Source organism: Phoenix dactylifera, chromosome 11 (genome assembly GCF_009389715.1).
Source record: "Phoenix dactylifera cultivar Barhee BC4 chromosome 11, palm_55x_up_171113_PBpolish2nd_filt_p, whole genome shotgun sequence".
NCBI classification, from domain to species: Eukaryota; Viridiplantae; Streptophyta; class Magnoliopsida; order Arecales; family Arecaceae; genus Phoenix; species Phoenix dactylifera.
Genome location: NC_052402.1, coordinates 7,212,602 through 7,276,089, shown reverse-complemented (window position 1 = coordinate 7,276,089; position 63,488 = coordinate 7,212,602). Strand labels below are relative to the sequence as shown.

Genomic DNA, 63,488 nt, shown 5'->3' with positions numbered 1-63,488 from the left:
TTAAATATAGGAAGCGTAATATTATGGGAAAAAACATAGATCTAGTCAGCGTAAGGCTAAAAACGGATAGGATTATATTTTTTAATTAATTTTTTTAAGTTACATCTTTATTGTTAGTTTTTATCATTGAAATTTGCTCAAATTTGATTAATATTTAAAAAAATATTCAAAATTTAGAATATAAAAAATAAATATGTTTAATATCTGAATCGTATCCGTATCCATTTATAACAAATCTGGATATGCAGGCAAACAGAATACAAGAAGATAATGATTTAGGTGGCTTGACCATAGCTTGCAACATTTGGCCCACAATCTCATCATATCAGTCACACTATAATCAGAGATATGTTCTCTGTTCAAAATTCACTATGATTCTTGTCCACAGCCTCCAAGATACCATGGCTATCTACATGATATTTGTAAATCTCATATTTAACCATGAGCCACAAATGTGCAATCCTAAGAAATAATTCGTTCTTCACGTTTGTACCTCAAAGGCAGTTGATAGAGACACAGTCCCATATCAACCGGGAAACTACAAGTTTGCTTGTTCCCAAACCGTCCTTTATAGTTGCTAGGCTGTCCTCTCACCTGTTAATTTTTTATTTATTACATCGGCAACTTACATACAACGAATGTGAATGTAGTCCATAAAGTCAAATAAACCGACAATATGGTTTGGCTCTTTCTGCCACATAGGTGCAGTTCTTCATTTGAAACTCTAAACTCCAATCAAACTCAATGACATGTTTGGGTTAGAAAGTACAGAGTCCAATCCGAGTTTAAGTTGGATTGGTTTGGATGTATCAAATTCCAGTTAATATATGTTCATTCTTAAACCAATTGCCAACCCTATATAAGTTACCTCCACTTTGCAACTCCTTGTGGCCTTTTAGATGTTCTAGACTCCTAATGGTATGTATAAACTCATGATCTAGCCTACAACTCCATATGATAGAATACAAGTACTTTCCTTGAAGGGAATTCAAACTCATGATGAAATGCTTATGGTATTCAAGGATTCGGGCTGTATCTTTCATAAAAAAACGATTATTGATTTATCTTCTCCGGTGACGGTGACGTCTCACATGTATTGCTTTGAGATTAGTGTTAAGGAGATAATGAAGTGGAGATGGACGGAGAGGATCCCATGCTATTAGTTTTATCTACTTTAATCTCTTTTTTTTCTGGCATCCTATATCACATGCCTGTAGAGATAGGAGAGGTATTGCATCTTCAAGTAAAAGAGCATAGATGTAAAAATGGATCGCTTAGGTCTCGTTTGGCAGAGCTTTTGCTAGGCCAAAAAGTACTTTTTGTCTCTTCAAAAATATTTTTAAATAGAGTTAGGGGCGACCCAATGCATTTGGAGGCCTAAGGCGAATTTACTAAGAAAGGCCTTTTTTTAAAAAAATAATAAAAAATTTTAATAAGTGTAAAGTACTTTAAAAATAATTCATCTAGCTTTTTGAGATGCAAAATTACTAATCAAACTTTTATACTCAAGATTCATTAAAATACTATTTTCAATCGATAATATAGCTAATCTATTTAATCTTTCTTGTGACATAGTTGGCCGCAAATAAGATTTTATCAACTTTAATTTTGAAAAACTTCTTTCAGCAAAAAGTAACTGTTACATGTATTGTTAATAATATCCTGTAAGCAATGCATGCATTTGGAAAAGAATCTGTTTTTTTTATAAAACTTAAAGTATCAATAAGGGTACTGGTTTTTGTTTGTAAAACTTCTTTTAAAACTTTTAACTCTGAAAACAGATCAAGATCATCAATATCAGAATATTTACCATGCTTTAAAAAGTTTTCAAGATTAAGACAATACTTTTTCAAATCCTCTTCATTCAAATATTTTAACTTTCTAAAATTAAACAAAAAACAAAAACATCTTTATATATGGTGAATTGTTCAAATCTATTTTAAATTGAAGAAATAGCTTGATCTACTATATATAAAAATTAATCAATTCTAAAAAATTCTTCGACTGATCTTTCTATCTCATCATCACTATTTTCATCAAATTATTTTTTTTTATGGATCACACATTTTTCACGAAATATAGGTTCTATTTTTATTTCAATTGCAGTTTCTTTAGATGAAACTAAAGCAATCATGAATCCATTTTTCCTATAACTTTTCAAATAAGAAAGAAAATCTTTTAATTATTTTATAGCAACATCAATATGCATGTCTTCAATATGCATCTCTAATTGGACCTCTTTCCACTAATAATCTCTTAACTTTGTATCAATATTAAACTCTACACTATCCTTATTTATCCTATCTTCATCTAATTTTTTATTGTGTTCTTCACTAAAGATTGTTTCAGTAGATGTTTGAATACTACTATGAATCTGGCTGTCAATCTTATTTTGTTTCGTTCTTTTTGTGTCATCTTCAAACTCTATTTCGTTCTGAGTTGAACTTGATGCAGTGTTTTGTTTATTTGTAACAATAAATCTATCTAAAGTGCCTTTTTGAAATTGAATGAGTTTGTCGATTTTTCTTTTTTTTTTGACCTTTTCATACCCACATTCAAATTTTCTATTAGACATTTGAATCTAAAAATAATATTATCAAATAGAACAATTAATACAATCGCTGCAAATAAATTAAAATATAAGAAAGTTGAAATGATAAAATCCGAAATGTCAACAGAAGTGGTGCCGGACAGTCTGGACTTAACGACGAACTCAAGTCCCGACAAGCGATGCCGAACTCAACAGCGAAAAGTGGTGCTGGAGTTACTGTCAATTTTAATGGGGGCCTAGACATAAAAAGCTATTGTTAATTTTTCAGAATAAGCATAAAGTTATACCTAAAGCAATAGACAATAAAATATACAAGAAAGAGAAAAAGATGAATAATCGAAAAGTAATTTTCTCTTCTTCTTTTGACAGATATTTTTCTTTTGTCCTCGTCCTTTTGTCCTTGTAGAGAAAACTGGAGGACACTGAACATGCATTGTCTAATACAGAACAAAACCATAGAGATGCCTTTTCGATAATTTTTCAATAGCATCTGGGATTTGAATCAAGTCATTATCCCTTTCTATTGTATTATCAGTTATCTAGACTTGCTTTGCATAAAGACGGGCTTGTTTGAGTTCTTATGTGCAAGATGTGTGCATCAGATGTTTTCCCCTCTTGAAAGGATCTTTCTTTTAATAGTGAGAGTTCTCAGATGACAATACATTCCTATCATGGTCTCTTAATTTAGAAGTGTCTTTTTCTGATGGAAGTGCTCAGATAATCATACATTTAATTTCCCTTTCACTTTCAGAGAAAGCCCTTGTTGATCCTGCTTGTGATCTTCCATTAGAGCTAGAGCCTAGAGAATGTAGCAGCAGATGTATCTGGCATGTTTTCAAAATTTGGTCAGTGTTGAAATCACCGTTTTTTCTAAATCACCACTTGTCCCAAAAGCTTAAATTGATAGAATGAGATAGATTTATTTATATATTTTATATTTTCTTACGGTTAGTATCTTTTATTGAAGAATTTAGCATTGTCTGTGCAATAAGGTGTTATTGTCACTGCTGACACAGTGACACTACTATCTGTGGTTGGTTTTCGGAACGCAAAGACAAGATAGAAGATGCAATAGGAGAACCTATTGAAAGAGATGGAAGAAGGCAATGGCATGCAATTATTTGTCTCTAAAAAGGCCAAGGTACATCAATGGAAATGTCTTGAAACAACTAATTAAGCTTTTGCATATGAATTGACCTTAAATGCTTTATTTTATAGGCTACTAAAGAGCTCCAAGGGTGTGTAGGAAAACTGAGAGAGATATATGGTTTTGGGATCAGATCATTGGATGATTTAGCAGGTGAACTAGATGAAAATTCTCAATCAACTTTTGGAAAACTGGATTCACAAGTCATTGCATCACTTTCCAATTTTCCATCAACACTACCAGTAAAAAATAAAAGTATAAATTAAAAAAAATTAAATAAACCCCAAGACGGCAAGACCTCTATAATTTTTCTTCCTGCTACAAAATCTAATCACCAATATACTGAATCAGAATAAATTAAAAATCAAAATCTTTTGGATGATTGGATTCCTGCAATATGATTATGAGTATATAATAACAAAAATAAATAAGTAATAACCCATTACCTAAGTAACCCAACAAAGAGAAGTTCTCAGAAGGCGGAAGGCGGAAGCTTACCTCCGGGCTCCGGCGACGACGGTAAGGATGGAGGGCTGGGCCGAGAAGGAAAAGAGACGCTGTCACACTGGCAACGTTGCCTCCCTGATTCCCTCATCACTCTCTTCGGCTGAGTGCCGACAGGGAGGACCGAGGACGGCGAGAGCGAGTGGCGAACGACCGGAATGGGCGAAGGATGGAAGTCACGAAACTCGAAAGAACCGAAGAACTAAGGAGTAATGACTAAGGACTAAGGAGAAACTAGGGATTAGGGAAAGAAGAATCGAAGATTGAAGAATAGTTTAGAAGGAGAACTGGAGAAGGACTCACTCTGGTTATCTAGGATTCTACCATTCTGGTGACTACGGCCGACGGATGGAGAAGATGGGCTATGGAGGATCGTAGGGGCGTAGGGCCCTCCGTAGCCCCGTTGCCCGTTGCCCGTTGGGCATTGGCCATGCTTGGATCGTACTTCATAAGCAGCTAAGACAGGGCAGCAGCTAGCTATGAATCCTATGAATCCATCCTTCCGACTTCGGCGGCGAATGGTGATCCCAAAATGGCGATGCCCTAGAGAGTGGAGGGTTGGAGGCCTTCCTTTGGGCCGAGGCCTTAGGCGACCGTCTCAGTCGCCTAAAGCTTGGGCCGCCCCTGAATGGAGTAGAAGTATTCGAAAAGCTGTTTTAGCTTTGCTAGAAAGTGAAAACAGTCTGTTGGAATAAGCTCCAAAATGGAGGCCATGTAAATTGCATTCATATGCTTGAAATGTTTTCATGCTCTTAGGCATCATCTGCTAAGCTATGAAGCATGAGATAACATGGCATCCAGCACATGCCTATCCTTCGAGCAGAGACCTCATGGGCCATGTTATGAGCCTCATCCGTGCACATAAGCATCCAGTTTTGCTTTATGAGTGTCTAAAGCTTGAACAACCATCATGCGGATTTGAGTACATAAGGTAAAGCATGCTAGTTGCCAACTAAGCTCATCAGTTTCATGTCTCACCTTTCTTACAAAAAAAGTTCTTTTGCTCTGATATTCGTCATCGAGAAAACTAATCATAAATCAATTGCAGCGAGCGGCGAACCATACCTACGACGAAAAAGCCACCAATTCATGTTTGTATGATTAAGTTCAAGGAAATCCTCCATCTACCCTAAATCATATTACTAGGTAGAGAAGAAGCATTGCTAAGTGGCTCACCTTATGTCTTGATTCGACACTATTGCCTCTTAATCTGATCTTGCATTGCTCCATGGATGCCCTATTTCGAGCAATGGAGCATCGTCGTCTTCTCGATCTTGTCTCGAGTACATGATTTGTCCAATATCTTCCATGTAGCAGCTTTGTGTTCTGTTCTTTAGGTACAGCTGATTAATGGTGCTCCTAGCAACCTGGTTTAGCACAGGGCCAATCTTATGTTGGGACCAGTACTAATAGCCGTTGGTAAGTATAGACTCTCTCTCTTGTTTGTCTTAATGTAGTGTGAGTCTTTCAGTTAAGGACTATGGATAAACTAGAAAGATACAAGTATCCCTGGGCCCTAAAGCTAGTCGCTAGTAAAGCTGTAAACCCAACGCCTAGCAAAAGCAAGATTAAATAGGCAAAGCTCCATTAATAAATGTGGAATTATAACACTAATATTACTTCTAATTTGTGCTAAAGAGAAAAGAATAGTAGACGGTATCATGCCAAGATTAGTGTAATAAGCAATACAACCGTCGTACTGGTTAGCTTTTATGTTGATTTTGTATACATAAAATTCTTCTTGTTTAGTAGTGAAATATTAAATTTTGATTGATATTTTAAGATAATTAGATTAATAGACGGTGACCTTGACGATTACAAAGTCCATGATTTGAAATCGGGGTCGTTATTTTTACATTGACAAACCTATCGAACCACGAAGAATGAGTAACCCTTCGGATTATTTTCTCAAAGCACCCAAATAAGGTTCCACTGCCCTCCAACTTTGTAGAGGACTACTCATACAAACTCAACAAAGTTTCTATGTGGCATGCTTAATGTAACAGTGTCAAATGGCTCCCTCCCATTTGAGAGAGAAGAGAAAAGAAAAGAAAGAAGAGCCAAATGGTTAGCACCCAAAGGCAATGGTGACATGGAAGAAGTTTCTGAAAAATAATAAGACTTGCATGAAGAGACCATTAGACTTAGGTCATTTTGTTCATATGGAACCTTCCAACATTGTCAATAATTCTCAAGAAATGCAACTTGTAGGCAGCTCATAAATACGACAGATGCTACAGCTCACATAAGTTGTCTTCCCCATTTTAGTCAATAGCCTTTCCCTTCACGCTAGCTAAAAGCCATGGAAGTATCCCCACACTTCTTGCGGCCGGTCCTGGTCATCAATAGATCTATTTATGATATATTTGGTTGGAAGGAGTTAGATTTTGGAATGAGAATGACTGGCTTTTATTCTAGCCCTTTGATTGGAGGAATCCCATTCCAATTCCGATTTTACAGAGAAATGGGCCCAATCTCCTCACGTATTCAGACCATATCCCGATATCGATTCCGATCACGAACCAAGCACGTTGGATGATATGACCATCTCAATCCACTCCCATTCCGATTCTGGTCGCGAAGCAAAGTTGCACGATATTCTCTTCCATGCTCTCTCTCGTTAGGGCTGCCATTAGAGCAAGTCCTTTAGGGGTGAGGTGTATTTGGCTCAAAAGTATGGGTTGATAGGAGCCCGCTCCATCAAGCAGTAATAATAACAAAAAAGAAAGGAAAACAAAAGAAAACAAAACTTCAGCTAGAAATCTGCATTCAAAATATAAGCAAGCCAAGCTTGAGATTTGCAGCTCATCTTTAGTTTAATTTAGCTCAAAATATAAATATAACAGTCCGTTATTATATTATGCTCATTATAATTTACATATTTAGATCTAGTTTACATCTAATCATACTAACATGTTCTGATTCATTCTAAGAAGATAAACTGTTTGATTAAGTTTTGAAGATGGAGAATTGCTTGAATTATGCTTTTGGAACCTTGGAAGACATAATACTCTCACCAGTTGCTTAAAGTAGATTTCTCCTTTTCTTTTGACGAAATTAAAGTAGATTTTGTTGAGCATCTCAAGTTTGGCTCGAAACTAAATAAGCTAAGCTCAAAATTTATTCAGCTAGGGTTCAAGCCCAGCTCAATTACAATTCAAGCCAGGCTAGAGCATGGCCTGGCTTACTCAGGCTCTGATTATAATAATATGGGACAGGCTCCATTAAGAACCATGGAGACAACTTCATCTTTTATAGTTTGTTTAATCCTCTTGATTTGGCTTGTTTCGGCCCCATACCCTAAAAGCAAGGCAAGGTTATGGTGTCAAAATGCTACTTTGGAAGGCGGTATAAGTAAGTAATTTCATAAGATTTTGAGGAAGAAATAGACCCAACAAACACATGCCAAAAGTTATAAACTAATCAATGACAAGCATTAAAATCCACCATTGTAGGTATCTTAAGACCCTTCAACAACATAGAAATGATAAAAAACAAATTAATATATATAAGAAAGGTAGAAACAATAGAACAATAAACTAACTATTGAAGTTCAGACATTGGAAAAGTCCTAGTTGTGCTTAATTCTGCAGTTTATCCCCAACAGAGCCTTCTTAGCTGTGGGTCAATCAAGAGCTTTTTAGACTTGCTTTATATGAGATTCAACCACGAATACTGTTAGATTCTTTAAAGACAGGAACTGAGCACAAATAAAATGATGGTGCGGTTTGATGCCGACTGCATAGCACCAACTAAGTATTCTCTTGGTTCTGACAACTAAAAACTAAAGTAAAGATGAAAAGAGAAAGGAAAAAAAATGGTGGCTGATAAGGTTAGTTTTCCGGAATGGAATATTTCCTACAGGGAAACAATGCTCTTTAACTTTCACCTAAGAAAGACAGGATGGTTCTTTTTTTCTTTCTTTTTTCTTAAATAATTCTAAAGCTCCAGATGCTTCAAAGAGCACATGAAGGAAGGTATAACATCATTATCTGAAAGATTATCGACAGTTAGACTGCACAAAAGAAGACCAGGCTCTTTGAATGGAAAGGTCCTTTGAGACCAGGTTAGTAAACGAAAAAGAAGAATAGGATAACATCTTTGATCTTGATCAAAGTAGCTAATATTTGATGTCCATAAGCTAGCCACAGATTAATTTAAACCTTAAAAACAGAGAAAAGATATGACCATAACAGGAGAAAAGAAAGAACAAAAACCCTAGTCCTCCATCAGTCTCCAATCCCTTCCAAACTCACATGTTACAAGGGACTGTATCATGTCTCTATCTACAAAAGAATGAATTGCCTCTCATCTATAGTTACAGAAGTTGTAAAATAAGAGAAACATCGATGACTCTAAAAAGAAAACCAAAAAGAATTACGAGTAATCAATCTTCAACAATTTACCTAAGTCCTCTGCTCTCTTGTGTTTTTCTTTGGTTCTACATTCTCTGCTCCAATGTGATGAATCAAATACATCTCCTCTCCCAGCTACCATGGAAGAAGGCCGGCATTGGGGTCGCCAAAAGCCCTCAACACCCAATCCCTAAGCCCAGTGTCATTAACCTCGCAAAACCGGCTCGGCCAATCTGGAGGCTCCACAGCCTTTGTCCCCAGTCCAGGTGCCCGGTCCTTCGAACCAACATTCTCCTCATCCTGCCAATCGGCGACATAGGTCGCCACCCTCCTGTGGAACTTCTCCTTGAACACCTCCCACACCTGATACTTGTAGTGGTTGATCACCATGACTCCCCTGTCCATGTTGACATACCTCATCCCATCTTTCAAATGGAAATGGTGCACAACATTGATCAAAGAAGGATTCAGTGCCTCCGGACGAACAATCGACTTGTGCCGCTCCGGGATGTTCATCCTGCAAGTGTACCCCACAATTACACCCTCCGGCGGCATCGTCTTCCTCCCTGAAGGTCCAAAGCTATGGCAAGCAGTCCGTAGCTCCCCGACCCGTGGCTTGCTGGAGTAATGCCGGAGAACATTGTGCAGTGTGGCATCGGTCGGAAGGTGCAAGAATTCATCGACGTCGATGAATCCAACCCATTCACAATGATCACGGGCACGGAGTGCGCAATGTGCAAATCCTGCCTCCTGTGTCTTGATCCAGGGCCATGGGTGGCGCGTCACATTGTAATTCGAAGAGGATGCCATGGATTCAATCACCTGCTCGACGCCGTCATCGCTGTTGTTGTCATAGATGAACCACCTCTGGACCCCAATTCGTGAGTGGTAAACAATCCACTCTCGGAGGAATCGAGCTTGGTTCCGGACCATTGTGCACACACACATCAAATGCTCCTTCTTTCTCCGGCTTCCGGCGGATAAGATGGTGTCAGGGCGGGCAATGGAGGGGAGGATGAAGCTGCCACGGCCCTTGGACTTGACAGAGACCAATGGGGGGTCACGGTTGGATTGGCGGCGGTGGCGGAGGAGGATACTGCGGGGGGTCTTGCAGCGAATTATCTCCTGGGCGGCGGAGAGGGTGGCGGAGGTGAGGAGGTACTTGGGCTTGAGGAAGTTCCAGCCAAAGATGCACTCATAGCGGGAGGGGTCGGAGAGGCGGGTGGGGCGGAGGTTGAGGCCTTTGGCGAAGACAATGGTGGAATTGTCACGGGGATCGAAGACAGCAGCGTAGGCGAGGTGGTCCCAGGGGCGGGGGCGGATTGGGGGGAGGTCGAGGGAGGGGGAGGGGGAGGCGGAGGCGGAGAGGGAGATGGAGAAGCCGCCGGGGGCGAGGGGGCAGCGGACGAGGAGGGGATCGGGAGAGGAGGAAGAGAGTGGGGGGAGGCGAAGGTCGGGGCGGCCGCCTGCGGCGGTGGGGGAGGAAGGGTAGTAGAGGCAGAGGAGGTCGGAAGGGAGCGAGGAGGGGGATTTGAGGAAGAGGAGGACTTGGTCGGGGAAGGAGATGGCTTCTTGGATCTGGAGGGAAGTGAGGGTGGCAGCGGGGCCTCGCCGGGAGAGAGGGACTTCGCCGGAGACGGCGTTCATGGCGGGGGACTGCCACGTAGAGATCAGCACCGGGCGGAATGAGACTGTCGGAATCCAGAGTAAGATTCGCCATTAAGAACTTCAGAAATAGCTCAACTTGTTCCAAAATTCACAGAAAAGGTAAGAAGGGCAAAACTCGAGAATTTTCAAGGAAAAATTGTGTTTTGAAATCAAATTGTGGGGGAAGAAATGCCAAAATTTAAAATCTAATTTCTGCATTGGCACTATTTCGAAAATTTTAAATTTTAGATTATCCAAAAAAAAGAAAAGGAAATGGATCTAGATCCATCTCAAACTTTATAGAGAAATAAATGATGTAGAGCTCCACGAGTTTCAACCAGTCCTCCATAAAGAACCATTAATTCTTGAAGACAACAAGAATTTACGGATTCCAAGCCCCGAGCTTTTAATATAATTCAAATTCGAACGAAATCCAGAATAACAACCCAAAAAAGTCCCATACTTTATTTGGTTTCTATTTCCTAAATTTCTCGAATCTAGATTGGATGGAACTGGGAGTACCTCCAAAAAGGCGGAAGGTGGAGAAAGCGAAGGCGGCGAACAGGGCGAAGCAGAGGAAAGCGAAGACGGCAAACGAGGAGCAGGAGCTGGACGGGGGCGGCGCCCGGGATGGACCCCTCCACGCCGCCCCTTCCCTTCTCCTCCGGTCCTTCATGGCCTCCTCCCTCTCCCTACTTCCGTCGGCGGCGGCGGCGGAGCACCAGATCCGTCCCTTCCCCCTCCTTCCCCCAGCTCATATCCCAACCCCTCAAAATCCTCAACACCCCAATCCCCTTCGCATTTCCAAAAGATAACGAGAGAAGTAGAAAAAATATCGAGCAGCGTCGAGTCTATATTGGATTTAGATTAGGGGAACGGAGAGAGAGCAACAGAGAAGAAGGCGACGAAGATGGAGTGCTGTCTGTCGGTTTATAGGCGGTGGTTATAAGAATAAGATGCAAGGCCGGAGAGAGTGGGTGAGGGCCGCGAGGCGGAGGTCGGGATCTGCATTGGTTGCTATAAAATCTATTGAAAATTCTAACCCGAATCCGTCTACAAATCTAGGTGGCTCGACACAATTCACCTTCGAATCTTTTCTATCGGTTTCTTTTTTTTGTCGGAAAATTTACATTCTGTTTCCCATTATAACACGTAATCGGAGCAGGGTTTTGCTTTTGGGTCCAGTTCGGAAAAGCCTTTTTTGCTCCCTGGAAATCTTGTCTCGGAGCACGCGTTTCCCACTGGGGCTCCGTTCCCGGGGAAAAACTAAAATCAATCTAGGTTGGGATTTTAGTTAATATATATAATGCAGTTAATCAATCTAGGTTGGGATTTTTTTCTCAACACCATGATCATATGACACAATATTTGAATTCCCATCTCAATAAATTTTAAACTTATTTAATTCCAATATTTATAATATTTATAATCATTTAATTTGATTGCTTGTTGTTGATTGATATGTTTATTATGATGCTGTTTTATGTCTTGAATTATATCCTCAATTCTTCACATTAAGTTAAACCATAGTAAACTCAAATTCGTAATATATATTTTTATTTTATAAATAAATAAGTCGAACATAACCTTATCATAATAAGTATTAGTGTGACTCAATGAACCATTATCTATTTAATACTTTTTATTTAATTCAAATCTACATATTATTGGTCACAGCATTTCATGACAAAATTAAATAATATTTTTAAAAAAATTGGTGTCCATTATTTTCTCTTGAAAATAACTAATAACTGTAATTGGGCAAAATAAATTTTTCTTAATTGGGGAAAAATAAGGTTCTCATACGGTTAAATTGGAGGCAGATTTCGTTTCCCTCGCCGGTTCACGTTCGGGGCCTTGTTTTTGTTTAATTTTTTTTTCTCGTTCCGGACGGTGCCTTGAGTTCCGCCGCATTCATGGCTAAATCCTACTGAATTTCAGCAGTCCATGGCCCACCATTCATCCACATCGTCCAATGGGCATCTTCCTCTGTAATCCAACGGCCACGCCAAAACCACAGAATAATAAAAGCTTCCACCGATCAGACGGTGCTTAGGGTGGCGTGGTGGCCCATCATCGGAAGAAGCGCGCACAATTCTTGCGGTTATTCTGTGGGTCCCACGGGAACGGGCCAGAATCGCGTGGCTGCAGCCCTTGTGGGGCCCAGTGGACGCAAGCATCGGTGGTACAGTTCTTGCGTCCGCTAAGTTTCGACTTAAAATTTTCCCTTCTTTGGTTATTTCTACCTACCAACGCTGTTTCATCGACAGGTGGGACCCGGCTGTGGTCCCGACGTCGGAGAGTGGGTGTCCATTGGGGTGCAGCAACTATGGTGGTAATTATTACTAGGCTTGGCATGGGCTTGGGCCTGATAGATTACTACTGGGCTGGCTCGGGCTTGTCCAATCCTCTATCCGAACCCCAAACGCTCCTCAATTCGGCACTACGCCCTTCTTCTCATGAACCCTAACCCCATTTCCCGTACTCTGAAGTAATTTTTGATTTTCTTCTGATTAATTTTTGCTACATTATCTATCGTTTACGAGTATTTTTTTTTTTTATCTTCTTGAATCTTTTCTCCGAAGTAATCTTGATTTTCTTCTGATTAATTTTTTTTTTTTGCTGTTTAGTTTCCCCCTTTTCGAGTACTAGATTTCGATTGCATCCATCTTTCTTGCCAGTTTATGGATTTTGCTTTGATGATTAAAGCGGATTATCTGACATTGGGGAGATGACAGGTGTAGAGATCGGTGGAACATCCAAATCGAAGCCGCTCACCATGTCTGCTTTGCAAGCAGTTATTCGGCGCCTCCACACCTCCGCCCAGTCTCCCCGTCTCACTAGATTCTCCCTCCACCCTCCTAAGTCCGTAAGCTCTCTCTCTCTCTCTCGCCTTTAATTTTCATAACAATACTTGAGGTTGTCGAAAAGGCTATTCATTTCATCAAAGAGAGCCAAAGCCCCATTTTTAAAAGAAAAACAAAATGGAATTTTTGTTATTTTTCTCTGTGCCCACCAATTGTACTCAACCAGCAGGGTTTATCCAGTTTAAATTCATTCTGTATTCTTGTAACGGGAATTATGTATGATGATGTAGAGTATCATTATGTATAGGTTGAGAGGAAGTAAGCGATTTGTCTTTGGTTTCCATGGTAGATTCTGTTGTTGATTATATTATAAGTTAGATTACTCACACACATATTTTGGACTTTTCTTTCAGGTAGAGGTGGAATTCTCTGATGGCAGTGTATTTAATCTTTCAGCCGAATTTCTTAGAGTATATAGCCCTGCTGTTGACAGCAAAATTAGGTCAATCAATGGTGAAAAGGTAATTGAAGGGCTTAATGATACCAGTGTATGGCTGTCATCATGTAGAGTTGTTGTTAAGCTCTACTTATAACGGCAATATAGTGTTTTTTAAACTATTTCTGTTACCATCTGTAGTAAGAGCTGATGGGTTAAGCATCTTATAAATTTGTGTTTCTGTTGAAATAGAATTTTTATTTTGTATCTGTTTAATTGCAGTCTAGATTGTAAGAAGTCCTTATATAACCACGTCTGAAAGGCTCTTAACACTCCTTTAAATTTCATTGAAAATGGAGGAAAACTGCTGTCTTATTACAACTTTTTGACTTTCTTTAGGAGGAAAGACCTTACATTGCCTAAATTACTTTTTCTTCAGTTTGCATTTTTTTTTTGGTTCCTTCATGTATAAGATAGTTCAATCCCTGCTTCTGTAAGGAAAAACAGAAAAATCTTTCAATCTATTTTCCTTGTCCTGCTTTCTAGATCAGTCACACCCAGAAAAAAAAACTATCATAGACACAACCATCTATAGTCTTCTCATCACCAAACTTCAAGATATTGATTCTTTTGCTTAAAATTTGTTTCTTCTAGTCTGACTGATCTTGTCTCAATCTCTGTTGCTGCTTCCGGAGTGTATATATAAAATTATTAAGCAAACCTGAGTGGAACACTTAAGGAGCATGTGGAGTAAATGGAATACTCATTAGCTGTATGACACACCTTAGTTGGACATGTAGTTCGTGTAAAGTTTTTTTTAATGTACAGCGACTATCAATAATTTACCCACCCAAAGTACAGAAGAACAACAAAGTGAATGTGTTTTATGCATTACACTACTGTAATCCACTATATTAGTCTTTCGCACCTCTCCTGAATTTGCGGTTGATCGCAAACAAATTGTTTACCACAAGAAAGACAAGCTGACATATAGTAGATTGATAGAGAAAGATAGAGTGCTAATGGGGTATCATGACAGTGTAAGAGCAAGGATAACTTGTTATGGTTTTAACTTGATAGAGTAGCAGTTGACATTGTAAAAGATTTTTGGTGCTAGATTTTTTCCGACTGTACAGAGTTACTCCTATATTGTTTACTCTAGAGAATGAATGCTAGTTATATACAGTTTGACTGGCTGAATATCCATAGTACGGTCTTTTCATCCTAGCCAGAGGGAAGGGCAACTGGTGGCTTTGGCAAAGCAGTGATAGCCAACCTGTGAGGCTGACATTTGGTTTTCTGTATCTTGGGCCATCAGGAATATCCGAAATATGAAGGGCCTGATATATGGAAAGATGATTTTGAGTTATAGGAAACAAGGACCTTTCAGTTTTTATGGAAGAAAAAGGAGTTCATTGGTTAGCAATTAGAAAAAGAGTAATTGTAGAGGTGCAGAACCTACTCCATACCTTCCTAAGTTTCTATGCGAAGACCTTCTTGACAAAATTTTTGCTAGGGCCCAAAATGGACCCAGCAATACCTAATCTTTACCTTCCCTTTTCTCTTCCAATTTACCCCCTCACCAACATGGACCCAGCAAATGGACCAGAAGCCTGGAAGACTACTCTTATGGGACCGAGAATACCAGGTAAAGGGAGACCATAGTTTGCAGGGAAAAATTCTTAGACTACGTACTTAAGCTATTGGTATGGTGGGTACATTGAGGAACTATCTATACTATTTTGACACCAAAGATGAGGTTATATTTGGAGACCATCTTCACTCTTCTTACCCTTCTTTGGTGACTGATGTTTGCATTTCCATTTTTATGAGATATCTTATTCTATCACTTGAAAGAACTAACATGGGAATGCATTCAATAGATGGAGAGTATTTTAACCTTCTTATTACTATTAAATAACAGCACCATGAATGTAATCCTAATAGCTGTGCAACAGCACATGCATTTGTGTGTCCTTAATGCTAGTCTACTATAATAACATCAATGTTGGGGTTGTCCCGGTTGACAGTTTCCAGAACTCCTGGCTCTTCTTTTGGGTCTGTTGAATGCACTTCCACTGTTATAAGCTGAACTTTATTTTCACTTTATTTTCTGTCACTTATGAGATCCACAAAGGTATTGCCTTTTATGAAAGGTGAATATTCACAACCCCCCTATTCACCATCAAGAAAAGCATTGTGAAGCTAATCCTAACCGTCCATGCAGTAATACCTGCATCAGCATGTGCTTGATGCCAGTAGTTACATATTCCACCATCTTATATATTTCTAAAATAGAATGGGAAGCATTGAAGGGTAAAGGTTCTCGATGTCTTTGCCTTTGGGTAAGGATCGGGTGGTCTCTTCCATAAATGTTGTGGAATGTTGCAGTCATCTCTTTTTCATCTGTAACACTCTTTTGATAAAAAAACATGTAAATTAGTCAGATGAAGTTAGATTATGGACAAGGCTTCCAATCCTTTATTTGAACATAAATATTTCTTTATCTGGATAAATATTTGGTTCAAAACTCTTTTGCTACACCAGTAAAACAGAAACTTCTAAATGATTGTTAAATTCAAATTAACAGAAAGTGTGAAGGGCTAGTACTGATATTTTCCACAAATCTGGGAGAACAGCAGTCACTTGTTGATGTAGCACGGTTTTCTGTCTTTATCAAGTTTCTTTTTGAAAGAAGTATAGGCTTTTGCATGCATGGTAATAAATATTTCTCATAGGAGACTAGTAACATTTATTGCTCATAAGATGTACTTTCACCATAATTTGATATGCATGATGCTAGTACCTGTGAAAGACAATAGATCTCCTTCTTAATTTCTATTTTTTGATGCATAGAAGTCTATAAAGTCAATGTAATCTTTAGGTTAATTCTATTTATCATGACGCACTAATTAGTAAAATTCATTCTATGCACTTTCTATTTTACTGGAAAATGACTATAATTATGTGCCACCTTGCAAGTGGTTCTTCTGAACCTATTTTGTTTAGAATATTTGCATCCTTTTCTGTTTTCGTTATGTTTTGTCCTGCTAAAACTATTTTAGCCTTTTGAACTTATCTCCTTTCTCGTATCCTACTCTTTTTCTCATTTCTCCATTGCTTCTTAGGTCCTATCTCTTGCGGATCAACTCAGCCTAGGCTTAAATTATGTAGAAAATTTTGAGATCTAGTACTGATAAGTGAATGACTTTTGTGATATAAACTAGCCGTTCAATGTTTTGTTCACTTTATAAACTGAATCACTTGATGAGAACTGCAATGTTGTTCCAATGTTCCATTTTTTTTAACCAAGTGAATTCAAAGCTGATAATATTGTCTATCCAATTGGAAGACTATACATGCAGCAAGTCACCTTGATTATGCCTAATATTATTCAAGCACTCATTTTATATTGGAGTTGATTGCTTTTTCTTGAACCAGGTGATATCTGGACGACAACATGTTGGTATTATGTCAGCAGAACCTGTAGGAAACTATGGGGTCAAGTAATGCCTATGCTCATTTTAACAAACACATTCTTCCATTTGATTGTCCTTGTGACTCTGGTCATTTTTCCAGGATAGCTTTTGATGACTTGCATAAGACTGGAATCTACACATGGGATTACTTTTATCATTTGGGTTCCAACAAGTTTACCCTCATGCGAGACTACATTAAAACCCTGAAAAAGCATGGCCTTAGACGGGATCCCCAGAGAAGGAAATGATGTGGAATTTGTCAGTAATGCGTCAGTGACAGAAGAGAATGTGAACAAGGCAGAGAACATGAATGAGGCTTCTGGCTGTATTGAAATTTCATAGTCAAAGTCTAATAATGTTACCAAGGTACAGGAATTCAGCCTTCTGATCTTGTAATAAGCAATGCTTGATCTAGTTTTGCAAGCAGTTCATGTAATTCATTTTCTGTATTGGCTAGGCCGAGACTGGAAATGTGTGCAGCTGAATTGAGCGAGAGGGCTGTTGATCTAGTACTTCTGGAAGCTTTACATTCAAAGTCAAGGTAATGTTTCTAATTATGGACAAGCTTTGGATGTTGACTTATGAAATTCTTGTACTTATCAATGAGATGCACTCAATTATGAGACCTCAGAAAGTTTTCAATCTGAGGTTATTATGTTGGCAATGCCATTATGAACTCAGTATTGCGGCAGAGGCAAGTTGGTTGGAGCCCATTAGGGCATATTATATTTCTGAGATCTTTCGAGTGAGAAGAAAGTTGCAACTGCAGTTTGATCTATTATGTTAAATAAATCAACAAAGCTGTTCTAGGAAATTACACCACATAAAGATTCATTTAGATCTATGAATTTCCTCTGGAGGCATTTAGACAAGTATGGTTGATGGACATTCAGATTCATAAGAAACTATGAGAAATTATGTTTTCAGTCTTTACCCTACAGTTGTGTTCTTATAATTGTTTTACAAAAATTATATTGTAATAATGCATGCGCTCATGTTTGCATGCGCATGCGCATGCATAGTTCGAAATTCTTGAAGAATGTTTTTATTGCCATGGAATTAATTGTTGTCGCCTTATCATACAGTATTTCAGAAATTCAAGTCTAGTTACCAGAAGACATGGAAAATGTTTGGTCTCCCCTAAACTCCCACGAAACGTGTTCGGCTTGTAATTTTAAGGATAAATTACAGGGCCTACGGCTCATATATAATCGTTTTAAAGGATTTTTCCAAATGTTCTGGTTCTTTTGTATAACATGGAGGGACAAATACCAGTAAATTTCTTTGGTTATGACCTTATAATCTTTTTCAGATGCGGACCTGTATTCTTGGTATTAGTTTGATGGAAAGAGTTCAGGCCATGAGGCCTACTGTATGCTTAGCCTTTTTATTCCATTGAAATCCCGGTGAACAGCGAAATGATGTTGGAATTGTATGCTAATATCTCCAGTTTATTGAGTTGCTGCTTTATCGGTTTTGATTGCTTTACCATTCATAGCGTTTAAAACCCACTCGCTTTTGGGACTTTGGGACCATGGTCATTGACAGCTCTTTTGTTGTTGTTAGACATGATAATTTAGTTTCACTGAGACATCCAAGACTGATATGATGGCCACCAATTGATTAAAAAGCATGCGAGTGTTGGCTGTCTAGCTAAGGCTATCATCAGTACCTGTGGGCTTCACTTGGTGGGGTATGGATGGATGCTTGGACATTGAATCTGAGATGGAATGAACTCTGAAACAAATATTGTTTAGGTTCAAGATCATGAAAAATTTTAGGCATTGAGGCAGCCTCAGCAACATTCATTTAGAAGTGTTGTAACCATCCACATTATTATTATAATAGTAATAATAATAATAGTAGTGGTAGTAATTTCACATGGACAATATTTTTTCAGAAACTTCTTGGATATGAAGATTTTCTATTGTCTAGGATCTGGATTTGGAGAGAGATCTAGATAAAATTGGATCAGTGTTTGTGAATTCAAACTCAATTACATCTATGAGATTGGACTCCAAAACTTACAAAAATGAGTAGCACAAAGATCAGCTCCAGCCCACTGCATAAACACTGCAGAGTCTCCTGCCAAAAAGATAGTGAGGTGTGACTCCAAATTCAGTAAGGAAGTTCTCCTTCAGGAAGTTCCCAATTGTCTTCTTCTTCCTCCTCTTTCTTTTGGTTTGGTGCTTCTTGCTTATTTTTTGGAAGAATTTTTGGCCGAAAACGTCTATCAATATGCGAGAGAAAAACATTAAGAGGGTAAGATCAGCATCACAAAAAGACCAGCACTAAAGTTTATGGTAAAACACAAATTATTGCAACTGCTTTAATCCTTTTAAATATCCAGAAAACTGTCAGTCATATAACCTAACAGAATGTTGAGAATTGAGATTGTTTACAAAGACAAGCATATATATTACCAGAACCTTAATTTACATTCATCTTGGATGATTAATATGATTCAACAATTTAGTTGCAAAATCCAAGAAATAGTGCAATCCACCAATCCATCTGAAAGAAATGGATTAACAAATAATTAAATCCACTTACCTATGTGAAGGGAGAAATTCCATGATAAATGCATCTCCCTAAATTTCAAAAAACAGAAGAAAAACTTCCTTTTTGAAGGCAGAACCAAGAATTCTAAGTATTCATCTTTGAGCTCATCACGACCATTTCACAACAATAACATTTTCATTATAGAATTGGACACCCCTTACAACAATAAATGAGAAAAATCACAAAAATTCCAAAACCCTAGCACACCCAAAGAAGAAATACATGGCTGAGAAAATATTATAAACCGATTCTAAGTTTCAACTATGGATAGAGATGCCAAAAATAGTATAAGAAATCTCTTTGAATGAAGAGGACCAGGAACTCAAATAAACTTCTTTTAAATTATTCATGAGCAATTTACCAGAAAAGAATTGAAGAATAAAACCACCATCCGGGTAAAATGCCAAAACCTGACCAACATCCAAAAAAGTAACAGAGGACCAAGAAAATGATCAAAACAGAATCCTACGTTCAATCTGGAATACTGATAACAAAAGTGATAAAAATCTCTTTTTGAATGAAAACCCAAGAACTTAAAGAAACCGACTTTGAATTAATCGCGAGCTATTCATATCAACAGCATGTTTGGTAATATAAACCCACCCATCTGAATAAAATAATTCACATTAAGAAACTGAATCCCTTAGGAAAAGGAAAAAAAGGGGAAAACCTAGAAATTCCCCAAATCCTAAAACCTAACCAAAATTTCAGGAGATTGGTGAAGGGATAATGAAGACAATTATAATTACCAAATCCTAATTTCAATCTGGAATGAATAAAATCCACCATAGAGCAATAAAATCAAAAGAAAAAGGGAAAAACCTCGAGGATTCCGAAACCCTAAAACTTCATTCAGGTAACCAAGAAAAACAGAATTAGCAAATCCCTTTCTACCATAAAATGCAAGCAAGAATTCCATTTTGAATGCGGAACAGAGAACCAAAGAATCTCTGAATGAAAAGGGACAAAGAAACCAGAAGAAAAGAGAGGAAACCTTTTTCGATTCTTCTGGGCGGCCTCCCGGGCCTTGCGCTTCTTCTTCTCGTGCTTATTCTCGAACCACCTCCGCCGCTTGCACTCCTGGATGACGCCGGCCTTCATCACCTCTCGCCGGAACCTCCTCAGAAGCACCTCCTCAGGCTCGTCCTCGCCGACCACCACCTGGAGGTTGTAGTAGCCCCCCTTGTAGAACATCACGTTAGCCCAAGCCAGAGAAGGGAAGCAGCTCCTCAAAACTCCCCCGGTCTCCAGCGCCGCCTCCGTGGGAGAATGAAGGACCGGTGTATTGATGGAAATCGGAAGGAACCGGTTCTCTCTCCTCGTCGAGAGCTTCCGCCATGGGAGATGGGTGGTGGGAGGAGAGAAAGATGGCTCCTTCTTGGTGGGGAGGGAAATAAGGAGAGGAGGTCGCGGATGCAAGCAGGCATGGTAGCCAAGCATGGCTTTCGAGAATCAAGACATGAGATGAAACTACGGAGAAGCTTTTAGCCGACGGCAATGGCGGTGAACATGAAGGTGATTATAATGTTGATGCTAATAATATTAATAATAGTAACAATATTAATACTAATAATACTAATAATAGTAACAGTATAAATAATAATAATAATAATAATAATAGTAATAATAATAATAGTAATAATAATAATAGTAGCAGTAGTAGTAATAATATCATTAATAGTTATAATACTAGTAAAAGTAATAATACTAGTAATACTAATAATAGTAATAATACCAGTAATACTAATAATAGTAGTAAAATTCTCCAAATATCATCACGGCTTCAAAGTATTTATCATTTAATATATTTTTTTTAGGTATTGGCTGTTCTTAGGGGTAGCAATTAGGATGGATTGGATCGGATATGGGTCAAGTATGGATTGGATTAAAAATTCATCAACCCAAATTTGATCTATCTGTTAAACTAGTCAAAAATTTCAATATGAACCCGACGTTTTATTAATAGGCAATCCAACTCAATCTGTATAATCTATTTGTTAAACAAATCAAATAAGATTAAACAAGCTAAATAGGCTGATTAAGTGAGTTTTGTAACAAATTAAATAGATTTAAATAAATTAAATAGTTTAAGCGGAACAGATCAATCAGAACCAAAATAGGATAAGCAGATTTGAAATGGGTTAAATATGTCTTAAACAGATTGAATAAGTGGATCATGATCCGATCTAATTATTAACCAGATTAAAATGGGTTAAACAGATAAGAAAAACCTAAACTTGAATTCGACCTAATAAATAAATAGATCCTTGATATCTTTATGATCCAAATCCATTGCTTAAAGCGAGTTGTTTGCATTGTCTGGTTGATGAATCGAATCATAAATTGCCATCCCTTTTTGTTTTGGTATTGCATCTTTGAAAAGACATGTGAGTTTCTGTTTAAATGTTTTTTTTTTTTTTAGAGTGTGTGAGGCATCTTCCCTCTCCCATCTCAAAGAAGACCCATAAGCCATGGCTGTTGGCGCATTAAGGTTAAGGCTGTTGGATTTGAGGGGGAGAGACGGTTTGGACCATCCCAACCTCCCAAGAGGAGGGCTGCCCCATCTGATGCCCCCATAGGTACATATGATCAACCCTTTCCACTCTTTCTGTTGCCAAAAAAATACAATTAGGTTGCATTTATTTTCTCTTCTGTTGTTATCTTTTGAAGGATGATAATGTTGTAGTCGAGAAGATTAAGACAGAGATCAAGGATGGTGTGCTTCATATTACCATCCCAAAGGTTTCTTCTTGGAGGAAAACTTTGGATATTAATGTTCAGTGAGGGCAGGGAAGGTGGATCCTTTAGTTGCAGCTTGTAGAAGACTGTCTCTGGATTTTGTTCTTTTGTGTAAAATCCATCAGCACATTAGAAGATTGTTGGGAAAAGAATGAGAGATTACTTACTGTGTACAAAAATGAACTGAACTACTCAAGCATGTGCCAAACTCTATACTTACTACCTCTTCTTTGGCAGATTCTCTGCATGCCTTCAGCTTTCTAAATAAGTAATATCATAAAGAATATGCATTTCATATTGTGACCAAAACAAGCGATAATATTTAACCTACTCTTAGTAGAAAATGATGGTTCTGAACTCAAATTTTGTTTTAAACAAAACATGCAGCAATGCAGAACAACAGTGATACATATTTTACATTCATATACCTTAAAATGACTCAGTGGTACATGTTTTACATTAAGCAGGAAAAAAAAAACTGAGAAAATACAACAGCAGCAACAGTTTTGTCTTTGCAGCGCTTACATCGCACATAATAAAAAACTTTCTGAAAAAAATGTAGACACATTGGAAGTAGATCAACAGTGCACCGAGTTTTCTTGGTTAAGATGGATGGATGAGATGCGAATTTGCAGTCATACATATACCACCTTGTATATTTATGCTTCCGTTCCCTGCTACAGTACAATGCAACCCTTGAAAATATATGTGCAAAGCAGGCACAACCTGTAGTCATGTATCTAAAGACAAAAATAAAGTCAAAACTGGCTGATTCATAGGCAATCACCAAAACTAAATGTTGAGAACTTCAGAAAACTGCTGAGGACCAAATTGCGTGAAAAAAGTGGAAATTGTCCAAATATTAAATGAAATCGAATCTCCATATAGAGCACAACATTCTGCAACAAATCTTTCGGGATGAAGAGATTAACTTCCTTTGACCTCAAAATGATTATAATACATCTCGCAGTTTCACTGACATAGTCATTCTCTCTTCTTCATGTGATAATCTTTCAGCCATTCACTCCACCGTGTGTTGTATAGGTTACATGATCATTATCCTAGATTTCAATCGTCGGAAGCTATTTCAACATCATAGATGTGCTTATCGTGAAACTTAAGAGAATTTCCACCGGTATCTGAAACCCCAGCATAAGTTTTTTTGTGTCTGGCCCTCTTTGAACCCTCCCCTTTATGGGTTGAAAGGACCATGGAGATCACAGCTAAGAAGGCCAACACTGACAAAGCCCAAAGTCCAACCATCCAAATCCTTAAAGACTTGCCGCCATTGTTCCCTTCATGTCTCTGTCTAAATGATGTGCCCTCATCTTCTACTACTTGATTTGAATTACTAATAGCATTTGAAGGAGGGCAGTTCCTCCGCTTATGGTGCAGATAGAGAGCCCTGTTCAGTGTTTTTCCGCATTCAATACTAAGGAGATCCCTTTGAAGGATATTTTCATCTTCCTTGGAGAGAGTAGAAGGATCAGGCGGTTCAGGAAACTTAGCCCAGCATGTGTTTACCATATCAGCATCCCTCCAGACAGCCTTGTCGAAACTCCAGTTCCCAACATCAAATCTCAGCCCATAATGGAACACCTTGTATTTGACTCCAGGTTCTGGGACGTAACCTGGATATATTAATATGTCCCGCTTTACAATATGCCTTAAATTTAACTGCATGAAAAGGGCATTGGTTGATGTCATTCAGAAGATCTAAGTGGGCTTTCAGATAAAATTACTGTTGACAATTGATACTACATCAATAAGGGCAAATGTAAACGCATCATATCAAATATATAAGCATAACCATTGAATCACTCTTGGACATATTTGGACATTTAAGAATTTGGCAGTGGAAGCTGTATGAAGAAAGAGATGAAGTTTTGAATAAAGATAAGCATCTTCCTTTTTCTTTTAAATCTTGGCCTCAAATATATCTCAATTCAGTGATGAATGGAAAGGAAATTTCATCAAAGCCAAAGAGAAAGGCCTAATGGTACATAATAATGGGAAGTTGAAGATATGCAGTAGTTGAAAGCTTAAATTTGTATTCAATCATGGAACAGAAAAATGTACAAAAAAATACTACTTAAATGTAGACAATGTTTAATAAGAATATCACTACAAATAGGAAAAGAAGCTAAAACCAAATCTTTACACATTATTTGGACAAATAACACAGTATTGCGATAAAGTAGGCAAAACAACCTTTACATTTTCTTTATCTTGATGACTGGATCTCAAAGTTTATCATCAAGGACAAAGAGCCAGTCAAAGTCATCTCTAAAATAATCCATTTTCACCATTTCCTACCATTAATAGTTCATTTTCAATGTTTTACAGGTCCAGGCTTACAGGTCAATATGGCAACTTTCACTTCTTCAAGATATTTATTACGACAAGTAGAGTTATTCATTTTTTGATTTGTTACCTTTTTATCCTTTTCTGTATTATTTTGGATGGACTATTTTGATTGGTTTGACCTGTTTGATGTAGAGTAGGTCAAAATTTGGTATAGTTTATTTCACTTACTTTTTGAATTTTGTTTCAAATTGATTTGCTCTTTCTTTTTTGAGTCTTAATAGTCTTTTGTTTGTTTAAAGTCTTCAAGGTGTAGGCTAAATATTTCTTATTTTGTTGTAATTTTCGTAGTAAGTTCTGGAGTTGTTTTTAAGTGGATTTTTGAGGCCTATTAGGAGTAAGATTATAAAGGCCTTATGTTGAGTTTAGATTGGATTAGAAGAGTCCTAAACTCATTAGGATCTTGATTTGGAAAGATTTTAAAGCCTTTTATATTGGAACCTATGGAATTATGAATTTACTGTTTTCTTGGAAAGTCTTTAGTTATCTTTTGCTGGAAAAGCGAATATATTTGATAAGTTCTGGGTTGATAGGGAATAATTTTTATGGTTCACTACAGGTAAATTGGCAGTCTTTCTATGAGTAGGAAATGTTGATGCCGGGCTGTTTGAGTGTCTACAGAATGTGGACCCATAAGGAGTGATGAATTATGTATAGCTTATGTATTTTATTGAATGAAATAACTGCTTTACGGGGATTTACACTATTATCATCTCCTTTCTTTATACTTCTGCTCTTTGTGAACCTTTCTTTTCTCTTCCTCTACTTTTAGTCTTTTTCATGCTGTTCGTCTATAGAAAAGAAAAAAGATGAATGCTCAGATCTACTCAAATCTGGAATTTGTTTCAGCTCATAACAAGATCACAGAATTTTTGCCAATTTGTTCGAAGACGAATATGATTTGATACATCCTAAGATCGATGCATAAGCACTTCAACTATTTGAAGGTCCACCGAAGTAGAACTTTTCCTAAAGCAACTTAAAACTAGATAACATTGTCTGCCTTAGATAAAAGAATAAGAGGTAGAGAAGGAAGAAGTATAAATATTAAAGGTAATAAAATGTAACTTTCTCTCTCTCTCCCTCTATCTATCTATCTCTATCTCTATCTCTCTCACGTGCGTGCATGCTTGCTCTTGCAAAACATTGGAAATTCTTAATCATCCTTTTTTCTGATCTTACATTTTTTTTTTGGCAATGCTATTTTTGTAAATTCTGACTCCTTCACCTGAACACAACTAGGGTCAGTCATATTCTGAAGCATCTGAAACACATCCAAAGTGTTTGATGCATCCTAACATGGGGGAATTTGCAGACATGGATTTCTTTTTTTAAGGAGTACTTAAGTTTCTAAGGAAAAATTGCAGTTAATAATCATCTTAATTACAAATAATATTATGTACCATTAAGAAGGTTATAAAACGAGAATCTAAGAATATTCTGATTAAAAGGTACGGCATTATTTGATCTAAAGTAAGTCTGAATAAATCATTGCAAAATAGTTGCTGGCATGAAGCAAGAAAAGGCCCAGGCATCAAGAAAGGCGATGCAGGCAATTTCACGGGTTATTTTGAAGTCTGCATCAGATCATATACATTAATAAAATGTTCTCCATGGATTGGTATAACAGTGTCACTTTGTCATGCATATTCAATATCCTGTGCATTAAGAAATCCAAGTGCAGACATGCCTTCCTGAACTGTCAATATTCAGGTCATCAGTATTGATGATGAACCATATATTCCATACCTCAGCAGCACCAAAGGAGTAACCATACATCTCACTAATCCAACCAGAAGCATATAAGTCACCAGTGAAATTCGTTGCATAATGAGCTTTGTCAGCTCGAACCTCCTCCGTCTTGTGCAGCCACAATAAAGCAAACTTCCGCAGGTCATCTACGTGCATTATTATGACTCCACCAACCTTGTCACAAGCTGAGGGATTGCGAGTATGTATATTTGCAAGCTCATTGTCACATCCAATAAGGTATCTGAAATAAGGAAATGAAAGAAGGACAATGAGAACAAATAAACAACAAAATGAACTCTAGTTTCTTTTTTTTTTTTGAAAAAAGGTACCCTCCTCTTACTCATAGGGAGTCGAAACAGGATGCCCACGTTGTGCACCATACTCCCAAGGTGTAATGGGACCCCTCATTATCATATCAGCATCTAAAATAACTATGAACTCTGCATCGGTCTCCACATGGTTAAGCCAGTGAAGAACAGCTGCTGGTTTATTGATAGCCGGATACCTAATATGGTAAAGACGTACGCAGATTATCATCATAGCATATGCGTGATACAACAACCCTTCAATAAAGCAACCAAATCCACTGGGTAGATGGCTAACAGGTCGATTAAATTTAAAGGAAGATTCATGAATGCTGGTTTTGCAGTCTTCGTTATGGTCATGTCAAATTTCTTTCTTTATAAGAACATTAAATTGACAAAAGCATTTGATTTAAGTGAATCAGTATATACCAAAGACAGAGTTCCAGTATAAGAATTTAACATTCACTTCAGGAATTTGGCTGACATAAGACTAGAAATTTGCAGATCAATTTTCATACTAGAAAGGAGTGAACCCCATTGATATTATGATATACTGTACAGTTCATAGGCTTTCAAACGAATCTGAGGCTTTGTTTAATAGAGCTGTTAGAAATTCACAGATGTTGTATTAAACAGTATTGCTTCAGCAAAAAAAAAGAGAATCTATTTGTTCGCAGTCTGACACAGTTGCCATGGAAAATGTCATGAAGGTATTTGACTGATTCAGGTAAACACATACAAATGGAAGTACATGTTATATAAAATTTGAGAACTAGAATTTAGATGACTGTTTGTGCACCCATTTGATGCATATGTAGGCAAGTATCAAAATAAATGATTTTTGGTTTTCAAGTATTTTTAGTGGTTTAGTCATGATCAATGGTGTGGATCACCAAGTTCGATGGTTTGTCATCCAACTTTTAATCATCAAATTTCTTATCAAAGATTTTAGTGTCCAGCCAACATAATGGTGTTTCATTCATATTCAAAATTCTCTAATTTCTCTTGTACAGCAAATAATATGAACAAGACAAAACAAATTTTTTTAAAAAAAAAGTCCAGTTGCTTCCCAATACAATGGACAGCACTAACAAAGGAACATGAACAGAAATATGTTCTAGAGAAAATATAGTAACTGTATTACATGTCAGAAAAAAAGGACCATGTATTATTTTAACACTTCAGGGGACAGATGATTTCTTATCAAGATATCCAGATAATTATCCCAGAACAATCATTTTGGCAGTGACTACAGGCTAAAAGACCAGTTCTCGGGAATTTTTCAGTGCTACATGCCTACATTGTCTTTTCCTTTTTATGCTAAGATAGTTGCTTATGTATTCATCTCAGCAATGCGAACAAGCTTATTATGCAATTTACTGTTTGTTGTGAGTGTGTGCACTTTACAAGATTCAGAATCAGACATTTCACAGTAATAAGGTTTTACTTAGCCAAAACACTGAAATGCTTGACTAAATAACAGGTTTTTAAGCTTAAGATCAACAATGGTGTGAATGGTAGGTTACCAATCCCCTGTCAGTGGATGTTGGCTCATAGATGGAACATAATGCGTGGGAGCCAGGTCATGGCCCTTATATCGCTTCAAGTCTTCATCAGTACAACTGAGAAGGCGTGTGATATTACCAGGCTGGCCACTCAAATGAAAGCTATGGACAAGGCCTACTGTTTGCCAATCAAAATAAGGTGAACATTCAGTGGAGAAAAGGGTATGAATTTTTGGATGTGCCCTTCCTGATTCATCCGAGAATTGTTTTTGCTCAGTTTTCTCATCGTGCATCTGATGTTGATTTAGGAACTTCGGCTTGGTGAGCTCTGAAAATCTCTTACTTTTTAAAAAACTTAAGTACTTTGACCACTGTGGCTTGGGACACCCCATTGATGCATGGTGCAACAGAAGACCTTCATTTAAAGTGTTAATGCATTCTATGCTCAAAAATAAGCCCCGCCTTTTGTTTGGATCAGATTCCATCATCTCAACCTGCACACTAGTAACTGTCACAATTGTTGATGAAGCATGGCATTATCAGTCGTAAAAATGTTGCATAAGCTCCATGAAATAGGAACAGAAAATAATTTAGAAGCAATGATTTTTAACATTTGGGCATAAAGTTGTAAATACAAATATAATGTTGTGATACAATTTCAATGTGCCGCTTACCTCTCTAGGATAAGGGGGTGAAGGGAAAAAATGGTTGCAATCATAGACAATGCCATCCTCATGATGCTCTAACTTACTGAAAGACCATGTCCCAACTTGAAATGGTAGGCCATAGTGCATGAGAATTGGCTCAATACCAGGTCTTGGAATATAACCTGGATATATCATCAAATCATCATTTATCTTGTGGTGAAGGCCTACCTGTTCAAGCAGATCATGAAATGAAAAGAAAGTAAATCTATGTCAAGGAAAATATATCATAACAAAGAAGCAACATTATATTGCGGCTAAAAGATTCTTTAAAAACAATAACAAATTTTCTTACTTCTGCAGCACCGAAGGAATATCCATACATCTCACTGATCCAGCCCTGGCCATAAATGTCACCTGTTATATTGGTTCCCCAGTGCGCCCGGTCCTCTCGCACTTCTTCTGTCTTTGAAAGCCACATAGGTGCTAATGCCCTTAAATCATCAATATGCATCACAAAAAGCCCACCAACCTTGTCGCATAATTCTGGATGCTTTGTGTGCAATTTTGCAAGAATATTATTGCATCCCCTTAAATATCTAATTAAAAGAGGGAAAAATGGACAAAAGTCAATGAAGGATCCATAAGAGAGCATAAAAATAAAAATATATAATAAATTAAAAAAAATTATAAGAAAAAATAGCTTGTAGTGATTATTAGGTGTTAAAAGTCCAGTGAAAAATGTAGATATCTGCCAACCGGCATCATTGTAGCAGTTGGAGAAATAAGCAAGCAGGGGATCAAAGAAAATTTGGATATATTACGATGATAAGTACTGCTTATCTCATTCATAAATTGCCAGTCTTAGCAATTGTTTCCTAAGACAAATTGTCTTTCAGCAACTGTCAGTAACAATAGCAAATGATAAAATCTGAAATGAAAGATTTTATGGTAAAAAAAATGAAAAATTAATAGGATCAACTTACAAAACTCAGACAATTATAGCATTAAATAATATTTAATAACCATATGCATGATATAGTTTTTCACCGATGATAAGTCCCCAGCTGAAGACTTAATTAAGTTCATATGTAAAATTCTGATTACTTATATCATAACATAAGTTCAAGCTTGGAAAATAAAGAAATTCACTTGGCAAGTGGAAGTACCAGTCTATTTAATGACAAAAAGATTATAATAAAACATAATTGAAGAAACAGCAAGCGCTGACTTAAATCAACAATAAAAAAGACAGAAACCCCACCAACATTTAGAAATTAGGAGTCCTTCTCCGGTTTGGTAGCTTATATTCATTTAACAAAGATAATAACTAATTCATCCTTTTCCTTATTACATGGTTTGAATATGATATATCAACAAAATGATCACGAAGTGAATATTCATACCCATAATATGCTGCAACTGGTTTGCCTTTCTCTGCGCCGAGTTCCCAAGGAATTATAGGACCTCGAATGATCATATCTGCGTCTAAGATTACAACCCAATCAACATTATTTGAATCTTTGCTATGTTTAAGCCAATGCACAATCCCAGCTGGCTTATTGATAGCAGGGTACCTGCAAGCAACAAAGGACAATGCTGAGAGCTTGTTAAACACTTGAGTCTAGAAGAAGCTTTTGAGACATGATAGAATAGCTCTAGAAAAGGAGGAAGATGAAAGCTATTCCTCTGATTACGGAGAAAAAGACAGCAGAGAAATCAAGAGATCAACTTAAATACAAAATGTAATGCTTTAAGGTAGCAGAGCAAATGCATAGGGAGAAACATACAGATGCTTGATAGCTGGGAAAAAAAGTCAGTTCAAGATGTTGTGGACTCATGACCAATAAATAAGGGCAACTTTTCATAAGATAATCAGAAGCAGAGAAATCAAAAGAAATTACAGGTAAGATGAAAAGGCATTGAAATGGTAAAAATTCAGATGATATTACTGAAGCAAAAGGCAACACATAAATTTCAGGGAAAAAACAAAAGTAAAAAAATTCAATAATATGATATTACTGAAGCACTTGTGGCATTGAAATGGAATTAGAAAGAAATAGGAGAGCAATACTTTTTGATTTTGTATGACAGTAAACCAGTGGATATTAAACCTACATATAATCTGCCAAAAATGTCTTCATGCATACGTAGTAGAGAATAGGTCCCCTAGAATAATCTTCTTGACCTTTTACATGCTAGGTACTTAATATCCAAAGAATATTTTTCACCAAAGTTAATATAAATGTTAAAGACCTAAAACTACCTGTTTGAACCCAAGCATGCAAGAACTCTATGACAACATAGGATCACAAGATCAAGTTACCAACATTATAGCCATACAGCTATCCGCAACCATACATCACCCTAGCCAGTCCGCTGGATCAGCAGGGTCAGTCTCATGTAAGCTGTACATCTTGAGGAATTGTGATACTTTGTTTACATATTTCCGGATTCAGAGAGGTGTTTAACAGCTAGTCATGGTTATGTAATGTCATAGTCTTTTGGGAGAACTCATATACTCATAGAAAACTTAATATTCGATTGGTCGGTTCAACTAGATAAGCCTTTGAAAACATCACTTGAATAATTCATGAGTCATGACTGAAGAAAAGTCAACGCTACGAAGCTGGCAATGAAATCCTGGGCTAATTATTCTACAGTAAAAAAAGCACTGGACGATGTAAATGCTGTAAAATTTATAGTACAATATGAACAATGTGTTGGAAGTTTGTCCTAATCAGCCTGTTAGCTTATAGTATAAAGGAAAATTCTATATCAAATGTTCATGCATTCATGATCTTACACTGTTATGCTATTAGAGTCTACTAGAGTTGTTGTACATTTATCCAAGCATAGAGATATAGAAGGATCAGTATTGTGGTTTCTCTTACTCAAAACTTACATAATTGAAGAAAAGCCCATACACTTCAGTTGTCTGGTTGCCATGGTAGATGGCATCTAATTGTTAGACTTGTCTCTGGTGGACCGACTTCACACAAAAGGCATAATCTATTATTTATAATCAGAACTCCTGAGTTGGGCATCTGAAGCCACACTCCAAGAACCTCTGCATGGTGCCTTGTTTTTCTTTCCTTTTTTTTTATACAGAAGGATCTCTCTCCCCCCAACGCCTCTTCTTGGAAAAGTATGTTCTAGGACTACATGTGCTTTAAACTGAATGCCAAAGATGAGTCTGTCATTCTAAAACCCACACTGTGAAGAGGGGTTGTGACTCTCAAACCACAATTTGCATTACTCCTTTGACATGAGGAAATTCAACCCAATGCAGATTTGTCCTTGCTGTCCCGAAAGCTAAACCACGAACCAGAAACTTCATTAGTGGAATCAGTATTAAGGTTTTGAGTTTCAGCCATAATAACAACATTTTGACCAAAATATATCTGTTTCTTTTTTATTTTATTTTTATCCCAAATTGATCAGATTTCAGCATTTTTGGTGGTTTTGATTAGTTTCAGCAAACCTAGGTCTCTGTCCATTTTCGCCATTCCGGACCATCATTGCTAAAAATAATGAATCTTGGGTATTCAGTGTTATTTTTGGCCATTTCTTTGTTCATTGCATAAACTATGAAATTGATACTTTTGGGTCATTTCCTAGTTTCTTTTAAGTTAAAAGAGAACTTTCCTATAACCAGTGAGTCCGACCTTTTAATAGTGATTCTGAAGTTGGGCATGAATTTGCAAAATATAAGAACATCAGAAGCATTTAGGTGTTTGGTTTCAAGAAATTCGGGTGGATTTTTTTCAGGTTTAAGATATACTTTTAGGGTTCCAGCAGTTTTCTTAAAAAGAGAGAGAGAAGCGATGATATATTTGTGAAGTAGATAAGGCTCTCCACAATGCGGATTCATCATATTTAATCCAATTTTTCGTATTTTGGTAACTTTTTATGTCAGTTTCAGACCAAAAGTTTCCAAACCATGCACATAAAATCTCAAAGAGAAAAACATACTCCAAAATTATGTTTTATATAAATTCCCAATTTGATTTCCTTCAATTATTATTTATTTTCTTTTTTCATTTTTTTACTATTTTCTGGATGAAGCTGCTAACATTGGAGCCAAGAGAATTGTAACCAAAAATTGAATCCTTAAATTATGTGGAAACCGAATTGTCTCCACAAATAGTAAAGTGGAGGGGGCGGCAAAGCTTCAAGAATAGGGACGTATAGCACTGCACAATGGATCTCCCATAAATATCGGAGACAGACAAAATTTTACAGAATCAAGCAGGCAATTTGCGACAAGAATAATAAAAATAAAACAAAATTGCTCAAGAAAACAAGCAAATGACAGGCCAGGTTTAAAAAGATGCATCAACTTCAGCATTCCCATAAAGGAAAGCAAATATACAAAATTAATGTTCCACTAATCTGCATCTAAAGAGCACAAAAAGAAACATATTCTGTTGTATAATCAAGAACAGCACTTGGCCCAGAAGGAAAGATGCATATATTTCTGAGAACAAACTTCATAAAACTCAGAAGAACCCCCACACACCTCATATGAAAGTCATAGTGTTGAATCACTCAAGCTATCCACAGTTGCTATCTAGTTACACAGAATACTCGTTGACACAAAATTTCATTACAAAAAGCCAACTTTACTAGGAATCAAGTCCTGCCCATGCTCCCAAGTAGCACCGTTTGATGTGATTCCAACAAAGTTCTCAACATTTTCATGATTCAACGCCAAATGGAATCAAAACAACCAATTATAAAAAAAAAAAAGATAACAAGAAGGAAAGCAAGCGGATGCTCACCAATCGCCGGTCTTGGGGTGCCGGCTCATGGAGGGGACCTCGAAGGTGGGGGCGAGGCCCATCCCCCGGTACCGGCGGCGCTCCTCGTCGGTGCAGCTGAGGAGACGGGTGATGGGGCCCGGCTGGCGAGCCTTGCGGAAGCTGTGGACCAGCCCCACCGTCTGCCAGTCGAAGTAGTCCTGACATTCCACCGAGAACAGCGTGTGGATCCTCCACGGCGCCTTCTGCCCCTCCTCCTCCTCCGCCGCCGCCGACGCCGGCGGCACTGCTCCCAGCGCCACCACCACCGCGACCACGACCACCGCCGCCCCTATTCTCGCCATCGGAGCCGATGTGGGGATTGTGGCGGAGATCTAAAAATTCATGTCTTTCGGGGTGAAGAGAAGGCGAGGAAGTTTCGGTCAAAACGATTATATATATATATATATAAACAAGATGACGATAACTGAGTTTTTTTAAAAAAAAAGTTTTTATATAGAAGATTTTATGGAAGAAGTTTTATTTTAGGGGTTTTTTTGCATGAGTATTTCGGAAATATCAAATTTTACATAAATATTCTCCCCAGGTTAATATTTGTATATATATTCTCGTAACATATTTATTTTACTATTCAATTTTTTATTTTTATTTTATGACTAAAATATTTTTAATAGATAGATGTGCAAAAAAAATATTTATAAGACAATCACGATAAAATACAAAAAATAATTTTAAAATTTTATTTTATTTATAATTAAAATAACTATAGTTTTTATTAATAGTGTTAGAAGAAGCATTATATTAGGAGCATTCGTACAAAAATAGTGTTTTATGATGGTACAAAAATAAATATAAATTTTAAGAAAGTATTTACGTAAATTTAAATTTTTAGAAAGATATCCATGCAAAAAAAATTCTTTATTTTAAAACCCCAGCAACCGGGGCTTTTGACTTAAAAAATCCAAAATATTCACCAAAAAAAATCCAAACTAGGATTCCATTAAGAAAGGAATATAATAATATACAGTTAGAACCAAGTGGCAATTGATGGAGCTTACCATCTGTGTCACTGCATCTGAGAGCATAATTATCTAAACAATGAAGCTTTATAACCAGATGCCTTAACATAAATTGGTATGTGATACATGATACATAGGCTTAATCATCTTAGCAAGTAGTTACTTCCAATTCCAGTCTTCCACATTGATAGATGATTAGCGCATGTTTGTGCATAGAAACCATGTATAGAGCTTTTAAGACGACCCTTCCTTTCCCCTCCTCACCACTAGATATAGCTTATGAGATAAAACATCTCTAAATTTGGAGAAATTATACCCTACACTGTGCATCACATAGCCACGCACACGGTTAATCATAGGCACTCGTTCTTGTAGGCCCCATTCATCAGCACTCGTCTCGGTGCATTACTACACAAATGAGCGGTTGTGATTATTTGCATGCAGCAGGATATAATTTCTTCAAAATTTGTTTTTTTTTTTACCAAAGTTTGAAGAACTCCACAACTTGCCTTGACTTGGCCTATCGAAAGTTACCTGCCAAGTGATTAGGTAGGACCATTTCTTAAAGGAGCAGGATTATGATAAAAGACATAAACGCTCGATCCATAGATTTTACGAAGCTGGAAGAGTTGAATTCTTCCAATCCAATATTACACAAATGAGCGGTTGTGATTATTTGCATGTAGCAGGATATAATTTCTTTTCTTTTCTTTTTTTTAACCAAAGTTTGAAGAGCTCCACAACTTGCCTTGACTTGGCCTATGAAAGTTACCTGCCAAGTGATTAGGTAGGACCATTTCTTAAAAGAGCAGGATTATGATAAAAGACATAAACGCCGGATCCATAGATTAAACTAAGCTGGAAGAGTTGAATTCTTCCAATCCAATATTAATATAGGCCAAATGATAAATAATCAAAATAATCATGTATTCAATAGCAACTGAAAATTAAACTAAAATAAAGAGAGAAGTGAAATGAGCATCAACATCCAATTTAAAAATGAATTAATGGAAAATATTCTCATACATTTAGTCCATGGGAGTATCATACCAAAACGAAGTTCGAAACTTTGTTCTCCAATGAATCTAAGAAAATCTAATTAGAACTAAATAATAGATGGTAGAGCCATAGCAATAGACCTTTATCCAGTCTTCCTCCTGGTGAATTTTCTTGCTGAATCTTGGAATTCAGGCTCCAGTTTTCCATAATTTTTTATTTATCTTTCACCTTTAATGACAAGCCCCACACTCAGCTTGATTAACTGAGTATATGTATCAGAAAAATAAATGCTCATGCACTTCCCATTTTTCCAAAAAATAGAAGAAACAGAGAGCCTAATGTTGAATTCTTCCTTTTCCTATACAGTAGCTGAAGACCAAACCTCAGCTTGGCCCCTTCCCCTTGCAGTATAGTACTGATTATAGCCAGATTAGCTGTTGTCATATGATGGAGATCAATTAGGTGGTTGTTCATAATTCTTAAATTGAAGCATAACAATAAAATACACATTCTCTTGCCTCGTGTTCTTGACATCTTGTTCTTCTCCATGCCTCTATTCTCATTACATGCACTTCTTTATATCATCCAAGCCATTTAATGGCTCAATTGAATCTATGAGGTAATTGGGAAATATCAAGCAACATGTCTATTGTTGCTGCCCAAAATCCGATCTAATGGAGTTAGGCAATTCGGCGAACGGTGACTGGTTGGCTCGGATGGAGCTGGTCTACACGCATGGGATCCGACCTACGAGCAAAGAAGAACAATTAGATATTGCTGGAACGTATCTGGCGGAGGATCCTCTGATGCCCAAGTCAGGTAGTGTTGATAAAACTGAGACGTTCTAAGAATGCCAGCAATTAGCTAAAAGCGAGGTGAAGTCTTCTTACCTGGAATCTTCTAATTTAGTTTATATAGAGAGGAGAGTAAGAATCCGTTGCGATTTGGTTTGGACGGGCAAAGCCCGCCCTTCTTTATCAGCCTTCTTGGTTGGTTATGCCTTCCTTATTTGATGTCCCAAGATCAGTCCGAGCTATAACCATCCCACTGTCCATCCAAAGATTCGCTCGACAGTTGACTGCAGATGCCATATGTCGCCTAGTTATTGGTCGGCCGAGCCGGCGCTGTTATTTTGGTGGGTGTCAAATCCAGGCGATATCATCTATCATCTTTCTTTCAATGGAAATGATTTAATAGCTCAGAAACCCTTCGGCTCTTGGTCAAAGCCCAGCAGAACATCTCACGTTTATGCTAAAACCTCCAAAGCTTAATCATCTTGCTTTTTTGTCTATTTTCGCCTAAGAAAGCATGTTTGTGCTAGTTCTCCGGGAGAAGAGACTTCTAATATAACAAGAGAGATGAAGTCAAGGAATGCAGGATCCCTCTCCACCCTCTCCATCTCCTCTGCTCTCAACCACAACCAAATCTCCATCATCACACCGACCTCCACCGCAAGGCACAGCAAGATGGGCGCCGGCGACTGCCTCGATTCGTGTTGGGACCTGCACTCGATCATAGCTGCCTCCTACAAGCCTCGTTATCGCTCGCAGGCTTATCTATAGCTGCTGCATCTTCTTTAACAATGCATGGTGGATGAGCTGAGGTCGAGGAGGGAACACTGAGGCAGAGTCCAACCATGCATGGCATGATGGCCATGGAGGTGCCACCGGCAATGAGGTGAGAGATGGACAAGCCATGACCTTCCAAGAAAGTGAGCTGCACTGCATGGAGGGGGTCACCATATCGATTTATGTCGCTTGCTTCGATGGGCAAGAGCTAGCTGAATTGATCAATGGATATGGTGACCGACTAACTCTTACTACAAAAACATTTCTTCTTCTTCTTCTTCTTCTTCTTCTTCTTCTTCTTCATTTCCTCAATTAACCATCAACCTTCAGTAGTATGTGATAATTTTTCTCCATTTTAATAACATATTTCGGTGGGGTTTTCCCATCTTTTTCATATATACAAAAGAAGCATGGATTTCAATGCAAATTAGTAAGGCACAACATGCACGAATGCATATATATGTTGTGCCAGTGTCTCATCAGCATCTCTTATTGGCACAGTATCAGACTATCAGCTACTTGATGCAATGCCTTGCCGATGCCATATCTGAACACCACCAGCATGCAATACTAAAATCCTTATCTTTTTTTACTTGATGTCACAACTAGTGATTATAAACCTGTCATTTGTTGCACAAGCCGGAGGTTGTTTTCTTTCCAATATCATCTATCAGCTAAGCTACCATGCATAGTTTCCTCCAATACATATCATTACACATGGAGAAATTTCAGTTGGGCCTGTTTCTATGTTATGTTACCACTATGCTTTGCAGAGAAACATCTTTCCTAGAGAAAGGAAGTTAAATTTTGGTTAGTATAGAGCTGTAGTTTGTTTTGCACAACATATATAGTTTCTATTCCAATTGTAATGTTTAAATATTATATATCACCAAAGATATTAAACTCCTTTGATCAACAAGTGATTTACATCTAGAGAGATAGGAATAGTGTGGTTTCACATTGCAAGGCTTGCCATACCAAGCCATACCACCTGGTACCGAGCATAATGTACCATACCGATAAGGTATCGGTAAAGTATAAGGGCTTGATATACCACTATACTGACTCACGGTACAGCTATTGTCTCATCTTGAGCAGCGTACCATGTTAAAATAGGAGTGTACTCTGCCGACACGTACCATATCGGTAAGCTGCTGGCATGGTGCGTAATACCGGTATAGCAGACCTAGCTATATCATGCTTCAAGAATTGTAAAATATAAAAAAGAGAAAACAATGTGCATAGCAATACATCTTTCCTTCTTACTTCAAGTTATTGTGGATATACTGGGTTACATGCACAAACTGGGAGTGCAGATTACTTTCCAACAATACTTATTCACAAATGGGGTGGAACAAAAGTATATGTGAACTCAAGATGGCCTCTATTTTTCTGCAACAGAGTTGCATGTATTTTTGTCGATCAGATAAGCTGTTGGTCTTCAAGTTCAGCCTCCTTGTGGAAAATTGGGATTTCAATGGTTCATATTACTTCAAAGTTCTGATAGAAAAATGATCGAAAAATTAAACATCTGTCCGGTGACTTATTGAGATATAAGGGGAGAGATGTTGATCTATTGTTACAAAGAAAATTGATCTTTAAATGCATTGTTAAGAAATCCCAAAGAACGAACGAGGAACACCTAAATGACTTTTCCTTTACATGCTGAATGGTAGAACTAATGATATTCTAAAATCAGCCACTTCTTTTAGTTATCTGACAAGAAATATTAATGTAGAAATACACCTGTGCATTTCCATGTAGATGCTTGCAAATTTGTAAAAGTATAACAAGCTAGCTGCGTTCTCATGAAGTGCAATGTTACAATCAATCTATGCAGTAAAATAACATTTAAGGCGCCGTCATTTTCAAGGGTTAAAGATGCAGAATTCTCAACATCCATACATATCAAGTATATATTATCATAGTTTTACCTACGGTACATGCATGCCCTAATTAAGTGGTAAGACCATACATTTCAATCCATTGATCAGGTGCGGATGCTATCTCGCTAATTCCTCACCAGAGGAACCATATGGTAACATATGGATGAGCAGTAGTATCCTTCTTCAGCAGAGGTTGATTTGAAGAAAGATATTCAAAGAGTGATTAGGCAAAAAGACACTCATCTATCATAGGGTAATCCACTGAGTCATACAAATAATCACAGTTAAACTCCAAGCCGTCATTCCAGTTACTGTAAACTTCTATCGCAGATGTTGAATCATTGTACTGAAATATCTCCATGCTATTCAGCCCTAGATTCTCAAAGCAACCAATGCCCTGAAGAGAACACAACTGCAACTCTTCAGGCAGAGACGCCAGATCTGTCTCATTTTTAAGGCTCAATTCTAGTGGTGGAGGTATCCGCCCGCTGCATGTTTGATCATAGTAGTATTCTTTCTTGTTTGTTTCTCCATCTTCTTCGCATGTTGCTCCGAAGTCTTGAGTACTGCTTAGACCACTATCAACTTGAACAGATACAGGGTTAGTCATAAAAGACATGGGTGATATAGCTTTAGAGTGGCTGCTTTTCTGATTTGTCTGAACTGGATTGAATTCAGAAAGACCAGACATATCATCCTCACTGTTGCATGTGATTGAGATGAGTGATGTAGGGGTATGAAAATGATCAACAAAACCCTGAGGTTCTTTGTCAGGCTTGGGCAGACATGAGCAGTCCTCAAACAAGCTACAATGTTCATGGTTATGTTTTGGACACTGCATAGATTGCACTACTGGAATACCAGCATTCCATGGCTGGTGCCTTGATATGGAAGGCTTCAGTGGCTTCATGTCAACAATTGGCATCATATCTTTGAAAGAAAGCAGTACTCCTAACTGAGAGACACCGCTGACCTTCTGAGAGTCAGGAACATCACTTAATAAAGCTTGTTTACGATCTGTAACTTGCAAAGACACTACTCCCTTGAAGTCATCTGCACAGGCATCTGGGGCGATCCCTTGCTCTGAGATTTTTTGATTTGTATAGATGTACTTTGAAGATGCACCATTTTGTTGCGTTTGGGTTGAGTTATGCAGGTCGAAGTTTTCTGAGACATCCTGGGAGCTGAAATCAGATTGCATATTTCCACTGAAAGTTCTTCCTTCATTCTGCTTCTGTAATCTACTCAAGTAGAGACGATATTTCTGCATGATAAATATGCTAAAAATACTTCATTTACTATTTGAGAAAAGAAGATGGAGACAACATCTCAAATTAAGTCATAACATACTCAGACCACTAGCTAATACCCTGATTAGATGTTGTATGTTATCAGAAATATAGTAACAAAGGTAAAAAAATGTATATTTTGCATTAAGAAATAAACAGAATATCTTTCCGTATACTATGACAGTTGAAATGTCATCTCTTAATTACATGACTGGGTCTCATCTTACATCACATATTGCTTGTAGTGATTATTTGATGTCATTTCTTGATCATGGACTTAGGTTCTCCCTTTTCTTCCTTAATTCTAATATTATAATAATCAAAATTTTAAAGTTGATCTTCCACCAGAGAGTGAAGCATGTATCAATTATCAGTTTCTCTACTCTTCTACTTACCATGATTTATAGCTTTCTTTATGTCTAATATACTAAGTAGCTCATAGACTCCTTGATTGAATTTAGTTGTATTTTGTATTAAAAAATACTCTAAAATGGTTCATGTATTGCATGCTTGTTTATATATGAACTGTGGCTTGAAAGCCTACATATTTTGGTTAGGATGTTAAATTGGCATCAGCTAAAGCTGACTGAGAAAAAGTAAACATAAATGTGGAAAATAAGTGTACATGTTGGAGTGGTCAACTAGAATAAATCTAATATTAAAGAAGATGCACCATAGAGTATGTTATTTGCACATGATATATTATTGACTGATGGGAAAAGAACAAGATCAAATGTTAAATCGGATTTATGATAGAAAGCTTTAGAAGGTAAGGACTCAAACATCAGCAAAACAAAAATAGAACATACAGAGTGCAATTCTAGTAAAATTAAAAAACAAAGATGAGGCCCCAGTTAAAATTGATGGAGTACAAATGCACAAAATGATTCATTTTGTTAGTTAAAATGCATTCTACAAAATAATGTAGAGAGTAGATGAAGACTTGTGTGATAGAAGCAGAGTTGGTTGCATGAAGTGGATAGATGCTTCCAGTGTATTATGTGATCGATGCATGCTTTGGTGGCTTAATGGAAAATTTTCTGGAACAACAACAAGGCCTGCAAAGTTATATGGTTTAGAATGCTGAACGATAAAAAGGATCTAATATACAAGTTGAATTTAGTCAAAATGAGAATGTGAAAGTAGAAGTGTGATAAAACTAGGAAGGATAAAGTGACAAATGAGTATTTAAAATAGCTACGAGAGTTGCGCAAGAGGAGAAAATGATAGAGAACAGATTGAGATGTTAGGGGTATTTTATTTGTGTTTAAGGATGCAAGGAAAGGAGGGGAAATCCAAGGTAACAGACAGTATGAGAAAAGACATGGTAAACCTTCAAATGCATCCCAAGTAAATATAAATGAGAATGCCTGGCAAATTAGAATCCAAAAACAACCCTCGAATAGTTAGGGGAAGGTTGGATGGTTATGATCACACTTTCTAACTAAAAGAAAAATTGTCCCTTTACTACATAATTTCCATAAACACACATTCAAGTCAATGCTAAAAAGTTCGGTTTTGTCTTTTGTTTCAGCAGTTTTGGTTCCAGTTTTTTAATTCAATCTGATTTTTAAAATAATTGAACACTGAAAATTCAGAAAAAGAAGAAAAATATAAATAAAATAGGTTAAGAAAAAAAAAACTAGTCATCACTTTAAAGTACATTTTATTGTTTGTTGTCTTCAGATGTATCATTTAATGGTTTTACATTGAGACAAACAAAATATTATATTTTAAAATAATAAGTAAAAGTCATATTTAGAGTATAGCATATCATTTCTTGTTTGCTGAGAATCTAACATTTAACCATCAAGCTACCAATGAGATTCAGGTTCTGTTCTAGTGAAAACTATGTTGAAAAATTCACTTGCCTCTAAATCTTTTTGGAGCACAACATTGTATTGCTTTAAACCTTCCCAAAACTCACAAACTATAAATTTAAACTAGATTAAATGTGTGCCAATATTTATAAAATGAATAGAAGAGCAAAAATTGGAATAGCTTATTTACAAAGTTTATATTGGTTAGTTTCACCAAAACTCTAAAATGGGACCAAGTTTTGGATTGGTCTTAGCTGGAAGCAAAACATTTTAATAGAACTTTGAATTTCAGGTGAAACTTTGAACCATGTTTCGAGTATCTGTGCGAGCTTTCGTATACAAGCCACACAAGCATAGTCATTCATATTATAAAGCTTTCATGATTGTTCACTGTAGTTTTCTAACAGCTTTTCTTGTTTAGGAATAGATACCGAGAGAGATCTTACCTGTAGGTGGCTGGCAACATTTTCCCTCGTTAATCCGGGAACATTCATCAAGTCAAGTATTTTCTTTGGACCAACTTCTGCAAGTACAGATAAATAATCATGACACGTAAACATCATTGAATGAAAGCTTAGAAAGCAAGTAACAATGATAAAAACAAACATTTATGGGACACTGTTCAAAAGAGGTTATAAAATCTCGAATTCTACTCTGCACAGACTTCAGGTTAAAGAAAATGCAGAGTGCTTGAGAGGGCCATAGAAGTTTGCTAGCTGATACTTACTGTCAATTCCAATTTGGTTTACAGCATTCACAAATTTCTGATGAAGATCCACAGACCAAACCACTCTAGCTTTCTTAACAGTTGCAGGGTCACAAAATTCTTGATCAGGATGTTCTTTACTGTCCACATCTTTCCTTTTTCTCACAGAGTTCATATCTGTTCCATTCAATACAAGCCTGTCTTCAAAATCCTCAGGTCCATTTCTTATTTGAAGATCCTCATTGATATCATGACCTTCAATCTCTTTCACTTCGTGCATTTTCTTTCTATAAACATGTTGCCATATATTTTTTAGCTCCTTCATTCTCACAGGCTTAAGAAGGTAATCACAGGCACCATGTTGAACACCTTTCATTACCCTACTTGTTTCCCCATCGATGGACATCACTGCAAACATTTGCAAAATATGGTCATTGAGACTTAATGTACATATGAGTCAGATGGCTTAGGAAACTAAAGGGAAAAAGCATTCTATGGTCAGAAAGCTACGAATTTGGATATGGATAACTAACTGATGACTGGTAAATCCATCTCTAGCCCAACATGTTCGAGAAGCTTGAAACCATCCATGTCAGGCATATTGACATCACTAATTACAATGTCAAAACGATCTTTTCTTTCACGAAGCATCTCCAAAGCAACTCTTGCTAAGCCACATGTAGTAACTGCAGTGCACATGAAAAATTTGAAAAAATTGCATCATGAATCATGAGCATCATTACCTATATTGCAAAAAACACACAGATTTATATATCATTAATCAGATAAAAAATCCAAAGAAAAATTGATGTCAACATTTCAAGATGAGCAAAAGATATTCAAAGAGTAATAAAAAAGAGCAGCATTCACTAAATGAAGCCTATATTGGATTCTAGTATGTGATTGTAGGTAATATATACTTTAATGTCTTAAGCTTAAAAAGATATATATAGAAATAAGTGATAAAAAATATCTTGAGAAATTTAGCAACAAGATTGAACAATGAATCCATGATGGACTAGATACTGTAATTTTGTAGGAATAAAAGGTAAAGAGTGTTATACTGGCAGCGTAAAGTACAGGAGATCCTATCATAAACTGAGAAGGACAAAGTGATCCTTCCGATAGGAAGATCAGAGAGCAGCTTTCTATCATAAGCAGAAATTTTGAACAATTTGTTATAACCTTTTTAGGCACGATGTCATCATATAAAGGTCATATTAGACAATATAAATGAAATATGTTTATATGTAAGTTAAAATACCAAAGCTGATCAAAATTCTCTATAAAGCCTTTTCTTTTCCTTTTTTGATTTTTCTGATAATGTGAGATTAGTAGGTGCCTTCTACCTAATCCAAAATGGAAATATATATCAGTGGAAGTGCAGGCAACCTTCTAGCCAAGTGCCATTGACACTTTCAAAGAATGCTTTGAACCACTGGCATCTACATCAGATCCAACAACCAAAGTTTCATAAAGCCACTTGAATTATTTGATGTTGTATTCTAGTAGGTCTGTCAATTTAGAGTTCACCCTAATTTGAAAGAATTATCAGCATACATATAGCAACTAAACCCTGCAAAAATTTTAGAACTTCTGAATACTAGGCTTTCAAAATTGCCAGCCAGTAAAGTTATTATACTAAATGGTGTAAGAACACACTGAATGAAGACAGAATGGCTCATCCTAATCTTCCAGTTGCATAAATCCTTTTAGTTAGAAAGTTTAGACACATAAGCAGCAGCTTTCAGTCAATTCATGACCAGTGTGTGTTTCATTGAGCAGTCAAATGAAGAACAATCACTAACATTCTCACCAATTCATTTTAGCAAGCCGTGTATACGTAAATGCAGCGATGGACTCTCATCATCCACTTGAATGAATCTCAAAAGTGTTACTTATTAACAAGGCACTGATTCCAGAACTAAATTGAGGGGAAAAGATTATCGAACTAGGTTCACTATGATACATGTAGACGTAACAATGGACTCTCTTCAATGTTTGCAGCTACAAAGATATGTGCTGCTTCCAAGTCATGTATAAAGAGCTCCTCTCAATACCAAGAAATCAATGATAAGCTTATGAATTCTATTAAATATTTGTTTGAAGTCTCCGACAAAGTGGCAATGCAGAACACAATAGAAAGTATGTATTCGCTCACCGACTTGCATAAGTATATATTCTTATCTAAATAGAAAGTAGCATATTTTAAAATATAAGTTCCTTGTAGCTTCATCTGTAAAATGTATTATAAAATAACATCCACTCAACATTGAAATGTAACAAAGATAAAAGAAAAGGCCTGTAGATTAACCCGTTACCATATCCTAAGACCAAGAATTCCTTTGCAAAACAGAAATCATATTACGCATATATGAAGTATTATTTGTACTTTGTTTAGAGACTAAATAAGTTCCTTAGCAATAGCATGAGATTTTCATTTTCCTGCCATGTTTCCCAAACTTCAACAACAGACAGTTGAACAAGGTAAAGAAACACTTCAAATTGTGACCATCTCAAGTAAACTAATATTCAATCACAAGATGGTAAAGTAAATTAGTCTGTCTCATTGTACCCTCTACAAGAGGTTCATAAACTCCTAACACCTTTCAGAGAGCCAGTTTAATGAACATCTCGATAACCGATGAGAATCTCTCACTTCCAGACTCTGTATTGAGAAAAATTCAACATACTTCAACCCCATCAACTTTACATGAATAGAATGAAGACCCTTAAAATAAAATCTATAAAATCTTCCAACTCTATCGTCCAATCAGAGCATGCGCAAGGTGCCATTTCTCAGTATGCATAAACAAATTAGACACGATACAAATGAAAAAAGCACACGGTATTTGAAGCAAGAACCCCTTACCTAATTGAAAAGTTCTGATTACATATACTCAAAGCAACAACAAAATCCATCTTCTAGTTAGGAGAATACCAAAAACATAGAGAAGAATACCAAAAGCTCTCATTTTTGGAACTACTCCAACTGACCCTATTGAGCATAGAAAAAAAGAAAGCAGGTACAAGGAACCCATCAAAGCTGGGGCCAAACTACCTTCATAGGAGCACTTTCGGAGCATCTTTTCTAGAATTTTTAACCAGGTGGGATCGTCATCGACTACCAGAACTCGAAGCCCGACCGGAAAAGCTTCGGTCCGAGAAGAAGCTGCGAGGTTTTCCATGACCATGGGCGCGTCCTCCTCAGGAGAAGAGAGCTAAGTGCTATGGTTTTTGGTCTAGGAGAAGAACTTGGGAAGTGGAAGGGAAAGGAGGATAGGGGGGTTCTTTGGGTGGCGGACTGCTCCTATAAGTGCTCAGGTTTTGAGTGAAGTGAGGTTGTTAAAGTAGTGGGGGTTTTTCCTAACGGTTATTGGCGCGCCTCTTAGTTAAATTTAACTGTCCTTGCGCCTCTCCCATTAAGTCAAGTTGCTTTTAATATTTCCATAAAATATAATTATAATGGACCAACATCATCTTAGCATGTAACATAGAAATGTAAGGAGAAACTCAAAATATCATTGAGTTACCTAACAGCAATCTACAACATGATCCATGCTTTTATTTATTTAATATACAAAGATGGTACGGATAAAATTAAGAACTATGGAAAAAGAAGTTTTTTTTTTGTGCGGCTTCATTTTTATGCACAACTTACTTTAGGCCATTTCGGATGGTCATAATAAAGTTTCTACTTTTTTTTTTAACAATAGTTAGTAAAGATGTGGACCCTTATTTTATTATAAATTATTAACAAATCATTTAAAAACTTGCTCCTTCCCTCTCACCTTCTGCTCTTCAAAATTCTCTCCATCTTCAACAAGAAGATCACCATTCAGTCAACTAATTCTCCTTTCCTTTTCTTTTATTTCAAGCCGATCATCCATTGAAACCCTCTTTTTAGTCTCTTAACACGAGCGTTCTCTGCTTGCTTGCGCGTGCTTCGCATTTGTCTTATTCCTACATGTTCATTAACAATATTATGCCCCCCAACATGTTGTGATAAAAATACTTATTCTAACTTAGAAGAGAACATATAAATATCTCCAAAGTTTTGGTGACAAAGAAGATATTATATGAGAGAAAAAAAGGTGTGGGGGAACCAGCTCTTCAATCCAGACACGTGCTCCTCTTTTCTTCAGTTAACTAGGATTTTTCCATGGCCCCAAAGTGGAATTTGGAATGTTATAGGGCAAAGTATCCACAGGTAAAGCTGCTGATGGAAATCATAAAATATTATAAGTGGGGGGGATGGAATGTCTATTTGTTAAATCAGCACTCATAAAACCCATTACTTGGTGGATTCCCTCATAATTCAGAGCATTTGATTGATGTACTTGGGTAGAAAGCTTAATTCCTTTTTATTATTATTCATAAATGAATGGCCTCCAAGACACACTTTAGTAAAGAGACCATAAGATCCTATGAGACTGCAGGGAGTCCAGACACCACAAAGCTTTCTAACCAATGAACTTGGTAGATTCCTCTTTATCTACTCCCTTTAATTTTCATCATTCTAAACATCTTTCTGAATCAAATTTTCATTATGCTAAACATCTTTAAGAACCACCTTAAAGTTGGTTTTTTTTTTTGTTGTCTTTTTTTCTTTGGTGACCCAGTCATATCACAAGGCATATTTATCCATAGACCCCAAACATTGCTTCTGGGGTCTCACACACTTCTTTAATTGGCCATCTTTCTACTGAAATGACATTCAATCTCAGTATATTAGCTTCCGGATGATGATAGGAGCTCAACCAATATACAGTAGTTGAAACATTTGCAGGATTACTTCTCGAAGTTCCTAGTGATGAGGTGACAAAGCCACAGGCTTTGCCTTTCGAATGTGGGACTAAAAAGGAAATGCCCACTATCATGTAACTTTGATTAAACAAAACATTGTGGCTTGGTTGGGGAGGGGAGGGGGGCAAAGGGATAGAGGAGAAGAAATCATGCTGCTTATCTGAAGGTATAGCTTCCTTTAAAATAACCAAAAGCCAGGAATACTTCTTTGCCCATTTGATACTTTCACGTGGGAATGCATCGCTTTTGAAGTGGTGAGGAAGTGATTGAATAATTTATACTCACCCTGGACCATGACCACTATGGATAAACTGTAGGGAAATTTTCCAAGTGAAAGCCATCCAAAGAATATGCCAATGGTTAATGCTCAACAACCATTAATCTAAGCTGGGTCGCCTCTCATTAAAAAGCCATGAATGGATTGGCCAAAAAGAATTATTTAAATTAGCCGTAGCATTGGAGAAACTCATCTTTTTGATGGTCCAAATTTGGAAATTTATCGACCGGTCCGAAGGAAATATCTCGAATTGAGTTAGATACAACAAGATAACTACCTTAAAACTCCCCCTAACTTTTAAGGAGTGATTAGTTAATTCATTGCCACCTTTGAAACAAACACCTGGGGAACCAAAGAAGACTTCATTGTACTACTAATAGAGGCCACTAATATGTTTACAATCTTATAACTAATCAGAAGCTGATTTTTATTATATTGTTCAGCATACCGACCTCGAAGGATTTAAAATGCCACCAAGATTAATTCATTCATCCCACTCCAGAAATCTAGAAATCAACATATTTCACAGCCTAAAGGCATTTAGTTGCTGCTGAAGAATACTGTTTAACACTGATCAGTTGCTTGCGTATCAAACTCTGGGAACTGCCATTGTTCCATATTTTTGGAGTTCACTTCAAATAGGTAATGGGAAGGTTTCTCGTCATCACTGCTTCTTTTTTTTTTTTTTAACTTTTTCCTCTGGGGAAAAAATAGTCATCACTGCTTTCAAATTCCAAATGTTTGTGGTAAGAAAAATCTAGTGTGGTGGTGCCACCAAACATGGGTCATTAACTAGACTCTCACAGACCACTCTATTGTTTCTCTTCCTATCAGTGGGATTCCAAGCAATGTCAGCATAGTTTCCAGGGACTCAGACCCAGTCTTCCATGGGAATTTTACAAGTGATTATGTCCATTAAGATATAAGCACAACTGCACCAACCAAATGAGATAGCAATCACCCAATGATTGTCCCAGCTGGTTCTCAGGGATCAGAAGCGCCGGTTTGATAAAAAAAAAAAAAAAAATGAAATGCCACCCAAGATTGTGATCATATAAATTTTGTCTGCCATCTGTCTCACCAATCACAACCTGCTAGAACATTAAACATGGAGACAAGGATCAAAAGAGCATTTCCACCTGATCTTTTAGAGAGACCAATTTCCTAACGATGATGGCGGCGATGGCAATGACAAATAAGGAAATAGACATACTTCATGTGCTCATCTACCAATCTGCTTAATAACATCTGTATAATAATATGAAATTGAATTTTGATGATTCAGCATGATAGTGCAGAATATGAAGGAATGGATTATAACATTTGATTTATATTGAATTGGTTGGATGAGGCTTGTTGTTTTCTTCATAGTCAGATGAAAAATTAAATCCTCCGCTTAATCTTTAGGAGCACTGAAACAGAATTTAATGGATCACCATCATCAAGAACCAGTTGCCTAAAGAAACTATTTATACAAATATACAAGGCCAAAGGAATCACAGGACCTTAGCTACTGGAAACCTGTTGGATGCAGGAATGTAGAAGTGAATCTCTGAAAAAACGAGCAAGAAAACACTTAAAAAGCAGGTGCAGGGTTTAGTTTCCGAGAAGATTCAAAAGCAGGTGCACCACCCTAAATGAAAGATTCCTGCTATTAAGAGATATACATAATTTTATAGCTCAGTCATTTAAATTGCAAGACTGATATAAGCCGGAGTTCTTTGTTCACTCCCTCCCTTTAACATCTCATATATGCTTACCTCAATTTAAATGTGGACAAAGCCTTCACTGAAAACCATATCCAAGTGGAAACTCTAATCCTGCTAATAAGGAATCAAGAGTTATTTACTCTAGCTGTATGATAAGGGGAAAAAGACTCTGTACAATTGCAGGTAACAAATAGACCATTTTGATTGAGATCTTAAAAAATGTAGATAGATACTAGGCTTAAATTTAACTAATATTATTATTGTGTCTCATATTTTTTGGTTGATCTGTTGTTTTATTGAATTATTTTATATAGTTAATCAGTTTTCTGCAAATAAGCCTGAACACAATAGGCTTGCAAAAGTAAATTAAAGCTCAGCATGGCTCAGTAACCAGACCATTCAAGCTCAGTTTGTTTAACAATCAAGTGCAGCCCCAATATATTGTCAACTTCATTTTCAAGTCATACACCCCTATCGTATAACAAGCCAAAGTTGAGCAGCTTAGTATTTGGCTCACCTCACTTTCAACCCTATAAATAAGTCACAAATGTTATTGTTCCCCTGCAATTTTCTTCATTGTTTAGGGCATATTGCCAAAGAGCATGTTTTAGTCCTTATTTTGAAAAGGATTAGTAAAAGTCATACTTTAGGTACACCATAGATTAAAATTTTTTTATGCAATATAAAATGACTGAAAATCTTCTATGACCTTCGTTGTGAGAAATTCTTACAATCCAAATAGATGGCAAATTTTAATAACCTGTACAACGCCAATTCTCTGTGGAGGTAGGTTTTCAACGAAAATAAAATCACATCAAGATGCTTCTTTGGGCCTATCTAAATCTGTCATATTTCCAAGCTGTGTTCAGGCTCCAATAAAGCAATTAAGAGTATACTGTCATAGAATCTATTGCCAATTAGTTTTAAAGTAAATTCAAAAGCTTTATGGAGTCCACACTACGCTGTTTTTAAGAAGTGCTATATTTTGTTAGGAAGGATTTGGAAGTATCATAAATTCGGTACTTAAAATTCTTTCAGTTAAACTTTGTGATTGAAAAAGGAGAAAGAAGATTTGTAACCAATTTCAACAAAAGCTAATGAAGCGTGTAATTCTTCTTCCCATCCATTTGTCTGTTTTCTTTAATTGTCATAAACAATTGCCCGAGAGTCAAAGAGTATACTCTTGTTCTGCATGCAGATTTTCTATAGAAAGTGTCCAAATTTGTCTTGTTTTTGATCTAGACTATTTGTTGAGATCAACTGTCCCAAATATGTTTGCAAATTACAGTCATTTGAGCAACTAATCATATACTGGAGATGTCGTCTCCAATATTTTTCGATTTCCATCGAATTGTGCATGATGGTCAATAACAATGTCCTACAGAGCACCATTAGCACATTGATCATGTAATTGACACCCTGCAGGGGCATAACAGACACCATGACATACGCAGTGTGAGCGACATATAAAGGTAATTGTAGACATATGTAAAGCAATTAGATGGCCACAAAGAAACCAAGATCTTGTGGAAGGCTCCAATAAGATCATATCCTACCTGATGCACCTAGGAAAATTAGATGCAATGCCAACTAAAAATTCAGTTAAAGCAAAAGGTTTGATTGATTCAGATTTGCCCAAAAGACAATTAAGATGAAGATCCTGCACTTGAAGAGAAGAAAGCCACCGCGTAAGGAGGCCGTGATCCAATAGGCAAAGGACCATTTAAGATCTGCTGGTCAAAAGAGACCATGGTTGAGATTATATTTTGCATCACAATAGTAAGTGAATCACAAGATTTGATCATTGCACTCACAAATAAGCTAGTGATCATGTTATCTAATCCTTTTCCCAATAGTTTTGCCACATGATGATTATCAAAGTTATCATAGCTATTTTTTCCTTTAATTTCAGTTATTTATGTTTAATTCCGTGTTAATGGACTTCTAATTATACAATGACGCAAATCAAGATTTCTGTTAGATTTAAGATTTTGTTAATTTGAATTGGGTTCATATATAGCTAACAACATTAACCCAGGTCTAATCGATGTGACCCAAGGTGGGCCTCGATTGGGTCAAAATCAACTCGTGCATATTTACTAAGCATTATAAATTATAACTAAACATGCAGAGCTAGCAGAAATATCCATTTTCCCATTCTGAACATATACCCAATGCAAATAAGTTATATTTTGCCATACCTACCTTCTAGAGTAACATCAGTTAGGATCAAACTCTGTAGCAGCTGTTCGGATGGTGCCACCAATAAGATTCAAGTCTACTTCTACATAATTAAACCCTTGAATTTTTGCTATCCAAAGCAAGAAAACAAGCTTTCAAGTATTCATTGTGCATATTGTTTAATTTGAATCCTGAAAATCAAATAGCTAAAGTATTAGAAGGAAAGAAAAATATAAGTATGTAATCTTAAATAATTCTTGATCACTTCCAATAATAATGCCACAAATGTGAGATGAAGAATGAGATTATTGCAAGGTTTGAAAACTCGATTTTAGTTTTAACTCTGGCTGGGTTTGTGAAGTTCCAATTTGGCCGTCTCAGTGGTTTCGAAAGTTCCGTATTCCAAGTTCCCAAAAAAAATTGAGAAATTTTTTGAAAAATATAGATCAAAAATAGAATAAGCCAATATATTAGACAAAAAATTAAAGTATTTTGTGTTATATACATTCCTTATTTGTGATTCGACAATCTTAAGCTGAAGATATTATTTCATGAGTAACTGTGAACATTATACATATAATATGAAATTTTCTTCTTGAACTTCATATGTCAGAAAGTACATGATAGACCAATTTTAAAGCCTTTTAGTACCAAATACATTCAAATATTTTTTCTTCAATTTTTTATTTAAAAATAGATTAAATTCTTAGACTTTTGAAGTGCCTACTTCATCATTTGTATGTAGTTAAAGAATGTTATTTATTTTATATAAAACCAAATATTATATTCTTGAAACATCTTGGATTTATTTGTTTAAATTAGTCCTTTTATAATGTTGTAATAAGGGATCTTTTGATACCTTGGCCCCAGGATCGCCGAACTGGTACTAATAGGCGTACCAGTTGGCGCCTGTACCAGTTCGGTACCAGTTCAGACAAGTACCGAACTGATACCACTAGTTCAGTCCGGTTCACGCATCCAAAAGCTCCAAAAAAATTGGAACCGGTTCGGGCCGGTACGAGCTCGTACGGTTGGCCGGTTCGGGCTGGTACGAGCCAATTCGGGCCGGTACCAGTTTTTAACGCCGAATTGGACCGGTCAGAGCCGGTACTGGTTCGGTACGGGCTGAACCGGCCGGCACAGGCCGGTTCAGCATTCCTTGCCTTGGCCTGTCAAAGGTTATATTCATTACCAGTCAAGCAAAAGAAAAAAAAATCATTGAAAATTATATGACACATCCTATGTACTTAAAAAAATAAATATATGGCTCCAATGTAATTATAAACAACAAAAACAGAATTGAAAAAAACATTTATAGTTAGTTTATCAGTTTTGGCTAAAATTGGCCAAAACCATTGAAACAAATAAGTTTCGGTCAAAACTAGATGATAGTACCAACACCGCCCTAAACCTGAATTTGGGGTAAATTTCGCTTTAGTCTTGGTTGAGACTAATCAATGTTCACTAAAAATGATTGATTTCAGCCGAAACTTAAAACTTTGGATTATCATTGAGGGGTAAATATATATTATGAAAACATGATATGAAAGCTAACAAAAGCGACGTATGGATTATAGGAAACCTTTTTATAGGATTTCATTATCAAAGCAGCATGAGCACTATAATGGACAATAGCAATATGAATGAAAAAGAGATGCTTTGGCAACTTGGCCAATTCTGATTAGCGCCTTCTTTAGGAAGGTTTCCAAAGTGGCAGACCACAAGCACCACAGAAATGATCCTTAGTTACCGGAAGCGGGTAGGGTGCTAGTATGGTGAAGATATTCTTTTAAAAAAGTTAATAAGAGAAAATTTAGGAAGTGAGTGTTGGGATGAGTTCCCCAAGAGTTTTGGAAGCACGTTCTGGGCCCTAAATGAAAAATTCCTGCTATTAAGAAATGAACATGTTTAAAATAGTTTATAACAAAGGTTTTCGCATACAAAATACAAAGACTTCCACACATAAGATACAAATCACGCTAGAATAAAGAAAAAAAGATAATTTTCAGACATTTTTGCTTCCTAATAATTAGTTTTAAAGGACAAGTGAAGGATTTGTATATGTATGGAATTGCACAATATTTTTGTTTATTAACAATCTGTAATATCTTTGACCAAAAAAAGGGGAAAAACTGCCTCAATTTTCTAGGAGTGCTAACAATCGAAATACTTGCACTTTGTAATATAATCTAAAAAGATTGTACATCTCAAAAGAGTCATGATCGCCGTAACAATATTCTCCAAATTATTGAAAAATATTGAATTATTCTTGAATTTTCCCTAGGCCATTGAGGGGGTCTACCAACTAGCCTTGGCTCGGCCTTTTCACAACCTTGCTTTTTGGTTATCCAACTTTGAGCAATATGTTGGATTATCCAAATTCCAAATCTTTATCTCTAGCTATCTTGTTCTTGAGCATTGAACTATTGATTGTAATAGGCTGTGATGGGTAACATTTTAAGCAAACTCTGAAGGAATAAACATTTTTGGATGACCAATTATAGGCATCTTGGATTCAACATATTAAAATTTTTATTAAGAATATCATAAATCTCATAATCTTGATATCATACCCCAAATTAGTACTATGTCGGTATAGCGACGATACACTTGATACAGGGTTGGTTCAACATAATGACACTTGGTACATCCCCCATACCGAGTTTTGGTTTGGCAACAGTATAGTATGGTATGCCCAGTACGGTAATGGTAATCCACTATAGGGTGGTATGCACCGATACTACAAACCTTGAATGCAAGTATGGTAACCACAACCCATCTTCAAGAGAAAAAAAGAACATAGATTTAATATTCTCCATTTTCATATATAAATGGCCATGATTAGTAAGTCTTAATGAGAGCATGTGTGTGTTCAATAGGCTATAACATATAGTAGATGTGACAACACAAGATATCGTATGCTTAAAATGCTAAACATTGATGAGTTATGTCCATGTGTAAGTGAACACACCATTTCCTAGTAGTAAGTGGGACCGACACAAATTAAATTAAGGTCCCATTGCAAAAGAGAAGTTGTGGATCAAAATGCCTTTTGCCTAAAGAAAGGTGCATAGAAATCATGTCTCAATATAATTTTACAAAATGGAAAGTAAAACTACATATAAACAAACATAAAAAATAATGAAAAGTCGAGATCCTCAAGTTAGAATTTTTTTCGTACAATCTCTTTTATAAATTTTGGAAAAAATGTTATATTTATAGGTTCCAAAGAGCAAACACTTATTTTCAACTACTTCAACATACTAAGAAGAAAAACTAATGAAACAAGTCTGCCATTTCTCCAATAGATCATACAGCCAATTTTCAACTAAAATACAACACTAGTTGTGCAAATATGTGAACATAGGTTATATATTGTGCTTAAATACATAACAAGTTGGTAATGATATATTCATGGTTCATCATCAATCATGGTATATGAGAATAATAATGACAAAATGCCAACTGAACAACCAATTGTTACACAAGTAGGCACCCTAGCTAAATGACAAATTTGCTAAAAACAAGCTAGCTTTTGACGTCAAAAATTTCTTTTTAGTTTTTAGCCAACACTGCTAATACTGGATTTGGACACAGCAAAACTGCTAGAATACAATCTATCCATCCCATCAAGACCAAAACCAAAACTGGATTTTCAGATCTTGTCAAAGGATGCTTCTTGAGAAACTTATAGATCCCAATGTAGAACATTGACGTTGATCTAATTATCTATTATATTTTCTAATATTGAATCTTAAGGCGTCTATTTGATTCCTAGAGGTCTTTTCTTGTTATAATGTTCTAAGGGGAAGTTTTTTAAGTTTTTGGGTGTTTGATCAATGATTGTTATAGTTAGAGTCTTATTTATAATCCCTTTTGTAGAGATTTAGGATCTAATTTGAACTTTTGCTTCATGCTAAACCTCGACACAGATACAAGCCCACCTTCGTTTTCAGTTTCTTGGCTATATAATAGAAAGTCTTCTCAAGTCAAAAAAGGTAGCTTAGAGTTTAATTCCTTAAGGAAATAGGTTTACATGAAGCATATTTTACATGATAAGATGTACAGATAGGGGTGATTTATGGTTCTTCTATACTGTTGGAGTTTAGAGGACAGCTTTTCCAATATAATGCATGATCTATTGACATTTAGTGAGTCTCCTTTGACTGGTGGAGGTTCCTTCATTGTTAAGTTTAACCCTGGACCATTCATTATAAAAGATAAATACATAGATAAGATTCTTCAAATGCTTGATCAAATCATGGTCAAGCTAGTAGCTTATTTTCTGTTGATCAATAATCAGATTTACGACATAGAGAGGCATTTCTAGATTTGAAACCACTGCAGCTACACCAACTACTCTGAGTTCACCAAAACTGAAATTTAATAACTATAGCAAAAGGTCTTCCTGAAGTGGTCTAAATCTATGGTCCACAATCAAAACCTGGGGATACAAAAGGATGATATTAGAGTATGGTACCATTTTAGTCACTGCTTTTGGAACCTCTAGTAGATATATGATACTGCGCAAGCATATTGAACAAATCTACAGCGCACATAATTGAAACATAAATAACCTTATGGAAATATTCACAGTCAATAATGCTTTTCATACCAGAGATTAGTTAGTGTGTTATCTCTCCCAATAAACAGCGTAAAAAGGGAAAGATATCCCATAATGTTATTCTTAAAAGGCTGACTGGAAATCAACTGCATGATATGGCAACTTTCAAGTCCAGAGATCTGAACAGCACTTACAAAACTAAATAAGAACAAGACAAACACCAAGTGACATCATACCTGAAAACTTTACATAGATATCCTTTCTGATGATTCTGTCTTTTACTCCAGAAAATGAAGTAACTGCAAGGATGTCAATATTGTTATGACAATTTTCTCATAGTACTTCCTTGGCTTCAGAAGACTTATCCATTTCTCTTCTTTCAAGAGCATCATGATTTGGCCCATTCATCCTCAGGTTCCAATTTCTAGGCAGTAACCTGTATGAAAACTTTCAAATGACTCCACTAGCAGGTTCATTCAAGAAACCTTTCCTGTTAGCAATATCCATTTTCTGCATCATTAGTTTGGATAGGCAAGTCTATGGACAAGATTGGGAATTCAACATCATCAGAAAAATAGAAATTTGTGACAAACTTTGGCCCAATCATCTCTCGTTGTCTAACAAATACCATGAATTATCTGACATCCAACAAAAATAAAGCAATAGACATAGAGTATAATCCACCAAGCTATCCCCTTGAACTATAAAAATTGAACCTCCAAATCACCAAGAGTAGTTAAACTTAAAGCATATTCTTCACTAATAAGGCTTGTTAGGAAAAAAAAATCAATCAAGGGACTCATTGTGCATATGAAAAGTGTCACTCAGGGGGATAAAAACTTGTAAAGGAAATAGATTGAAGTATAAAATAAAGAACAGGATCCAGAAACCTGGCATAAACATCCATACGAAGAAAAAAAAGGAAGCAAAGGATTAATAACTACATATATATATATATGTCCATCTTCATCATGGAACCAAACTATTTGTTATCCCAATCCTTCAATTTCTTGCTTCCTTTAGGTTTTGCAATAGGCGCATTCATGCCTGCCATTTTAGTGTTGTACTTTGCTCGAAGAGGACCATTAGTGGCCCACCTGTAATAACAGAAAAAAAAAAGAACATTAGTAGAAAGTCAAGATACTTGTCAGGTATTTCTGAATGAAAGAAGCAATCAAGATCATTAGCTAGGCTCTGCAAATGTTTTTCACCCCAAAATGATGGATGATATTGTTCAACACAAATGTAGCACATAGAGAAATGATATTTGTTAGTATAGCTTTAGCAATGATTTGTTGACATTCGGAATGAAAGAAGCAATGATTTGATGTAAAATGCATTAGAGGGATCTACAAAAATGTAGCACATAGAGAAATGATGTTTGTTAGTATAGCTTTAGCAATGATTTGTTGACACGAACATGGTGTGCCTATGATTCCATATGGAATTTTTTCTATATTGTAATCTTAATTCTGTTTTTCTCCAGATATTTGAACATAAACCTTAAGAACACTACCACTATAAGAAAGAAAGGGGGAAAAACATAGAACTAATGGGACTGATGGCACAATATAAGTCAATAATCTCAAAGAGCCAAAGTACTTACGGAGTGTTCCAATCAGTTGTGTCCTCATTAACAAGATGAGTCCATTTGGTCCTTCCACTGCGTCCAAAGTGCTTGACTTGCATGACCTTCGGTAGTATGGTCTTGTCCATCTTATCTTCCCCTGTTGGTGCCGAGAAATCACGTGTGTAGATACCATCTGAACCTGCTGTAGCGGCACGTTCATCAGCATCCGACTGGAAGAAGGCACCCTTATGGTAGTACTTCTGCATGAACTTCCACTTCTGCTTGGGTTGGGGGAGTGGCTTCGGATTCCTCCTCTCCCATTCCCGCCGCTCCTCCTCCGTCATGTTCCTCACCTTCTCAATTTCTTCCTTCTCCTTCAATCTTGCCTCTCTGTCCTCCCTGTCCCTCTTAATCCTTGCAATCTCTCTAGCCTTCCATGCCTCATACTCCTCAGCCTCATTTACCTCATCATCCGTGTCAACATCGGCAATGTTTGCCTCTGCCTCCAAATTCTTCTGAATTTCTTCATCTTTCCTTATCTCCTCCACCACAATCTGCTTTGTCTCGACCCTTCTTTCCTCTAATTTCCTCTTCACCAGCTCTTCAAGACGCCTCTCCTCCTCTTCAAGCCTCTCCCTCTCTGCAATGGTGTCCCGCTGCGATTTCGGAATAAAGACAGGTTTCACCATGGCAATACCCATTTGCTCCTCCTCTGAGTCTGTTTCATACTCTGATTCCTCCTCCTCCTCCTCTTCAGCTTCTTCCTCCTCTTCTTCCGGGGGAAGGGCAGCCTCTTCCTGCTCCCTCTGAAGAAGCTTCTCTCTTAATCTCCTCCTCCTCTCCTCAAATGCCTCGTCATCCTCCTCCTCCAGCTCCTCCAGCCGATCCTTCTCCTCTTCAATGGTGGATATTATCTCCGCTTGCCGGATCCGCCTATGATCAGCCCTCACTTCCTCCTTGTTATCCACCCTGCTCTCCGCCAGACGACGCAGCCTGCGGTCGTCTTTCTGGGCAACATCAGAATCATCGCGAGTCGGAAAGGCCTTCTCGAGAGCGGCCAACCTCGCGCTCCGGATATCGGCATCCTCCTCGACTTCATCAGCCCATTCCGGGGCCTTTCCAGGCCAGTACCTCTTGACCTTGGTCTGGCCAATCTTCCCCCTGAGCTTATCACGGACGGCAATCGCCGAATCACTGATACCCGCCGTCACAGACATCTCCTCCTCCGAGTTATCTTCTGGATCTAAAGAACAACGATGGGATCGCCTTTCCCCTCGCTGGAGATTTCGATCAATCAAGAAACCCTAGCTTCCCTTCTTCGTGACGATGACAAGCGAGCACTGGAGAATATGTCTTGCGAGGGTTTCCGCACTCCACAGGCGGAAATCTGCGCGTCCCACGGTGAGTTGGTGAGGGGAAATCCCGATTGCACCAGGACGTCAAAACCGACTCACCCACAAGCACCCAAATTTGAACCTCAGTTTTAAGTATCTTGTCAAAGATGGATGTGATCCCATCTTTCTTTCTTTATTTATTTATTTATTGTTACACCGACTACCCACCCTACTCTGGTGTAGGTATAGCCAACCGAATCAAAAGTAAGAATCTGGCACAGCAATGCTGGAAGGACCCCCTGATGAGTCCAAAAGATCTTTTCAGAATGCTGCGCCGCATAGGTAGCCACCCAGTCAGCAGCTCGGTTTGCCTCCCGACAGGCATGCACAATTGAAAAGTGCTACATCCTCCCAATATCTGATAGATGTGATCCCATCTATCAAGTTATATCACACTCTCGATTTAATTTTCTTAGGGTAGTCTATTTTGGTAACCATAAAAGAAATGATACGGGTATTAAAAGAAGTATATAGAACACGTTATTACGATTTAGGCCCTGTTTGGGGAAGCTTTTGGAGAGCCAAAAAATATTTTCTGACCCTTCAAAAGCATTTTTAAATGAAATAGAAATATTTAGTAAAAATTTCGGAAAGCTATTTCAGCTTTTTCAAAAAGCTAAAAACAGTTTTTTTTAGAAAAAGCTTCATTTTGAAGCTTTCCGAAAAAAACACTTTTAGGCTCGGTTGGAAAACTCTACTTTCCAAAGCTCAACTGCCAACAGCTCCTCCAAACAGAGCTTTAGAGGACTCAACCACTTGGATATGATTTTTTATTTTTTTGTTTCAGAAGGAGGGAGTAAATATTTAGAGCCCATAGCATTAGTCAAACGAAGTTATCCTTGCTAGCCTTAGCATTATTACCCCAACCAACTAATCCCTAGCCTAATTTCCCTCCCTACAGATATGTGAAATCTCTAATGAAGCTAAGCTAATCAACCATAGTCCATGCATCGAATAACAACATGTTGTGCCTCTTGCCTATAGTAGGGGTTTGCCCAGAAGCAATGAATTTAAATAGACAATCTAAAACCCTAATAAAATTCTGCATAAAATAAAATTTTATTTGTAGGATCCATAAAATTTCAGTTCTCAAGTTCTTATAAAAATAAAGTTTTCAAATTTCTATATTTATGCCTAATAAAAATGTGCCTAATTTTTTTATTAATGAACGGTCCTCCATCAGAAAGAAGCAAGCGAAGATTGAAACAACCAACCACCATTGGAACATCCTTTATTTTTCCTTCAAAATCCCTACTGGACTCCGCACATAGATCTATAGTTAAAATTTTGTAGGAGTTTTAGGTGTACCGAACTATGTCATCAAAGCCACCAAGGTGGTAGCCCAGTTGGAACGGGGCGTTTACTTCCAACCAAGTGGTTCCAGGTTTGAAACGCGCGGGCGTCGATTAAATTTGGGGACCGAATACTCCACGCCTGGACACGGGGTCTGGAAGTGCTACTGGTCGGCTGGTAGCCTGGGTGGTGTCAGGTGTAACGTACTCACACGGAGGGTCGGATCGGGTAACCGAGCCAGCTCACGAGTGGGGAGGGTATAAGTAAAATAGGTCGGCGTGCCCAACACACGACCCGATTTGCCCGCATTGAACATTCTCCTGGCGGGGTGGGGAGCCCAGTGGGAGCTGCTACGCGGGGGTGGGCTTGTCCCTTCTTCCCCCCTTCTCCTCTTTTTTAGCAAAAAAAAAAAAAAAACTATGTCATCAAACCATCTACTGTATCGAATCTCAGCATCTAATCTCTCCCATAGTCTCAAATTTCTTTTGCATGTCAGTTCTCTTCTACATCATTTTATTATCAGACTTCCGGTCACAAAATATCCATTCAATATTGTGAATCATCTAGGAGTGCATATTGGATCCCTTTTAGGTGTATCCTGCACCATGAGGCCCATTGCGTAATTAAAAAAATATTCTCTCTTTAATTGGTCACAATCCATCCAATGATGAAGTTATTTATTGCACTAATAAAAGCGTAGGCGTAAACCTGTTCACTGCAACAACTAGTTTTATTACGGAACAGCTCATGATGCTCAAATCGCACCTCTACATCTAGCATTGTATAAACCTCATACAATAATTGTCCTAGTTCTATGTATCTTTTGTTCCATTTCTTCTAAAACAATCACAAAAACTTTTTAAATTATGAATCTACTACCAGGAATTCAATGCTGACACGCAAACTTACTACCCATGAATGAACTCATATTTATTCACAAATCTTCATGTAGGAAGAATTGGACTACATATTTAGTCAGTGCTTTGAATAAGTGTGATATGTTTCATAAGGTTGTCAAACATGGTAGGAGCTAAAGTTCTATCGTGGGTCACTTATAAGACCACTGACAGGCGGACCTTCCAGCATGCAAACAAATATACTCTATCTGCATTGAAAATTAAATGTAACGCAAATTTTACAATGGAAAAGAGGGCACTGAACGAATTCCACCTACCAAGTAGCAGTAGATATAGCTTTTGGCAATCATCCTTGAACGTATTCTTTACGCCATTAGATATAAATATTCCTTGCCCTGAACGTATTCTTTCGGTGGAAGCATTGCTGGTTCGCTGGTATCGAGGTGGTGCTGGGATGATGTACTCACACATGGGTGAGGAATCCAGTGGGAGAAACCTATAGGTCGGAGAGGATACACGAAAACTTGCAGCCTGCATCGAACATTTTCTGGTGGAAAGGGGGCCAGTGGGGGCTGCTATGCAGGTGAGGTTTCCTCTCCCTCTCCTATCTTTGACCAAAAAAAAAAAAAAGAAAAGAAAAGCCAGACTTCTTCTCTTGCTAGTATGTTCGATAAATAAAAAATAATATTCATCCGTCTCAATACTCTCTCTTTCAATCTAGATCGCAGACACATAGCAATAAAATGTCGCATTTCACTCTTTCACCACTTTGATCAATGGGAGAATAGCATTCACTTTTTTTTTTGGGTGAAACGGCAACTCACACGCGCCGGACATGGGTACAACCAACAAAATTAAAAAAAAGCAAATAACACATAGACTGGGGCATAGATACATGGTCCCCCCAAATGAATCCTTTTAAGTGGTGGACCGCAAATGAGGCCACCCAGTCAGCCGCGCTATTTGCCTCTCTGTAGACGTGTATGGTGCTATTCGCCTCTCTGTAAATGTGTGTGGCCCAGGAGAGACCATCCTCGTTTAAGAATAGCATTCACTTTTAATTGGCCAGCAAGATGCTCAACTAGTGAGCTGTTGGTTGTCATTCATTACCATCTCTTTAGCAAGCAACACTGCCATACCTTTTTCTTATATGCACAATACAATGTCTTAAAACACAGCTCGAACGCATGGTATCAAAAAGTAAAAAAGAAGATATAGAGTCAAACTATTTTAGCCGAAAAAAATATCCTATTACATAACATGAATGACGGGGCAGGCGCGCACAATTCTAAGAAGATGAAAATGAGAAAATCTTAATCGTTTTGATAAGTTAGAGGATGTCAAATAAGCCTAGCATCTCAAAAAACTAAAGAAAAAGAACTAATACAAAATAGAGGAACTTAGCCCCCTGATGTGGCCAACGTATATCTCTGGAGTGCTGCGCAGCATAGAAAGCAACCCAATCTTTAGTTGTTCGCCTCTCAATATACGTACATTGTCTGAAAGGCGCTACAGTCTTTCTGCATCAAACGGATGTCGCAAAGCAGGGGACTCCCATCCCTCTCCATCTCTCCTCCCATATCCAGTCAATCACTGTGGCCGAGTCTTCCTCAAAGATGATGTGCTCACTCCCCAGCCTCCGTCTCACGTGGAAGATACCCTTCCATGCTGCCCTAAGCTCTGTTCCTATAGGTGAAAGCCCATCGGCAATCCGCCCGCCCGCAACAATCATATGTGAGTCGTGATTTCTGATCACAAAACCTACATCGGCCCTGCCGCCAACTCCAGGACCACTACCATCGAAGTTCGCCTTTAGACAGCCAGAGGGTGGGGGCTCCCAAGAGATAAGGAGGAACTTGGGCGCTAATGCAGCCGAGCTAGGGTCCCAAATGTCCCCGGCTATCCCAGATGAACTCGCCATAATAGCCCTGGTGATCTTTTAGTCGCCTGGATACGAGCTCTCTCCACAATACTCCACGGAGACTCCCGT

General features: G+C 37.3%; 6 protein-coding genes across 10 annotated transcripts; 1 reads left to right on the top strand and 5 right to left on the bottom strand.

Annotated features, from left to right (window-relative positions):
- Positions 1–8,302: 8,302 nt before the first annotated feature.
- On the bottom strand, positions 8,303–11,279 carry LOC103714496 (glycosyltransferase family 92 protein Os08g0121900). Its single transcript, XM_039131442.1, has 2 exons — positions 10,727–11,279; positions 8,303–10,248 (listed from the first exon to the last, which is right to left on the bottom strand). The coding sequence occupies exons 1-2, from the start codon at positions 10,878–10,880 to the stop codon at positions 8,693–8,695; spliced, it is 1,710 nt and encodes a 569-aa protein (XP_038987370.1). The 5' UTR covers positions 10,881–11,279; the 3' UTR covers positions 8,303–8,692.
- A 1,311-nt stretch (positions 11,280–12,590) lies between these two features.
- LOC103714467 lies at positions 12,591–18,361 on the top strand. 5 transcript variants are annotated; one of them, XM_039131440.1, is made up of 6 exons: positions 12,591–12,695; positions 12,943–13,073; positions 13,425–13,532; positions 16,889–16,953; positions 17,027–17,292; positions 17,384–17,776. In XM_039131440.1, exons 2-5 carry the CDS (start codon positions 12,984–12,986, stop codon positions 17,172–17,174), a joined length of 411 nt encoding a protein of 136 aa, XP_038987368.1. In that variant the 5' UTR covers positions 12,591–12,695; positions 12,943–12,983; the 3' UTR covers positions 17,175–17,292; positions 17,384–17,776. The 5 variants fall into 5 exon arrangements, with proteins under 5 accessions (XP_038987368.1, XP_038987369.1, XP_026663221.2 ...); XM_039131441.1 differs by lacking the exon at positions 12,591–12,695 and adding an exon at positions 12,732–12,749; XM_026807420.2 differs by lacking the exon at positions 12,591–12,695 and adding an exon at positions 18,012–18,361 and having other exon boundaries at positions 12,759–13,073; positions 17,384–17,467.
- A 456-nt stretch (positions 18,362–18,817) lies between these two features.
- LOC103714466 (30S ribosomal protein S21, chloroplastic-like) lies at positions 18,818–20,997 on the bottom strand. Its single transcript, XM_008801719.3, has 2 exons — positions 20,483–20,997; positions 18,818–19,156 (listed from the first exon to the last, which is right to left on the bottom strand). Exons 1-2 carry the CDS (start codon positions 20,926–20,928, stop codon positions 19,045–19,047), a joined length of 558 nt encoding a protein of 185 aa, XP_008799941.2. The 5' UTR covers positions 20,929–20,997; the 3' UTR covers positions 18,818–19,044.
- Positions 20,998–22,590: 1,593 nt separating this feature from the next.
- On the bottom strand, positions 22,591–33,983 carry LOC103714464 (peptidyl serine alpha-galactosyltransferase). The gene is made up of 8 exons (XM_039131437.1): positions 33,582–33,983; positions 30,204–30,374; positions 29,153–29,396; positions 28,828–29,028; positions 28,175–28,647; positions 26,684–26,848; positions 26,341–26,584; positions 22,591–23,904 (listed from the first exon to the last, which is right to left on the bottom strand). Exons 1-8 carry the CDS (start codon positions 33,902–33,904, stop codon positions 23,296–23,298), a joined length of 2,430 nt encoding a protein of 809 aa, XP_038987365.1. The 5' UTR covers positions 33,905–33,983; the 3' UTR covers positions 22,591–23,295.
- Positions 33,984–38,949: 4,966 nt separating this feature from the next.
- LOC103714495 (two-component response regulator ORR26-like) lies at positions 38,950–46,287 on the bottom strand. The gene is made up of 5 exons (XM_008801761.4): positions 45,909–46,287; positions 43,381–43,533; positions 42,869–43,255; positions 42,588–42,664; positions 38,950–40,296 (listed from the first exon to the last, which is right to left on the bottom strand). The coding sequence occupies exons 1-5, from the start codon at positions 46,039–46,041 to the stop codon at positions 39,256–39,258; spliced, it is 1,791 nt and encodes a 596-aa protein (XP_008799983.1). The 5' UTR covers positions 46,042–46,287; the 3' UTR covers positions 38,950–39,255.
- Positions 46,288–57,202: 10,915 nt separating this feature from the next.
- Positions 57,203–59,410, bottom strand: LOC103714463 (microfibrillar-associated protein 1-like). Its single transcript, XM_008801717.4, has 2 exons — positions 57,991–59,410; positions 57,203–57,481 (listed from the first exon to the last, which is right to left on the bottom strand). The coding sequence occupies exons 1-2, from the start codon at positions 59,169–59,171 to the stop codon at positions 57,367–57,369; spliced, it is 1,296 nt and encodes a 431-aa protein (XP_008799939.2). The 5' UTR covers positions 59,172–59,410; the 3' UTR covers positions 57,203–57,366.
- Between the last annotated feature and the right edge of the window lie 4,078 nt (positions 59,411–63,488).

What these genes read in the sequence shown, in the direction of transcription:
- LOC103714495 (XM_008801761.4), bottom strand. Translation starts at nt 46,041, where the DNA reads ATGGTCATGGAAAACCTCGCAGCTTCTTCTCGGACCGAAGCTTTTCCG. An exon ending in CCGAAAGTGCTCCTATGAAG is followed by an intron (nt 43,534 to 45,908) that starts GTAGTTTGGCCC and finishes TGTGCACTGCAG; the next exon opens with TTACTACATGTGGCTTAGCA. An exon ending in AAACCAAATTGGAATTGACA is followed by an intron (nt 42,665 to 42,868) that starts GTAAGTATCAGC and finishes CTGTACTTGCAG; the next exon opens with AAGTTGGTCCAAAGAAAATA.
- LOC103714466 (XM_008801719.3), bottom strand. Translation starts at nt 20,928, where the DNA reads ATGCTTGGCTACCATGCCTGCTTGCATCCGCGACCTCCTCTCCTTATT. An exon ending in GCCCAGAAGAATCGAAAAAG is followed by an intron (nt 19,157 to 20,482) that starts GTTTCCTCTCTT and finishes GCATATTGATAG; the next exon opens with ACGTTTTCGGCCAAAAATTC.
- LOC103714496 (XM_039131442.1), bottom strand. Translation starts at nt 10,880, where the DNA reads ATGAAGGACCGGAGGAGAAGGGAAGGGGCGGCGTGGAGGGGTCCATCC. An exon ending in CACCTTCCGCCTTTTTGGAG is followed by an intron (nt 10,249 to 10,726) that starts GTACTCCCAGTT and finishes GGATTCCGACAG; the next exon opens with TCTCATTCCGCCCGGTGCTG.
- LOC103714464 (XM_039131437.1), bottom strand. Translation starts at nt 33,904, where the DNA reads ATGGCGAGAATAGGGGCGGCGGTGGTCGTGGTCGCGGTGGTGGTGGCG. An exon ending in CCAGTTGCAGCATATTATGG is followed by an intron (nt 29,397 to 30,203) that starts GTATGAATATTC and finishes TCTTTTAATTAG; the next exon opens with ATATTTAAGGGGATGCAATA. An exon ending in CACCCCCTTATCCTAGAGAG is followed by an intron (nt 28,648 to 28,827) that starts GTAAGCGGCACA and finishes ACTAGTGTGCAG; the next exon opens with GTTGAGATGATGGAATCTGA.
- LOC103714463 (XM_008801717.4), bottom strand. Translation starts at nt 59,171, where the DNA reads ATGTCTGTGACGGCGGGTATCAGTGATTCGGCGATTGCCGTCCGTGAT. An exon ending in ACAACTGATTGGAACACTCC is followed by an intron (nt 57,482 to 57,990) that starts GTAAGTACTTTG and finishes CTGTTATTACAG; the next exon opens with GTGGGCCACTAATGGTCCTC.
- LOC103714467 (XM_026807420.2), top strand. Translation starts at nt 12,936, where the DNA reads ATGACAGGTGTAGAGATCGGTGGAACATCCAAATCGAAGCCGCTCACC. An exon ending in CCCTCCACCCTCCTAAGTCC is followed by an intron (nt 13,074 to 13,424) that starts GTAAGCTCTCTC and finishes CTTTTCTTTCAG; the next exon opens with GTAGAGGTGGAATTCTCTGA. An exon ending in GTAGGAAACTATGGGGTCAA is followed by an intron (nt 16,954 to 17,026) that starts GTAATGCCTATG and finishes TCATTTTTCCAG; the next exon opens with GATAGCTTTTGATGACTTGC.